The sequence below is a fragment of the Mirounga leonina genome, unplaced genomic scaffold (assembly GCF_011800145.1).
Source record: "Mirounga leonina isolate KUSES-001 unplaced genomic scaffold, KU_Mleo_1.0 Mir_176, whole genome shotgun sequence".
Taxonomy (NCBI): domain Eukaryota; kingdom Metazoa; phylum Chordata; class Mammalia; order Carnivora; family Phocidae; genus Mirounga; species Mirounga leonina.
Genome location: NW_023270454.1, coordinates 29737565 through 29798801, shown reverse-complemented (window position 1 = coordinate 29798801; position 61237 = coordinate 29737565). Strand labels below are relative to the sequence as shown.

Below are 61237 nucleotides of genomic sequence, written 5' to 3'. Positions count from 1 at the left end.
CCCCCCCCCCCCCCCGTCATCCTTATTTTTGTTCCCTTATATGCAATGTATCCTTTTTCCTTGGCTGCTTTTAAGATAATTATTTTTTATCAGCGGTGTTGAGCAATTAGATTATGATATGCATTGGTGTAGTTTTCTTCATGTTTCTTGTGCTTATAGTTTGTTAAGTTTTTTGGATTTGTAAGCTTTAGTTTAAAATTTGGGGCCATTATTTCTTCAAAAAAATTTTTTTTTTCTGGTCTCCAGCCTCCATTTCCTGCTTTCTTTCAGTTGTTTGTTTCCCTCATACATTTTTAAAAAATTTTAAAACAGTTTTAGATTTACAAAAAAGCATAATAATGTACAAATAGCTTCCATATACTCTCACACCCACTTTCCTGTTATTAATATATTATAATTTATGAACCAGTATTGATATATTATTATTAACTTAAGTATATATTTCATTCAGATGGCTTTAATTTTTACATGATGTCCTTTTCTGTTCCAGGGCATCATCCAGAATGTCATATATTTACTCAGCATATCTCCTTAAGCTTCTCTTGGCTATGACAGTTTTTCAGACTTCTCTTGTTTTGATGATGTTGAGGTTTTGGGTACTGATCAGATATTTTGTAGAATGTTCCTCAATTTAGGATTATCCAATGTGTTTCTAATTATTAAACTGGGGCTATGGATTTTTTTGGAGAGAGAAAAGAAAGATATAGTGCCATTCTCATCCCATCATATCAAGGGTACGTATATATCATCAGCATGACTTTTTATTATTAATGCTAACCTCTACCTGGCTAAGGTAGTGCTTTCCAGGTTTCTCTATAAAGTTAATCAGTCCCCACTTTCCATATTGCACTCTTTGGAAGGAAGTTACTATGTGCAGCTTATAGTTAAAGAGTTGGGGATAGAGAGAATCTATATAAATTTTTTGGAATTCTTCTGCATGAGAAATTTATCTTTTCTCCTCCATTTATTTATTCAATCATTTTTTATATCAGTATATGGACTCTTGGATATTTATTTTACACTTTGGTTATAATCCAGTACAAGTTTATTTCATTGCTCAAATCATGTCTGCTTTTCATATTAGGAGTTCTTTTTTTTTTTTTAATTAATTTATTTTTTATTTTTATTTTTTTTTCACATTAGGAGTTCTGCCTGTTAGCTTTTGTGCCCCTTTAACACTTTCTCCTTCTTCTTCTTCTTCTTCTTCTTCTTCTTCTTCTTCTTCTTCTTCTTCTTTCTTCTTTCTTCTTTCTTCTTTCTTCTTCTTTCTTCTTAATATTTTAAAGCACTTTCTTACTTTCTGACTCATTCTGTACATTTCCTGGCCCAGAAATCAGTCACTTCTCCAAGGAGCCATGATTCTTTTATTTTTATTTTTTTAAAGATTTTATTTATTTATTTGACAGAGAGAGACACAGCGAGAGAGGGAACACAAGCAGGCGGAGTGGGGGAGGGAGAAGCAGGCTTCCCGCTGAGCAGGGAGCCCGATGCGGGGCTCTGTCCCAGGACCCTGGGATCATGACCTGAGCCAAAGGCAGACGCTTAACAACTGAGCCACCCAGGCACCCCAAACAAACTGGTAGATCTTGGTTTCTAATACCATCTTCAATTAAAAGAATCATGGCTCCAGGGCACGCCTGGGTGGCTCAGTCGTTAAAAGTGGGCCTTTGGCTCAGGTCATGATCCCAGGGTCTTGGGATCGAGCCCCATGTCAGGTTCCCTGCTCTGCGGGAAGCCTGCTTCTCCTTCTCCCACTCTCCCTGTTTGTGTTCCCAATCTTTTTCTCTCGCTCTGTCAAATAAATAAATAAAATCTTAAAAAATAAAAAAATAAAAAATAAAAGAAATCAAGATCTGGGCACTAGGTGTGCTCACTGTTATTGCAGTGTCAATACTTCCAGGCCATCTCAGGTGACAGGGCAAGAAAGCAAATGTGTGTACACTAGCCTATGTATAGCTACATATTTAAAAGTATTTCAATAGGTAATGATCTTCACCTATATAAAGCTAAACCTGACATCATACTGATGTCATCTATTCAGTGTTTTTTCACTTTAGACATTGTAGTTTTCTCTAGGAGTATGATTTGAATCTTTTTTATAGATTTCATATTTCTATTTAATTTTTTATTACATGAAATGTAGTTATATTAATTATTTTGATATACATTTTCCCCTAATTTTAACATTTGTGTTAGTTCTGTATCTGTTCAATTGATTATTCTTTTCATTAGGGCTCATGTTTTTACTTACTTGCCTGCCTGATAATCTTTGCTTAGATGGCAGACATTGTGAATTTTATCTTTTTGGGAATTGAATATTTTTATATTCTTATAAATATTCTTGAGCTTTGCTCTGGGATGCAGTTGTGTTACTTAAAAATAATTTAATCCTTTTAGTTCTTTTATGATTTGTTGGGTGGGTTTAGATCAGTGATTGTTCTAGAGCTAATTACTCCTCATCACTAAGGAAAGAACTTCCTGAGAACTCTACCCAGTGCCCAGTAAATTATGAGTTTTTCTTCTGTTGCTGGATTGAACAGGCACTATACACAGTTCTGTGTGATCGTTGGGTAATTAAGCCTTTTAAGCCAAAACATGTGGGTGAACTCTAGAAGCTAGGATGACCTTCCATTGATAACCATCAATGAAAGTGTATCTCAGTCGTATAGCCATGGAGGAGTGAATTCTGCCAACAATTAAATAGGCAAGGATTTCTCCAAAAAGAACCCTATGACACCTTTAGTGCCCCGTGCCCCATCTGGGATTTCTGACCTAAAGCACTATAAAGAAGTAAATCTGATTCACCATGAGAGACCACAGACTCTGAGAAACAAACTGAGGGTTGTAAAGGGGAGGGGGGTGCGGGGATGGGTTAACCCGGTGATGGGTATTAAAGAGGGCACGTACTGAATGGAGCAATGGGTGTTATACGCAAACAATGAATCATGGAACACTACATCCAAAACTAATGATGTAATGTATGGTGATTAACATAACATAATAAAATAAAAAATAAAGAAGTAAATCTGATTCAAGTCACTAAGTTTGTGGTAATTTGATATGGATCAATCAATATGCCAATCTTTTGTAATGTTATTCTGATAACTCTACTACCTTGTTTGAAAAAAATCTTCGAAGAATCAAATCTTCTTTCATAGAGTAACATACAAGATCCTTTCCAAACCCATCCCTACCAACTACATCAGCTACATTTCCCACTATTTTTGAAGTGATATCCTGCAATTGCCTTATAGAAATAGTTTTGTCTTTAACAAAAGTTTTTTTTTTCCATGTTATTTCTTGTGCTTAGAAAATTTTTCTAGTTTTCCTGAAAACTTCTAATCTTCAAAGGAGATTGAGATCATATGTTGTCTTCTGTGTGTGTAACTACTGTTTCCCCCATGAGCATTCTCATTGCTGTTTCCTTTCAAAACCCTTTGCAATTAGGAGGAACCCACATGCCAGCATGTATCTCAGGATGTTATAACACCTACACATTTATTTCCTTCAATAGATTGTGTTCCATGGAGAGGGGGGTAGTTCTAGGGAAACTAAAATTAAGATAATATGAACTATAGACCCACTAACAAAAGACTCAGAATTAATTTGGTTGCTTGATAAATAGTACTAAGTTTCATGGTTCAAATCTTAGTCCTCTGACAGAGGGTTTTAATGAAAAAAGCTAGTTTCTGTCACAATGAAGACGTGCCAATGTCTTTTGAATCCTTGGATAAGGTTAATTATTAAGTATTGCATTCTCAACTTTCAAACATATGCATATATAGAAAATACTGGGTCTTACATCTAAAGTGATTTGGAAATGCATTGGCAGATCTTGTTTTACAGGTGACCTATTCTGCCAAATAAACTGATCCATAGTAAGACAAAATTAGAAACATTTGGATGAAACTGATTACTTAAAACCTCTACCTTTATTTTGCCATGGTCTTAAGCACTTGGGGAATTTAAATGATATTATTTTTATCACATGTTGTTGCAGCATAAACATGTGAAAGGAAATAGTTTTTTTTCCCCATAATAATTATTCTCAACAAAATATTTCTGGACATCTCTCCTAGGAAGTTTAATTTTGTTTTTCATGTAATAATAACTTTGAGGTGTTAATATTACCATGCAAAAAAGTGGAATTTAAAATTTCTTTTTTCTATAAAACGTATGATTCCACTTTTATGAAGTCCAAGAACTGGAAAACATAACCCGAGATACAGAAATGGGGATGTGGTTGCCTAAGTGGGAAACGTAGATTTATTAGAAAAAGGGGCAAGCAGAAACTTTCAGGAGGGATGGGATGATTTAGTAACCCCCAAGCAACCAAGGACATTCTTTGAATCATTTTATTATATTTATTTCTTCTTTTTGAATACTTTCTGTTCTAGGTTGATATTGGCCTTAGAGTGGAATACTGATTAGGGGAGTTTTACAGACAGACTGCTGTTGTTTAAACTTTTAAAAATCCTTTCTTTTTTTTTTTTTTTTTCGTTTTGAGAGCATGATTCACTAAACTGGTGAACATTTGTACATGGTAAGTGCAGCATAAATACTAATTTACTGCTGTGTGCTACAAATATAAGGGAAAAATACAAATAGATATTTCCATCCAGCATTTCTTGATCATTAACAATATTCAATAAAGAAACCTCTTTCAGTGACACTTCCTTTTACTAATTATCACTTGAAGCCGAACAATAACATATAACTTCACTCATTTCAGATAAAAACTATTTGAACCTATATTCCTTCTATATTCTAAGGGTTGTTTCTGAAAATCAAAATATGAAACTAGATGACTTGAAGTTGCATGTTTGCCATTTCAAATTCATGTAATTAAATCAATAAATTTAAAGTTATAGAAGGTGATAATGAGTTTGCTCATAGTAATAAAAACTAATCACGTTGGAGAAGGAATGTGCAGGAACTGAAATGATTCAATAGCTCTAATTAAGGCAGTAGTGAGAAATGCCACCATAGGCCAAATGCTGAATGACCTAATTCTTCCTCCCTTGTCCACTTTTGAAATAGCTTCACCAAATGAATTGCCCTCTTCAGTGTCCTGTTTATTTTATAAACTCTGATGACCAATACTTAAAATGCAAGTGAAGAAGCATCATAACAAACAAGTTATTTAAAACACCAATGTCTGATTACCCAAAACAGTGCTCCACGTTGAGTGAAATAATATATTGTTATCACTGAGGAGAATATTAATTATACATATGAAATTTCCAATAAGCAATATTCTGGCACTTGGGTTCTAAATTAAATTTGTGTGATTGTTTTAGAGAGCTCTTTGTTCTGGCCAGGAACTAATTCAACCTAATATGATTGCATGACACTCTCATACTTAAAACTAGAAAATACTTTATATCAAAGAAGAAATATCAATTAGTAGAGGAAATGCTAAGGGGTCATTTGTTTCTGCATATAGTTTGATTATCTCTTAAAGGTGTTGCTGTCAATGCTGACCACTTCAGACCCTGGTTCTGTAAGGACTTCCAAATGGATTACAAACCTAATCAAAGGGAATAGGGAGTGAGATAGAAGGCAGATCAAGAGTCATCAAATCATAGGCTCCTGGAAACAGAAAAATGAGAGTCTTTTCAAAGTCATCTAGTCCAATTTCCATGCAAAGAGGTAAATTTGCCTTTCTGTTATGAACTGGCCAGATTTAAGCTTCCTGAGGGCAGGACCAAGTCTTTCTAGGTTTATTTGTTTAGAAGCTTATTTTTCTGGAGTTAAGAGTTAAGTGGACCTTGCCTAAAATGGATATAGAAGGAGATGAATGAAAGATGTTCCTCACTCTATGAATAATTTGTTAAAATGGCATAAGATAAATAGATTATTGATTACAAAATGATTTAGCATATCAGAACAGAATAAAAATACATAGCCAGGAATAATTTCCCCTTGTTTATATTTCTTAGCTTAGAAAAACATCAAAGGCTACTTTGCTTTTTCTTGAGTGTTTTGCAAGAACGTTTTCTTAGGGGGAATGAGGCTGGATATCTTTTTTTTGGAGGCCAAAGATATGTGGATATTTGTTCTGCGGCCCATCTAGGAGCAAAAAACTCTGAGAGAATAATTTAAAAGGTGAGTGATTAACTTCTCTTTCTTTCTAAGAGAGCTCATTTATTCAACCTTGTATCACAGCAGCAAGCATAGTTGTTAGTTTTAGTGTGAGATAAATAATTATGTTCATAGAATACAATTTTTTCATTTCAATAAACTATTGTTGGAGTGTCCAAATGTTCTCAAAAACAATCCCTGCTTTTTAACTATAAATATAGCAAACATATATATTTCTTTTTCTTCTAAAAATATGATATTCAACTTGAAGCAAGGAAGAGAGTACAATAAAAAGTAGGCCTTTGTGTCTTTTTTTTGCTATAGTAGAATACACATAAAGTTTGGAGATTGATTTATTCCCTCCACCAATTGTTCAATCAGACCTAGGCAGTCAGCAGGAAATGAAAAGCATTCTAGTTCCTTTTATTATGATGATATTTCTTTTGTCATTATTAAATAGAAAAAAAATCTTACCATAGAAAAACTTTAAAATGCAAAGAAGTATAAAAGATATAATAGAAGTTGCCCATTATCAAACAACCCAGAAATAACTACTATTTCCATAGTCTACCTCTCATACAGATACACGATTACATTAATATGTGTATGGAAACAATGCCTGACATTTAAGAAACACACAGTGAATATTAGCTATCACTGGTAGATGGTAACTATCATTATGAATCTATAATATAATTCTAAATCATTAGATCATATGGTCTCCATGGATGTATCATATTTTATGAAAACATTCTTTTATTTTTGGACAATTAAAGTTTATATTATGTGTTGTTAACACTTTTTCTATATAAATCTCTCTACATCTCAGAATATTATATTAAATTTATAGAAATGAAAGTACTTGACCAAGAAGCAGGAGCATTTTATTTATTTATTTATTTTTAAAAGTTACCCATGGATTTTTTTTAAAGAGTTTATTTATTTATTAGTCAGGTTGAGAGAGAACACAAGTAGGGGGAGCGGCAGGCAGAGGGAGGAGCAGACTCCCCACTGAGCAGGGAGCCCGATGTAGGACTTGATTCCAGGACCCCAGGATCATGACCTGAGTCCAATGCTGACTGATCCACTCAGGCGTCCTGAAGCAGAAGCATTTTAAAAGGTCATAACACATAATGTAAAATTTTCCTCTAAATATAAAATACATATACTTTTATCCTAACAATAGAGTGGTCACACCCTATTTCCCTGGAAAATACTGGGCATTATCCATTGAAAAAAATTTCTTTAATTTTTCATAGGTAAAAATAGTGACATGTCCCTTAAATTTGTGTTTTGACCAACTGTTTTTCCTTTTTTTTTTCTATTTCAATTATTGATAACACTGTTATTGTTGTTATTTTCCTCTCAGTTTTCTCTTTGGGAAATTGTCATTTAAAAAGTGATAGAGGGGCACCTGGGTGGCTCAGTTAGTTAAGCGTCTGCCTTTGGTTCAGGTCGTGATCTTAGGGTCCTGGGATCAAGCCCCAAGTTAGGCTCCCTGCTTAGCGCGGAGTCTGCTTCTCCCTCTGCCCACACCCCCCCCCCCCCCACCGCTCGTGCTCTCTTTCTCTCTCAAATAAATAAATAAAATTAAAAGAAATGCTTAAAAAGTTGATAAATATTAAGGATTACCTTTGAGTACAAAGTCTTTTTCCCTCTAGTTTTTTATTTGCCTTTGAATGTAAAAAATTAGAGATTTCTAAGTTTTATGTATCTAAATACATATTTTTAGGAAAATACACACACACACACACACATACATGCACATACATTGAAAAGGTCAAATGAAAAGTTTGGTAAGTAGTTTTAAAATCTTTGTTCCAGAGAATGTCCCCCATTATCTTATCACTGGGCAATTTTATTTCACTATATCATTATGAATGTTTTATTTCACTTGAGATTGTTTCTAAGATAAAGTAGGATAGGTTATCACATCATTTTAAAACATCAGAGACCTTAGGGATTATCAAGCTTTACTAATTATTTCAGGAATACAAGTAATACAAAGGCATAGGAGAAGCTGGAAGAGTTCTAAGACCACCAGCGCTTATGCTCAGATCCATCTTTTTGCCATATCACTACACCCTCTGGCACAGATTAACATGTGAGGTCTTAAGCAATATGTGCTTACTTAAAAAAGAATTATCTCAATGTTAAAATTTTTCCATTCTATGCTCTGATAGTTACATAGCTGATGTGACATTTTCCTAGGAGCTATACCCCATACATCCATAGATTGAAGCTTTGTTTACTACATGTGAGCCTAATAAGATGGCCACATCCTACAAAAGCAGTCCACAGATTAGGACTCTCCCTTTAGAATATACCATTAGTGTGTTTGCCAGCAGGTCTGTCATTTGCAAGTTTTCAAGATATTTTCACCACATTATCTTCCTTCTTTCCAGTCATGTTAGTGAGCTTGAGAGTGTTCTTCCCCAGGTTGATCCTTGAGTTCACTGCAGCCCTGTCCAACACCTTGACTATAGCTTTTTGAGAGACTGTGGGCCAGAAGAACCCAGCTAATCTATGCCGATTCTGATCTACAAGAACTATGAGATAAATGTTTGTTCTATTAAGTGGTGATACGTTAAATAATAATAGATAATTGCTATTTTGGCACGTGGAAGTAGGGTATTGCCATTAAAAAAAAAAAACAAAAAAACTAAAACTAAAAAAACAAAACATTATTTTATTTTTTAAAACAAAAACTAAAAATGTGGGAGTGGCTTTGGATCCAGGCAGAGGGCAGAGGCTGAAATGATTTTTGCAGAGCTTGTTAGAGAAAGCCTTGAAGACAATGTTAGCAGAAATCTGGACTTCAAAGGTGTTGCCAATGAGAGCTCAAAAAGAAGTGACCAAGGTGGTATTGGAAATAGGAAGAAAGGGGAATTCTTGGTGTGTAGGGGCAGAAAGTTTAGTAACACTCTCATGTGCAGTAACCTGAAATGTAGAAAATGTGTCCAAAGTTGTAGCTAAGGACATTTCAAAGCAGAGTGTTGAAGGCACTGCCTGGTTTCTTCTTAATGTCTATTGTAAAATTTGAAAAGAAAGCTAGACACAGAGAGAAAGATTGTATAAAAAAAGGAGCCAGAGCTTGATGGTTTTTAAAATTCTCAGTCTCTCCAACTGGCAAATATTGCAAAAATCAAGAAATGCCTTCTTAAAAAAGATCAGTTCCATGGCATTGCCAAAAAACATGGTCTGCAGATGTCTCATCTTTGGCCAAGCCCTCAGAAAGATCAATGGCAAGTGTATCAAGGGAGTACACACTCATACAAGGGATTTGTTAAAAGGAAGCTTCAGGATTTATATCCAAGAGCTACAATTGTAGGTATGGTTTTGTCTCATGGAGTAAATTCCAAGGACATTCACAGGAGGTCCATAAAGTGACAATACAGAGTGAAAAGCAGTTGGACTGCCCTATGCCCACACAAACCTATCACAATAAGCAGCATGAGAAAATTACTCAGCAGAAAACACATGTTACCTTTCATGAAAAAAAAAAAAAAAAAAAGGCTCAGAGGAAAGAACCAAAAGCCCAAATGGAGATGTAAAGAGCCAATTAGAATTATTCCCTGGTTTGGGGACCTAATGAGGAAACCCAACATTTATTGGACAAGATTTTGGAAATGTTATGGACCAGTGATTCACGTTTGCTTTCCATTTTCCCCTATTCCTGTCCCACCATAGTGTATTGGGTATGCGAGGGGGAGTGCAGATACACTGTCTCTTTAGTTTCAAAGTCTACAGAACAAGAAGACCTGTACACAATAAGCTCTCTTAAGGGACTACACCTAAAAAGCTTCATTCACATCTGGACTTGATTTAGATAATGAGAACTGGATTTTAGACACTGCTTTAATTCATGTAGGGAGAATTGCATGTAAGGAGAATGAAAAACATAAAAGGCTAGAAAATAAACTATGGTAAGTTGCCTCTAAAATGGCTTCTAGCATTCCTTGCCTTTAAATTTCTATACAACAGATAATAAATGTTTATACCATGTAAAGTTATTACATTTGGGGATTATTTGTTACACAGAAATAGATAACACAATATGAAATTTAAAAAAAATTAATTTAACCTTCCCATCATTCTTTAAAGTAAAACATATATTATTGTATTACATTATGTTCCTTTTTAGACATTAAAAAAACTATATCAAGACATTTAGAGTTGACAGAATGTAACCTACTGCTATCCTGGGTGTTGAGAAAATAATCTGTAGCATACCATCCCTGTTGTCAAGAAACTCACTATCTAGTAGGTAAAAGAGAGATAATGTTACTGTTATCCAATAAATTCCCAAACAGAGTGTGTACAACATATGTGCATAATACTATAAGGTCAAAAAAGAGTATTTGGTTCTGTATCAGGTAGTAGGAACTATTTCATATGCTAGGTAATTATTGATGTAATAATATAACTTTTAGGTCATATAACTTATTAGGTTGCAATGCCTTAAGCAAAAAGAGAGTTTATTGCCTCATACAGTTGAGTAGGAATGATCTTTGCGTTAGATCGCAGAATCCAAAGGAATGCTGAAAGAATCAGTGTCACTCTCCTTTCCTCTCCCTTTATTCAGTCTCATCAGTTCTTGGTTTCCTTTGGCTTTATTTTGCCAGCTAGCTTCCTCTGTGGAGGAGACAGCTTCTCACAGCTCAGATTCTCATTCTTTCAACTTAACAAGAAATGGTATGTTTCTCTGTGTCTTAGTTTCTTCATCTATAAAGTGGGGGTAATAGTGACCAGCTCATCTGGTTGTTGTGAATACTGGATGGGTTAGGCAAGTATTCAGAAGGGTGCCTGGCATAAAGTAAAACTTGCTTGGGCTACCCAGTCTATACTTCTCCCTTCAACCTGGATTCCCATATCTGATTGCCTATTGGAGATCTCCATTTAATGTCTAATAAACATCTCAAATTTAACATTTCTAAAACTGAGCTCCTGGCATGTCCTCCAAACCTGCTTTTCTCATGATTTTTTTCCTAGGTCAGTATATTCAATTTTTCTAGTTGTAGGCCAAAAACCATCCTTGATTACTGTCTTTCTTTCATATCCCACTTCAAATTTGTCAGAAGATCCTGTTAGTTCTATCAGCACTGTCTAGTAGAATTTTCTGTATCAATGGAAAGGATCTACATGTGTGTTGTCCAATATGGTACCACAAGCTCATGAAGTTATTGAACCCTTGAAATGTGGTTCACATAACTGAGGAACTGAATTTTTAGTTTCATTTCACTTTCAGTAGTTAAATTTCAAATGTTAAATTTGAGGGGTGCCTGGGTGGCTCAGCCAGTTAAGTGTCAGACTCTTGGTTTCGGCTCAGGTCATGATCTCAGGGTCCTAAGATCGAGCCCTTTATTGGGCCCTGTGCTCAGCAGGGAGTTTGTTTGAGATTCTCTTCCTCTCCCTCTTGCTCTGCTCCTCCCTCTCCCTGCCTCCCTCCCTGTCTTTCTCTCAAATAAATAAATAAATCTAAAAAAAAAAAAAAGCGTTAAATTTGAATGACTGCATTTGGCCATATTGGGTGGCACACCTGTATGTACCTTTAAAATAAATATAGAATCTCACCACTTCTGATGAATTCTATTATTGCAATCCTAGTCTAAGGCACCTTCATTTTTTGTCTTATGTCAATACCCTCTCTGGTGGTCCCTTTTTTCTTTATTGTCGTCTTCAGGCTGTTCTCACTGTAGCAGCCGAAGCAATACTTTTGAAACCTGTATTTCACCACATCAATACTTAGCTCAAAGCCCTCCAGAGTTTTCTCACATGAGCAAAAGTCCAAATTACCACAGCCCTACTGTGGCCTTGCCTCCTTGTTGCCTCTGATCTTTCTTCTACTATTCTCCCTCTTGTTCACTCTGTTTCAAGTATGCTGACTTTTGCATCAAAGGCACATTCCCAATAAGGATCTTTGTGCTTGTTTTTTCTTCTTCCTGGAATGTTCTTCCTCTGGATTTCTGTAGGGTTTTGCTCTCTTACTTCTTGCGGTTCTTTCCTCACATTCTCACTAAGGCCCTTCCTAAATTTTCAATCCTCCCCAGAGGAGGAGGAATATTTTTAAATTTTCTTCATTTTCAGTTCTCCCCCAACACTTCCTATCACCTTCCACTAACTTACTTTTTCTTCTTAGCATGTATTAGTAACATTCTAGATATTTTACTTACTTGTTTTCTGTCTCCATTAAAATGAAAGCTTCATGAGGGTTGTGATCCCCATTTGTCCTGGGTACTGTTGTATCCTGAGCATCTGGAGCTAGGCCAGTACATAGTGGGCTTGCAATAAATATTTGTATTAATTGGGCAACTATCCTACATATGTGCAAGACTTGTTTATATGGACTCTCTTTAGTCTTGTAAGTATTTGCTTATTATGGACATATTCATATGACTTCTATTAATTAAAGTTTTTGGGCAAAAAATTTGAATTCTGACTAAAAAGTGTCTATATACCTTGTCTGAAAAAAATCATGATAACCTGACTTTAAAGATAAACTCTTGTTTGGTATTTAAATTTTCTCAAAGAGACTTCTTTGTAGATTCCTCCAATAGCAAAATCGGGTTTTTGTGGCTGATTTTTTTTTATTTATTTTATTTTTTATTTTTTTAAAGATTTTATTTATTTATTTGAGAGAGAGAGTGAGAGAGAGAAAGAGCACAAGAGGGGGGAGCGGGAGAGGAGAAGCAGACTCCCTGCTGAGCAGGTAGCCCGATGCGGGACTCGATCCCGGGACTCCAGGATCATGACCTGAGCCGAAGGCAGTCGCTTAACCAACTGAGCCACCCAGGCACCCTGATTTTTTTTTTTTTTTTTTTTTAGACATAATTCACGTATAGAACATCACGATGAACAAATGTTACTTCCTTTTTTTCCCTAACATACTATGTTCTATACTCTAATGTTAAACTGTTTAAAATTTAATAAAATAATGCTAAACCAACACTCCCTTTAAAAAATCTTACCTTGAAATTCCTTTCTAGGGCCCCTGGGTGGCTCAGATGGTTAAGCGTCTGCCTTCGGCTCAGGTCATGATCCTGGCGACCTGGGATCGAATCCCGCATCGGGCTCCCTGCTCAGGGGAGAGCCCGCTTCTCCCCCTCCCACTCTCCCTGCTTGTGTTCCCTCTCTCACAGTCTCTGTCAAATAAATAAATAAAATCTTTTAAAAAAAGGAAAGAAAAGAAATTCCTTTCTAACACAAATATTAATACCTATATTTTCAGTTTAAAAAAAAACTGAAAAAATTCTATTGAATTTTTAGTTAACATTCCTTCAAAGTAAACTCTATTATGTTATGAAAAACCTAAGTTCCAATGACTATATTATTTTCTGAATTTGTTAAAACTATTTTTTAAATATAAGAATATATTATAATACATTATAAAGTACTGTTATTAAGGTTTAATAAAGCTAATTAGTTTTTCTTAATATTAGATTTCACTGCTGACAATACTTGCTTGGTTATAAATAAGTTGCTATTCAAAATCCTGAAATGGTTGCAAGATAAGGGAATTCTTAAAACCCACAGCTCCCAAACTGTGTCCTGAGGCACCCTGGAAAGTCATAGTGAAGCCATGAAGATGGCATGGAATATTTTAAATTTTCCCCCCAAAATGAGAAACACTCAACATCTTTTGGCCACCATCTGAACTACTAGGTCAGGGTAGTTCACAGTTTCAATGTGAGATCATGTTACATTCCTCTCAATGATGTTGTATCTTTATGAACCTGGGTTTTCTATTTTTTTTCTGTAATAAAAGTCAAATACTATTAGAAAATCAGAACAAGAATTGAGGTGGCGATGTAAATGAGATTTCAAGGATTGAGAAGTTTGTGGGACCCAACTTGGTACATATAACCTGTTAATAAGTGAGTGTAGTACTTAAGAATGAAATAATATATTATTTTTTAATTCATATGTAGTGGTTTTGCACATGACTACTGAATTTTTGAAATTAATTAATTAATTAATTAATGACAGGAAGTAGGATTTATCAGTGGGCATGAGTAGGGAGGGGACAATGCCGAGGTTCTCATGAGTTCAGAGCCCACCATTTGTCCAGGGGGCCACAATTAGGGATACATTTAACCCCACGGCCATCTGGGATGAGCCGCTTTTCAGCCACCACGTCTTCAAATTCGTCAGCATTAAACTTAGCAAAGCCCCATTTCTTGGAAATGTGGATCTTCTGGTGGCCAGGAAACCTGAACTTGGCCCTGCCTAGGGCCTCAATCACATGCCCCTTGTTCTGCAGCTTGGTAGGAATGGACATGATGACTTGGCGAACATGGACCCTGGCTACTGTGCCCTGGGGCTTTCCAAAGGCACCTCGCATGCCTTACAGGACGACATCCTGTTGATATGGGTGCCGTGGAAGGGCTGGAGCTACCCTTGGATGTGAAAATCATCTTTGCCACAGCTTTTCACTATGTCCGTGTTGGCACAAATAAGGGCAGCCTCCAGGGCTTCAGGGGAGAGCTGCTTATATTCATCTGACGCCATGTGGCTGCTGTGAGGGAACTCATCCACTTTTGCCTTCTTCCACCCCAGGTCAAAGATGCAGATCTTGGCATCAGGGACACCTCTGCAGAGCAAGACTTTGGGATATGGCTTGTTTTGACCATATGGTTAACACTGGGCAGGGCGGCAGCCCATGGCAACACCAAGATTTTCAGTGGTGCACCGAAGGAAACAATTCTAAATTTTTGGAATATTACAACTTATTACATTGTGTAGACCTAGCTACTTAATAAATAAAACTGTTACGGATTTATTTTGGCCTCAGAGCACTGTGAAAATATTACTGGTAACAGAAAATTTGAGAACAAGTGGAGTCAGATTATTTGTTTTCTATTTTCGCTTTTGCTATTTACTGAAATTCAGGTTTTTTTTTTTCATATTTTTCCAGTTCTATTGAGAAATAATTGACAAACATTGCTGTAGAAATTTAAGGTGTACAGCATAATGGTTTGATTTACATATGTTGTGAAATGATAACCATAATAAGTTTAGTTAACATTCATCATCTCATATAGATACAATGAAAAGAAAAGAAAAAAAGAAACACATTTTCCTTGTGGTAAGAACTCTTAGGATCTCTCCTTTAACAATTTTCATATATCTCATACAGTAGTGTAAACTATAGTCATCATGTGATAATTACATCCGTAGTACTTATTTGTCTTTTAACTGGAAGTTTGTACCTTCTGATCACCTTCCTCTACTTTTAATTCTTAGAACTCTAAGAAACATTATTTATAGAAAAATGTGATGAAGTTGTTGCTACAAGAAATTATTTATGGAAGTGAATTTGTGGCCATGGTTCTAATCACTTTCGATTTGTTTACCGCTAATAGAACTTGGAAACAATATTCAATTTGGATTTGTAACAAAAAATTATCAAAAATAGTGAGTTTTCAGTTTCAGGAAAACTTCAAGACATAGTTTTGAAACTCTTTGGATTTGACAAGACCCAATTGAATTCTGCCAAGGCACTCTTTTTCCTAATTTTTTAGGCTCTTGTGTATTTGTGGAGAAATTTAATCCTTATGTTACTGATTCATTTACACTTAACTCATCAAAGTATTTGGTAAATACATCTGATATCCAAAGAGCTTTATGAGAAGTTACATCTGGAAATTCTAAAGGTTTATAAATCATTCTTGAACTTCATTTCTTTAAACCAGAAAGTCACATTTTTCTAAAGCATGTAGAACTAGAACCTCACTAGAACCTTTTAATTTGGTACACTTCTGAAACCAAGTAAGAGTAAACTGAGTGAAACATTTTTGAATATTCTTCTTGTAAGGTATTTCAGTGTCGTGGATTTGGGTTTTCCCTAATGGCATAATAGTTCAATAATTAAAAATCCGAGAAATAGTCAAATATTTCATGTGTGTTGTTTTTTAATGGAAATGTTCCCTCTCTGAGGATAAAAAAATTGCATTTTAATCATTTTTGAAAGCTCTCTTAGTGGGTAAATTTAACATAATAAGCCATATTGGCTAATTAGTTACCTGATTTTTCATTGGCAAAAACTTCAAAACCAAAAAATAGCCTGTATCATAGTATTTTAAGTGTGATAAATGTTGTGTATGACCTCAGGAATGTGTCCTAAAGCAAGCAATGGTTAGTATGTTAAAAAACAAAAACTTAAAAAAATGCATTAGATCATGTCTGCAAAAGACAAGTGTTTGTTAATAACATTGTGTTATTTGGCCTAACTTTTTAATGTCCTAAACATAAGGCATTAATGAAATAAGATTACACTCTGAGCAAATATTAGATGTGAGTAATCTTACTTCTATTCAGCAATCAACTTACTAAAACAAAATGTGTAGTTCCCTTAGATACACAAAACAATGTAGTATCATCAGGACATTTATTAGGTGAACTATATGAAGTTGCCATTTTTACATTAAAAACTGGTCAAATACAGGCAATTTCACATGGCTGAACCTGTATCAGGTCATAAACAAATCAGTATGGAAAGTATTGTTTCTAGAATTGCTCTACAAGGAAGATCCAATTTACATATTTTCAGAAAATCTATTCATATTATTATATTTTTTTAATCCAAATATATTCTTAATCTGGGAAATGGACTTCAAACTTTGATAGTTCTTCAAGTCTGTCAATCAATACAGCCAGGTTCCATAGTTTTAACCCATAGCTAAATCACAGTGGAATAAAAAATAATACATTTAATTTCCTTCATGTTCTCTGCCTGCTCTGCGTCTATTGCCTTTGCTGTAAGACGCATGCTGATGGGACACTGATAGTCATGGAAGCAGAGAGAAAAGGGAATATGGTGAAGGACAGACTGGCTCATAAAACTTCACAAAGTCAGACAGTTCCCTCTGCTCACATTTTACTGGCCAAAGCAAATTACATGACAACATCTATGGAAGTGAGGAAGCACAATGCTGCCAGGTGCCCGAGGAATGAGAGAACAGAATATTGGTAAACGGTTTTAATGACTGCAATCCTGACACTTTAAATTAGAGTTCTTATATATGAAAGATCTACTTCAGAATGCAAACTTGCAGTAAGGCCTCATGTTATTCTAAATATATATATATTTTTAATTTTATTTATTTTTGAGAGAGAATGACAGTGAGAGAGAATGAGAGGGGTGAGGTTCGGAGGGAGAAGCAGACTCCCTGCCGAGCAGGGAGCCCGATGCGGGACTCGATCCCGGGACTCCAGGATCATGACCTGAGCTGAAGGCAGTCGCTTAACCAACTGAGCCACCCAGGCGCCCCAGGCCTCATGTTATTCTAAGTACAACTAAATTACTAAAAATTGAATGCTGGAGATATAAAAATTTATTATGCATAAAATCTAGAAAAGACAGTAAAAAGTACTGTGAAGGATGGGGAAAGAATATTTGTACCATTATCTTATTTCGATGAACTATCTTGTCTAGGCTTAAATTAGATTAACACTTACTGAAGTAAGTGAAGTAGGACTGGAGTCGTATAAACCAGTTGATACGATCTGAGTCAGAGATGATGATTCTTCAGGGAGCCAAATAGACTGTTGACTATGGCTTGCCATTGTGTCTACCTCAGTCAACTGGCTAATGTTGATTCAATTGAGACAGAGGGGAAAATAATAATCAAGCTCGTTATTTGATTTTTGACTTTTGAGGGCTTATTGGATGTTTACAGAGATATATTCTCATGCACATTTGCCTTTCCCTTCTTTTTTTCTTTTCTTATCTGTCACTGTATGATCATAGCATTCTACATAGCCAAGGCCTGGAATAACAGACACCAACACAAAATTTATCATTTTGTTTTGTAAGGAAGCAAATTGTATATGCAAGATGGTCAAACAATTCACACACTAGTAGGAGTAAATTAATTAAATATTTTTTTACATGAGACAAAATAATTTCAAGAAAAAATATAGATAATAAAAATTAAAGTTAATTTGCACAAATTGGAGTAAAGATTCAAACAAAAGACATTAACGGGTAGAACGTTAAGTTTCTCTAGGTTAACCAGTTAACCAACTTAAGTAATTTTGAAGTAACTATTAATGACATATTTAAGAATCTTATAAGCAACAATATTGTAATATTCTAGCTTTTTAAATAAATTATTTGCAAATTAATTTTATTTCTCGATTCAAGAATCTTAGATCAAACACATCTAGGTATCACTAACTGCTCCCAGTGTAGTTATAAAAGGACAAAAGGGCTAAACCCATGATAAACTCAAGGCACTGCAGGTCATTTCCTCTAGCACAGAGCTTCTCTTTGCTTGATTTAAAAGACATCTGATATTGCTATGGGGTGGAAAGTTGATTCATTAGAAAGGAATGTGAATGTCTTACTTAGAGACCTCCTTGCTGCCATGACAGATTATATTAGTCCAGCAAGCAACAGGGAAAACACAGCATTAGTGAACCTGTATGTGAGGGGTCTGGTTGGTTTTATTCATTCCGATCTGACCACCTTCAGTTATCTTTTTAAATGTAGCTATAGTTTTCTTTTGAAATGTAGCTACTCCATATTCAAGGAAGAGGGAACATTATGGCAACATCACACAACATTAAGGATTCAAATACTAGGTATTAAATTTAAAATATTACAGTAAATACATTGTTAATGTAAATACAATGTCAGACATATAATATAAAAGAGCCAATGTTATTTTTCATAGAACCACTTTCTTTAATTAGCCATCATTTATTAATGGCTGGAGTTTGACATTTTGCAATAGGATTTTAATCATTTTTAAACAACATGCTATTTTCCATGAGTGAGTCTCTGCCTACTGGATAGGTCCAGAAATATTTTTATATTCTCTATTTCCTTTTGACTTTTTTCTTGGCATCTACTTTTGTATCATCTTGTTCTCCAGATGGTAGGTCCTTGCCTATGAGGCATGGCTCAAATATTCTGCTATTAACTTTTCTAGCTCCTTCACATAATATATATCCTTATCCACGGTGTTTTATTGAGTTCACTCTCGGCTTTGTGGCTTCCATGGTATGACTGTCTGGAGATATTGTTTCACTTCAAAGGCCTAAATCAATCCCATTCTCATCTGCTGCCTCCAAGATCCAATTTTCACACTCCCACCAAGCAAGAGGTCAAATCAATGATTTTACCATCTTTTTTTTCCTTTTTCTTTTCTTTTCTTTTTTTTTATACATTGACATTCTTTTAAATGTTTTTAATGAGCTTAAAGTGCCAACAGGATCTTGGCCAACTTTTCCACGTTTACCTGTCTATTGTAATTCCTTCTATTATTCAGCAAACCTCCAAAGAGTTATTTTTTTCATATTCTGTCCTTTATGCTTTCTATACATTGCTTAATTAAATTAAGTTAAAAGTTGAATTTAGTAAGCTATTTGAAAAGAAATGATCAATCTAATTTTTGAAAATTCTTTTCTATAAGGTCTTCATCAAGCAGATAAAGATTTCATATTTTTGTGAATTTATGGTTTATTTCTTACCGTAACTAGTTTTTTTTTTTTTTACCACATTTTAAGATTAAGAAAAAATGTTTATCATTAGGAAAGATAAAAAATTAGATTTCATGTGCTTGGTTTAGTTTCTATCTTTCAGTACACATTTATCCTCTTTAACATAGAGCTTTCTACTTTAAGAAAGAGTTTTGGTGTGATTTAATGTTGTCTATTAATTCCTTATGTTCAATGCTTGATAGGAGGAGACTTAAGGACCCCAATCCACAAAATATCATAAAGCTATTTCTCTTGCACTTATACCTGGAAATATCCTGGGTTTTTTTGTACTTTTCTCAATAACCTCCAACCCCCAAATCTCTGCCCACACCATAGGCAGTGACTCTTCACAACAGAGATAAGTTTATTATTTTCACAGACTTCAGCTAAAAGATATAAACAGCTTATAGTGGGAGAAACTCTTCTACTCTAGTTCTAGGGATAAATTTTATTGGAGCCAACATAAGCAATTTATTTCTAAAAGAAGTTTCATTTAAAAGATGAAATGGAGTCAAAGAAATAAATATTTATAAAATGTTATGGTTCAAACTTTCTAACAGATGAAAATATATTTTGTTTTTTGATTTTTTTTTTACCTTCCAATTTTATAGGATGGCTTTTTGTTGGTTTAATTCAATATCTTAAATAAATGTATGCTAACTTTAAAGGTTTTTTTTTTTTTTTAAATTTGAGAGAGAGAGAAAGAGAGAGAGCACATGAGAGGGGGGAGGGTCAGAGGGAGAAGCAGACCCCCTGCTGAGCAGGGAGCCTGATGTGGGACTCGATCCCAGGACTCCAGGATCATGACCCGAGCCAAAGGCAATCGCTTAACCAACTGAGCCACCCAGGCGCCCTGTATGCTAACTTTAAACAGTAAGTCCCAAAGCTATTTGCCAGTATTATTTTCAGATTGCATTTGAACTCCCTCCATCTTTATGTTAAACCTCATTCCAATGCACAGGCAAGACAGGATTGATATAATATTTAAACAGAAACAAAGAAGGTTCTGTCCATAGTTGCAAATGATGTTGATGCAAAACCACTACCCTGGCACGTGATAAGTGCTACCCAGATAAAGAATCATTAAGCACCAACAAGCATCATTTCGGTAGTAATCCCAGGGAACTAGAGCACTTCAGACATTCCTTAAGGGAAGATAATTGATACTAAGTCACACACAAGCAATTTACTACTAAAAGCAAATAAAATAGTTTGAGGATCTTTTATATTTCTTTCCCTTTGAAGCAGAAAATGTCCTATTCACTTAACAATAGGAGGAATTGTACTAAGAATCAAAAATGGAAGAGGAGGAGATATGGCAACATACAGGATGAGATTAGCAGTTTGGTGTCTATCTGAATGAATAACCAAGCTTAACATTGTTAAAATGTACTTGGTCGATTTTCCTACTAAAAACAACCACAAAGTCAGTTATTAACAAAAAACAGTAAGTAAAGATGGTGTTATTTAGACACAGATTACAAGACTTAGGCTTGAATAGTTAATGCCCTGACCTATTAATGGAAATTTAAAAAATTCATGATCATTTTAGACTACCACAGATTGAGTGATATGGATCAAATTGTGCACCCCAAAATTTGTATGTTGAAATCCCTAAGTCCCAATGTGATTATATTTGGAGATAAGACTCATAGGAGGTAATTAAGGTTAAATGAGGTCATCAGGGTGGGGCCCTATTTTGATAGGATTAATGTCCTTATCTGAAGAGACACAAAAGAGTTCCCTTTTCTATTCTCCACATGAAGATCTGGCAAAAAAGGAGACCATCTGCAAGCCAAGGACAAAGCTCTCACCAGCAGTCAAATTAGCTAGCACCTTGATCTTGGACCTCCCAGCCTCCAAAGATGTGCAAAATAAATTTCTGTTATTTAAGCCAGCCAGTCTATGCTATTTCATGACGTCAGCCTGAGCAGACTAAGGCATTGGAATTGGAACATTTGATGGAATGTTGAGGACAAAGGAATTTGTAAGAATTGGTAATCAAGATTTTTTTCCCCTTTCTTTACTGCACAGTAATAAATTCTGTTAACTCTTGTTCTTGCTGGAAGGGTATGGACTATCATCATTGTTTCTTCAATGGTTCTAAAGATAATTCAGTGGATATGTTTTGAAAATTTCACATTTCAAGATAAACACAAACCTTAACATGCAAAGTTTTTCTTAATTTGCAACCTTTAAACTTCATTCAACCTGTTTACATTCAGAAGAACAATTGCCACTGACTTATGAGTCCAAACCATCAGGGTAGAACTTGCCACCTTGCCATTTGTGTTGCCCAGTTTTATTAATATATTGGGATTGCAAGAGTAAATGAGTTTATTTTACATGAAGTTGGTCATGGTCCAAGTCCGCAAATGTTCCATTAGGAACTTTTATGAGGGCATAGGTCAGAAAAGAGTACCAGAAACCAATTAAATATGCCAGAATTTCTTTTTCAATTGTAGATATATTCTATTTATCATGCACTATTAGCAGTATGTTTGCCAAAGAAATAGAAAGAACAACATTGCTGACAAACGTTGTTGGGTTAAAACTCCATTAATGAGCTTCTCTTACAAAATAGCTTCTTTCAACTTGATTGGCCATGTCTCTTCTAATGATTTAAACATGGTTCTTTAAATCTTAAAATCAAAACCAGGAGGTATAGTATAAATCACTGAAATTCAAGTTCTCTTAAGTGGCATATGAATGGTTACAAAAAATACATGATTATTCCCTCTGCATTAGAGAACCTGAGAGCTCCTTTCACTTTCCTTTTAGATTCCATTTCTTCCTTTGGCAGGTGTCCAGATAGGCAATGACATATATAAATTATCCAGTGTGGACAAATAATTCTTCTAGGCAAGAAAGAGAGATAAAAACGAAGATGATGTCATAGACTAGAACTACGTTTTAGAAAAGGAGAAAGGGAGTGTTTTCATTTTGCTGTATCATGACCCATGCATTCTATCTTTGATATGTGAGGAACTGCACCATCTATGATCCCACATATCAGTGAGGTCTATGTACCTGGCACAGAGATGAGCACTTTACATGAATTCTTTTCTTATTTTTCACAAATTTTATTAGGTTGATAGTAATATTGCCACAATATTAAAGATAAGGAACTGAGACTCAGAACTAGTTATGTAACTTTTTCTCAGTAACACTGCTAATTAATGGTGGTGCCACAGTTAAATATCAAGTCTGTCTAGTTGAAATGCCAATGTTAACTTGCTTACTTTATATGGACTCTGTATAGAAACTGGCCTCCTCACCAATATCAGCCTACCGTTAGCAAACTTTGTTACCAGATGGGCAGGTCTTTGTGGATGGGCAAAATACACACATAAAAAATTACACTTTAAATCAAATTAACAGAAAGTGAAAACAAATTTACCTTCTCATTTATGCTGCCATTTCCATTTCAATGATTTCTAGCATTCTTTTCCCAAGGTATTTGCAGCATCATTAGACAACTTAGATAGGGGAGCAGACCTACCAGCTTGGGTAGGTCAAGTCCTGGGGGGAACCGGTCCAGCTCTAGGTGATAAGATGCATTAAGTCTGGTGAGCACAATAGTTTCAAGCAAGTTGTCAGCAAGGGCCTGAGATAAAGTAGTTGGTTTCCCAGTAGATGGCAGCAAAAGCAAAATACGTGTAGACTGTATGGTCGAATCTGGGTGATTGGGCAGAATCAAAATCAGAGAAACTCATGGGTAAGTAGCAGATCCAAAGGCAAAAGAGTATGAGATTCAGGATGTCAGTCTCCAGGTAACTTGACTGTTATTAGTAGAGGAGGGAACGAGATCTAAGGAAAATGGGGTACTAAATATTCATCATCACAGAGACTATGTTGACCCAACATAGGCAGCAAAAAGGAATTGGGTTAGGGGATCTCCACAGTTACAAAAGTTTAATGCATAGAGGCTGATAAGCAGTGCACATGACTAGGAACAAGGGCTGAGAATAAAAGGTTAGAGCTGAATCAAGAAGCAGAATCTGGTGGTATTGGATACCAAAATGAGCCTTACATCATCACACAAAATCCGTAAGTTTCTTTCTTTAATTTTCCTCTTGATTCATCACCATTTCCTCTGACCACTCTAATCAATAGCATTTTTACATGTAGACCATAACTAAAAATTGTAGCCTTTCTTCAGTTCCTCTGTACTTGTATAACTCAATACCGTTCCTTCCACTTCTGGTCTTTCCTTTCCTTCCTTTCCTTCCTTTGAGTCCCTCTTTTACTACCCTTCTCCCTTCATAGCAGGCTCTCAGGAAATTAGTCATCTTGCATCACAACATCACTTCTCATAGCAGCAGGCATTTGGGGCTGTGGCTGGATGGCCCAGGAGGTCTCATCACCATAACTGCCAGTTGGTGAGAAAAGATAGATGCAGTCCACTCTTCTCTCCTCTTAAATACCATGTCCTAATCCCAAGGCAACGGAGCGGGGTTGTATCCATTACTCAGTGATGACCCTTTTTATTAAATTGCAGGATTCTTAGAGCATCAGAAGATGAACCATTAACCTACATTATATCTCAAAGAACAAAAATTATCTATGTGTTGAGGAAGTTCCTGGCAAGATTAAACTCTGTGTCAAATAGTAATTTGCTATTTTGGGTGTTGGGTAGAAGAGCTCAACAACAAGGAAGAAACAAAAAGATAAACATTCCTTTCTCCATTGATTCAATATTTTTCTGTTTCCATTTTAAAGATTCTGCTAACTACTTCAGAATGAGTAATCTAGGATTGAGAAATCAAACAATACTGTTCTAATCATAGTAAGGCATATGCAAAGTGTATCGTAGTGTGTAAAGCCTTACATTGCTGATGTGTACATTCACAACCATGACAGTGAATTTTATTAATGTCCATGATATTGAGGAAGACCAGGTCCTTAAATTCCACATTTTCCTTAGGATTAGTGTGTTTTTTTCAAGGGGTTCCAAATTTTCATATCACATCCCCTGCATTGATATTACATTTCAAATGTACTAGCTTCGATGTTTCCAAACAATTTTTTAAATATTTAGCTATAAATATATGAGAAAACCTAAATATAATAGTTAACTCATTTTGAGAAATTAACGACAAACACGTATCAGTCAAATTCAGTCAAATTCAGTCTTTAATTTCTTTTTAACTGTTTCCTCTCTTGAAACAAAAGAGTACCTAGAACCTGGAATCCTACAGTTTAATACAAAATTTTCTTTCATTGACATGTACACAGTCTGGTTGAGGTGACTAATTTCAATTCTAATAAATATAGTAAAGTTTCTCATACAACAGGGATCAACAAACTTTTTCTGTAAAGAACCAAATAGTGAATATTTCAGCTTTGGAGGACATATGGCTTCTGTTTTAACTACTTAACTCTGCCATTGTAGCAGGAAAGCTGCCATGGACAAAATGCAGAAGTTTGAATGTGCCATGTTCCAATAGATCTTTATTTACAAAATTAGGTGACAGGATGAATTTGGTCCACAGGCTGTAGTTTCTGACCTCTGCATGAGAATTTCTCTCTTACTGCTTTGACCTTAAATCATTTCCCAAAACTTTGTAGGAAGTTGTATATATAACTAGTATTATTATATGGAATGGTTGTGCATGTTTGTATTCACAACATCTTATCAAGGTCATGTAGATATTCATAGACATCTGACCTATTTTTCTCTTCCAGTTTTATAAATAGAAATGTATGGTCTGATGGCATAGTTGAATAAGAAGGACACAAAACAAAAGTATCTATAATAACCATTTTCTCCTTCTTACTTTTCTGTATAAAATAGTCTCATAGAAGACCAATGCCATTTATGGAATTATGGAATGTTAGATGAGAAGTGATCATTTAGTGTAAGTTCCTATTTTGCAGATGAGGATACTGGCATAAATAAATTGATTGTTCAAATCAATATCGATAGGGAAAACAAGAAAAGCAAACCCAACTCCAGAGTTCAAGTCTAGCCTTCTAACCCTTTGGTATAGTGATCTTCTCACAAAATCCAATAACATTTTTAACATCTCTCATAATCACTTGGTAAGTAGGAGTAGAGGAGAAGGAGCAGCCTAACATTCTGACTATTACCAAGATTCAGACAATGGTGGTTTAATTTCTCTGCCATGCTCTGAAATTGACTCAAAATAAACTTGTATTTTCCTCACTTTGTCAATATTACCAGTTATAAGACATTATATATTTAGTGAAGTATAAACAGCATGTTTATTCCGTTTCAGCAATGGAAGCCGCACACTTCCCTTGTAAAAAGTATCCCTTTAACAATAAAATCTACAGAGGCAAGAACTAATTCATTCTATAAATCTCTATGTGATCTCTTCAGTGTTAATAACAACCCAGCTTTGATCTGCATCTTATCTTTTAGAAAAGTGAAGGTCAATCTAGTTTCGGTTGTAGGGTGTGTGCGTGTGTGTGTGTGTGCACGCGCGTGTGTGTTCCCCTGTGAGCTTACGGAAATGAGGAGAATGTGTGTGGAATGTGATCTCCACGAGGGTACCAGAAGCTGGATGTGAGGTTGCTAGGCAATTTTCCCTATTGTTTTAAACAAAGTGCACAGGGCTGGCAGCAGCTGTCAGAGTTCCTGGCTCTTAAGAATAACAGAGCTGAAAAACACAAAGAACAAAGGTCTTCCACAATAAATGGCAATAAATAACAGGAACTTTCTGTGCCAGTAAATGCAGGCACTTGGATGCTAAAGCAATTAATAGGGTTAACAAATACAAGAGGTCATTTGAATTCTATTTGTTGTCAAATACTTTTTTCCCCTGGACACTTTAATTTAAATGGTAAGACAGTCTGAAAAGAGAATGGTAGACTGCAATTTTAATAAATTATTCCTTTAAAATCACCATTTTCTTGCTTATTTTTATTTTATTCATGCAGAATTTCACCTCAGGAGCAACAGTATAAACCTTACTCTAAATATGTTTTAAAGATTTTAAGTAGAAACAAATTCTACATTTTATGTTAAAAAAAACAGTTCATTCAATGAACTATCTCCATAAGACTCTTTTTTTACCCTTTTATATAAACCACATCCATTCTTCAACCCTTTTCTTTTTATCATGGCGGTGGTTACCCAATGCTATACACAAAGTGAAATTGAATAGAGCTACACACACACATACACACACATGAGATCATTTATAACGGTTGAAATCTGAATAACTTCGATAGGTTCTATTATTGTCAATTTCTTGGTTGTGACAGTATATTGTAGTTGTGTAAGAGACTGCCATTGGCAGAGGTTGTGGTGCTGAGACTTGTCTATATATAGCTTTGCAAATTCCTGTGAATCTAGAATTATTTCAAAATAAAAAGTTTTCAAAACAAAACAGGTCCTTGGTTTCTAATATTTCAAAATTAGAGATTTTTTTTCCTTAAACAATAAATCCTAGTCTTGTTGGTTTACTTCCTATCAGTGTGTGGATGGTTCTTTCCTTCAGTTGATTTGTATTTGAGCACCCATTTCAAAATCAATTTGAAAAGATGGAACTCAAATGTTTCTGGTCAATCAAATTTTTGACATATTACTGGGCTTAAAGGTTAGTTGTACAATGATTTTTTAAAAATCTATTAAAAAATAAATAAAATCTATTTATGGAATCTGAACTTTTGGGAAATCTAAAATCAAGTGTCATTCTGAATGGAATAATGGCTTAAGAGTTTATATACTAAGAAACAAGTCTTTTCAAGCCAACATTCTTTGTTTTTCCAAGCAAGTGTGTGTGTATGTGAGTGTATATTATAACTTTTCATTTTGAAATAAATACAGATTTTTTGGAAGTTGCAAAGATAGTAGTACATAGAGGTTCCATGTCTACCCTTCACTCAGCTCCTCCTCCCCTCCCCACAATGATTACATCTTGTATAACTATAGTCAAAATCAAAACCAGGAATTCATATTGATACAGTGTTTGTGTAGAATTCTATGTTACTTTAACACACATATATGTAGATTCTTCTAACCACTACCTCAATCAAGATTAAGACCTATTCCATCATCACAAAGAAGTACTGGTGTTGACATTTTATCAATTTACATGGAGTGTAGAAATTTCATCTCCTCTCAAGGCCCTTAGTTTTCCATTACTCATAATGTAATTATCTTAAATATTCCTTTACAGATATTGATATCCATATCAGATAATGTTACATTTTATGCTCTGTCAAATATAGTTCAAAATACTCAAGACGAGAAGGAAAACGTATTTATATTCACTTTTTTTCAATATTCTCTCTTCCTTCTTGATGTTTTAAAATGCTTTCCTTATTGTTTTTCTGTTTAAAGAATTACTTTTTTCCCTTTCTTTTAAGGGAGGTCTACCAGTGATAAACTCTCTTAGTTTTCCTTCTTCTGAGAATGTCTAATTTCCCCCTCACTCCTGAAGGATATTTTTGCTGGATATAAGATTCAGGGCTGATAATTCTTTTCCATTAGCATTTGAAAAATGTTGTGTGACTTTTTTCTTGCCTCCATGGTTTTCTGATGAAAAATATATTGTCATTTGAATTATTTTTCTTTTTTTCTTACAGTCAAGGTATAATTTCTCTTTTGCTGTTTTCAAATTTATTTCTTTTTCTTTACTTTTCAAAGTTTCCTTTACTTTCCAAAAGTTTTTTTTTTTTTATTTGATGTGACTGCCTATTATTTCAAAGAGTATCTGTATTCACTTTTGAAATATTTCCCATGGTATACAAGCATAAAGCAAGAAAAGTCATTAAAACTTCCAAATTCAAAAAGCATATAGTATGTTACAAGACTCAGATTTTACCCATTTTTTCCCCTATTTCTTATATTCCTAACTCTAGGCTTCCCAGATTTGCACACAGCTCTTAACCAATTAGGTTTTGTTGGTATTATTGTTGTTGTTGTTTTTACTGATTCATCACCTACATATATCACCCAGTGCTCATCATAATTGTTCCAGTTAGTTTTTAGGCATTTAGAGATTGAAGATGAAAGGTTAAATACTAAACTGTCACTTCTTTGTTACTAGTCACACTAATACATAATAAGCCTTCTCATATTCCCATTAAACACTTATTTTATTTCATGACTTCAAAGCAATCAGCCTGTCTCAGAAATTTTATTTCTTTTTTTTTGTGCTCAGTGTCTTTCTACCACAATTAAGACAGACAGTTAAGCCCACATCATATTTATAGGCAGGAATGGTTTTTTTTTTTTTTTAAGTCTTACTTCCTTCTCCCAGAAATTAAATAGAACATACAGGGTCCTGAATCTGAGATTGTTTTCCTACAATGTGAAGAACTGCAGTGTAAATCAGAATAGGCAAACTTGGTTTTCAAGTCTTTTTGAATTACTCATACTTGAATGTTTGAAGGATAATCTGAAAAGGTGTGAGTAAACTATATTGTTTGAAAAGAAAGTACAAGTTTTATGTAGTAAACAAAACATTTTTCTTCGTGCAGAAAAGCCTTACTATAAACTTAGTCTAAGTCTTAAACTAGCCGATGTTAAAAAGTCCATGCTTAAAACAATAAATGGCCAGCCCATACCTAATTAGTCTGTAGGTAATATTGTAAGTACAACAGTGTTATAAGAGTACTTCCACTGGGGCGCCTGGGTGGCTCAGTCGGTTAAGCGACTGCCTTCGGCTCAGGTCATGATCCTGGAGTCCCGAGATCGAGTCCCACGTCGGGCTCCCTGCTCAGCTCCGAGTCTGCTTCTCCCTCTGGCCCTCCTCCCTTTCATGCTCTCTCTCTCTCATTCTCTCTCTCACAAATAAATAAAATCTTAAAAAAAAAAAAAAGAGTACTTCCACTGATGATAAAGAACATTCTGGAGTCTGTCGACAAAAGACAATTTCAAGACAGGTAAACATAATTTCCATATATGCCATTAGAATTTTACATAATGTCTGTGCACTACATGCTCTTCCAGGAATAATACAGTGTGTCTACTCCTCATATTAAAATATTTATCTAAGTGTTAAAATAAAATTTTGAAGACCTTTCTGGGAATTTTATGGTTTAGGCAATTGAGTTCTGAGGAAGCACTCCGTACTAGTTTTAAGGAACTTATTTTCTTTTAAGACTAATGACTGAAAGGGGGCGCCTGGGTGGCTCAGTCGTTAAGCGTCTGCCTTCGGCTCAGGTCATGATCCCAGGGTCCTGGGATCGAGCCCCGCGTCGGGCTCCCTGCTCAGCGGGAAGCCTGCTTCTCCCCTCCTTCTCCCCCTGCTTGTGTTCCCTCTCTCGCTGTGTCTCTCTCTGTCAAATAAATAAATAAAATCTTTAAAAAAAAAAAAAGACTAATGACTGAAATTAAACACTTCCCTTCATAATTTGTAAGATGTTTATTATGTACCTAGAGTTTGTCACACTTTGGGGATACATAAATAAACAAAATGAGTCTTGTCAAGCTATGGTAGCATGAGGTAGGGCTCCTAACCCGTGGGAGTTGTGGATATTAAGATAGTCAGGAAAAAACTTCCCAGAAAAATGATGGTATTTCTACTAGGTCTTAAAATATGGTGAGATTGAGAGACTTGGGGGTGAGAGTAATTTTTTTTTAATATTTTATTTCAGAGTAATAAATTACAATCTTATTTTTCTATATTTTCCACCACATTTGGCTCAAGGTGAGAAGGGAGAAAAACACAATGAGAGGTAAAGGCTATGTACCAGGCATTGTTTTAGATATGTTATAAACAACAAATCATTTATTCTTCAAAATTAACTTGTAAGTTATATTACATTATTATCATACTCATTTATAAGATGAGGAAATAGAAAGACCAAGATGTTCTAAAAACCAATGGGCAATATTTAAATTCATATAGCTGAATTTAGAGCCTTCATATTTTTTTTTTTTTACTATGTCTCTTTGGCATAAGGATTATTTTTTAAGATATTATTCATTTATTTGAGAGAGAGCAAGAGAGGTCACACAGGGAGAGGAAGACTCACCACTGAGGGGGGGCCCAATGTGGGGTTTGACCCCAGGACACTGTGATCATGACCTGAGCCAAAGGCAGACACTTAATCAACTGAGCCACCTAGGCGTCCCAGTTAGCTACCACAATATATAGTTGGAAATGAATACAAGTATTGGAACTAGACAGAACAGCTATCAAACCTTATCCTTACCATTTACCTGTTGTAGAATCTTGGCAACTGACTCAACCTTTTAATGCCCTTATCTTTAAAATGGGAGTAATACTCTCATCTTGAAAATTTTGTGAAGATTAAAGATAGGTTAATCAAAACTTTCAACACTCCCTAAAAAGTCAATAAATAGTAGTTGTTTTATAATGTTATAAAGTTTTCTTTCTAAATATATAAAATTAAATTTTATTTGAGCATTTTTCTCCTTCTAAATATGACCAATACTTTTTTTTAAAGATATCGATACATACTTTATCTCTCCAATGGAACTTAATGCATTTTTTTTCCCTCTCTCTCTCCCTCTCCCCTCTCTATCTCCAACTTCATCTCTATCCCCAGGAGCCTTATGTTTGACATTTGCATGTCTTAACTTTATCAACATCTCTCCAATAGAGACCCTCTACTCTTGCCATCTTAAATGACCTGAAACATGTTGTGCTCATTCATCACTTTATAGCTTTGTTCCTTTTGTTTTCTCTGTCTGGAATGTACCTATCCAGTGTCTTCTCTACTTATTCAAATATTCAAACCAGAAGATTTAGTTGAAATCCTGGCCATTCAACAAAGATGCCCTATTTATTCTGTCTGACAATATAACTCAGTATCCTCTTATAGAGTGCAACAGAAGTTCTCTTAAGCCCCATAACAAGGGATAATTGCATTTCCTCAGAGTACCTGGTTTACTTTTGGCTTATTTATACTGCCAATCATATAATAAATTTTTTGTGTCTATGTTTACCTGGTTCTTAGGAACTCTGAGCCCAAATCTGTGGTCCATTTTAGCAGCTTTAAAATACTTGAAAGCATGCTAATTACTACTGTAAGTTGATACATGGATTAATTAACTAATTAATTTTGCCACCCTATTTCTCCTTCTTCCTATCGTATATATTTATATCTTAATTATTGTATGTATTATATTCTAAGGGTGCAATAAAATTTTATCTCACAGAAAGTAATCCTACAAAAGGAAACCCCTATAGAAATCACTGAAAAAAAGAAAAAATAATATAAAACAAATTTAAATTATCTGTAAATAACCAATAACAATCCAAAATAACCACTTCAAATATTTGGATCTAGTCACATTACATTTTCTGTGAATTTTATGGTTTTGATTATTTTAACAGGCTTGAAATGTGCCAAAATATAATTTTATATTACATTTTAAAAATTAATATTATGTGATTATTTTCATGTCATTAAACATTATTTGAAAACATGATACTTAGTGGTTTTATAATGAATGTATCATCATTTAATTAAAGTATTTTCATATGGCTGAATAGTTATGCTGTGTTTAGCAGTAGACACATTACTACCATGACAAATAGCATTGTGTTAAATATCTTCATTGTTAAATCTTTAGGTTCACATTCTTCATGTAAATTAATGGAAGTGAAAGTCTTAATTCATTAGTTGTACATATTTCAAAAAGGATTAATACTTGTCAAATTTCTCTTCACACAGTTTCTTTATTAATTTGATATTTGTGGGCATTGTAATTCGTTGTATATTTATACTATATGTGTTTCTATAAATCAACATCTTTGGAAGAAGATGTATGAGTAAATACATGAATTAATATATGAACGGGTATATTTCCAATCCAAATTTATCTCTCCTCTGAAACATGTATGAATGATTTATGTTACATTATTTCACAGCTTTTTGTTTTGTGTTCTTTTTTTATCTTCTTTTAGCACTGATAATCATTTTTGTCTCTTGAAATCATTAGAAAGACTTTCTTGAAGAAGTAACTATGTATGTAATTTCTTCCAAATCTCTGTTTTTATCATATTTGTAGGAATATAGTTACAAGCCATTGTACACTTGTTGGCTGACAATTAGACTTCACGCAGTTCACACACACACACACACACACACACACACACAAACACAACAAAACAAAAACAAAAAAGAACACAAACCTTTATCAGGAAGTAGTATTTATTGTAGTGAGAATGCAAATAACCACAGACTCTCTTGTCCTGTCATCAACAGTAACATCATGACAGCTAAAAATAATCTCCCCTTACACTGCCCTCATCCAAGAATGTTAGACTGTGACAACATCACATTAAATTCCTTCCTAAATTCTGTTCATAACCTCTCATGTGTCACACTTCAGGACATTGAATCCTTAGAGTTTCTAAACAACGTGACAATGAGATCATTCAGTTGTCAGATCTCTAAACTCTAGGGGGCACGGATGTGTATTCTTGAAAGCATTTACTCAACCAAGAGAAATGCATAGAACACACAAGAATGATTGAAGAGTCAAATAGCAAGACTACTTTGAGGAGAATGAACCTGAAATGGGTCATACCAAGCCAACAGTACTCATAGGGTTACTTTGGGGTAAAGTGAAGAGCTCATTAGACATGATCACACTGAGTGCCCAGATTATGATCTCTAAATAGTTCTTTTCCACTCATAGGAACTAAGACTTCTTGGAAAACAATTTTTTTTTTTTTCCAGATTGGGAGCAGAAAATATGTAAGATAGATCTGAACCAGCTTCACATACCAGAGAACAAAGAAGCTTTCAGAGCTAGTATGGTCATATCTAAAGTAAGCAGGAGCCAACTGGAAGAGGATCCCACTAGACAAAGAAAGAGGATATTTGGTGCATCAGGAATGAAAATTGTGATAGATGGAAACAGATCAAAACAAGTTAAGATGCAGCTTCCTCCAGTTTCCTAAATATGTTACCATACGTCTATCCAAACTCCTTTTTCTAAAAGTAACTTTTCTTATGTCATTTCCTCAACTATCCTATCTGTTTTTGATGTTTTGTGCGTGTTCATTCACAATTTGGAGGACCTGAATAATCAGTAAAGAGAACCACATGTGAAAAAAAAGAGGGAAACACATGTGTTTAACCTCCCATATTTGATCATATGAAGTTTGGGTCTCAGACCTACTCTTTACATATTTTTAAGAAAACACACACACACACATACATGCACACACGCACGTGCATGCACACACACACACACAGGATCTGCTCTGGCAGACCAAAATAATGTTGAAAGTTGGTTTGCTTTCTTTGCATGAAGATGAGCCCCCTTTCCTCCTGCCATCTTGTTCCAATTTCATTTTTCTGGTGCAGTTATTTTAATTTCTAATTTGAATAGAAAGAATAAAAAGAATTTGACTACTTTCCAAGAAATAGTTTCCCGAGTGATTTATTAGAAGTAAATTATAGCCAATCAATCTGGCAATTTGGATAAAATAAGTATATTTGTTAAAAAATATAATGCAGCAAAACCAACAAAAAAAGAAATTGAAAATTTAATTAGTTCAGTATCTTTGACATCTATCAAAACTGTAAAGGTGTAAAGGTGTTGGGGCTCGTGGGTGACTCAGTCTGTTAAGCATCTGCCTTTGGCTCAGGTCACGATCCCAGGGTCCTGGCTCTCTGCTCAGCTGGAAGCCTGTTTCTGCCTGCTGCTCTGCCTGCTTGTGCAAGCACTCTCTCTATCTCTGTCAAATAAAGAAACAAAATCTTTAAAAAAAAACACAAAAACTGTAAAAGTGTTAATGGAAAACCTTCCTATTAAGAAACTACCAGATTCCGCTGGCTTAAATGATGAATTTCACTTAATATGTAAGAAAGAAATAGCCCCATTTTGCACTACATCTTTAGAGAATAGAACAAAAGGGAATGTGCACTGAAACTTTTTAGGAGGCCAGTTATATAACTTTGACGTACAAAGTTGACAAAATTTTTACAAGAAAGGAAAGTTACAGTTAAATTTTTTCCATAAACAAAGATGAAAAATTTTAAATTTAGTATGAGCAAAGAAAATTTGGCCATGTATAAAAAGGATAATATATCATCATTAATGAAGTTTATCCAGATATACAAGTTAGCTCTAATATTTAAAAATTTATAAGTATAATTCACCACATTAACAGAAAAAAAGAGAAAGTTACAGTATCATCTCAACAGATGGTAAAATGCATTTAGTTTAGTACACATTTATGATAAACTCTCAACTAATTAGGAATAGAAGTGGAATTTCTTAATCTGATAAGGAATATCTACAAGCAAAAAATAAAAGACTATCTACAAGCAAACTCATAGTAAAGATCATACTTGATGATAAAATATCAAGAGCTTTGTCCTGAAATTGGGAAAAAAGTAAGGCTGTCTTCTATAATCATCATTATTTAATGTGTCAGTGCAAAAAGGTGACATAATGGAATAAAAGGCATAAATGAAAAGGAAGAAATAAAAGTTCTTATTTGAAAACAATATGATTTATTATACAGAAAATCTACAAACTATTAGAATTAATTAGTTTAGCAAGATCGCTCAATACAAAGGTCAATATATAAAAATCATCCAAATATTTCCAAATGTCAAAAAAAGAACTAAAAAAAATACCAGTTACCAAGCCATCCATAAAATTAAAGTAGCTAAAATCTACATTGAAAACTGCAAAATATTATTGATGAAAATTAAAGCTCTAAATAGATGGAGGGATATAGTGTGTTGATGGATCAAAAGTTTTGTTATACAGATAGCATTTTCTTTCCCAATTGAAAAATAGATTCAATTCAATACATCGCCGGGTTTCATATTTTGTTTTGTTTCTAAATTGATAAAATGATTTAAAAACCCATGAGAAATGCAAAGGCCTAAGAAGAACCATGGCAATTTGATGAAACAAACAAAGGAGGATTTATATTGATAGAATTAAGACATACTATAAAGATGTAATAATTATGACAGTGGTTTTAGTACAATGATAGAGATAAAAAGATTCTTTCATGCATTCCATCTACAAAAATCAATTTCATATGGAACGCAGACTGAGATGTGAATTACAAACAAGCTATAAGGGAAAAAATAAAGGATAACAACATTGTCATATCTGTGAAGACAAGTATTTCTTCAATAAGACACAAATAGCACTAATCATAGAGCAAATAATTGATAAATTTGACTATATTAGAACTAATACCTTATGGTTATCCAAGACATTAGTAGGAGAGAAAAAAGGCAGCTTGATAGATTTTGAGAGCATATTTGCTCAACATGCATTTGACTTAAATTTCACATCCCAAATTTATAAATGATATTTACAGACCAATGGTAATTAAGTAATACAATGGAAAAAATGGGCTAGGGGCACTTAGTGGCACAGTCAATTAAGCAACCAAGTCTTGGTTTTGGCTCTGGTCCTGATTTCAGGGTCATGGGATTGAGCCCCAAGTCTGGCCCTGCGCTCAGCGTGGAGTCTGCTTGAGATTTTTTTTTTTTCTCTCTCTCCCTCTGCCCCTCCCACTGTTTGTGCTCTTGAAGAGACTTCATAAAGAGGATAACAAATAACCAAAAAATATTAGAAGCATCTTTTTAATCAACAAGAAAATATAAATCAACATCATACTGATCTACCCCAAGCCCCAAAATGACTAAAGAGGAAAAAAAAAAGTTTTAAATACCAAATGTTTTCAAGGATTTCAAGTGAAGCAGTGATAGTTTTCTCCTACTTACTGCTGAGAAGAGTTAATTTCGTACATTCATATTAGAAATTGTTGGAAGTACCTAGGAAAAGTAGTAACTAGCCTACGTCCCAGCATCCACTCTGAGGTATAGCCAACAAAAATACACCGGAAGGTGATTGCAAATCTGAGCAATAATGGTGGAGAGCATACATCACCACCCTTCCAGTAAGAGGCAAGATTGGTGTAGATCTAGTCACATTGGTCATAAGCTATTTTTCTTCTACTTAGGATCTAGATATAAGTGCTATTATCCTGGGGCACCTGGGTGGCTCAGTCTGTTAAGCATCTGTCTTCAGCTCAGGTCATGATCCCAGGGTCCTGGGATCGAGCTCCATGTCAGGCTTCTTCTGCCCTTCATCCCCAGTTGTTCTCTCTCTCTCTCTCTGTCTCAACTAAATAAATACAAATCTTAAAAACAAAAACAAAAACAAAAACAAAAACAAAACTGCTATTGTTCCAGTGTAATTAGAAAAACAGCTAAAATCAAAACTAACCAAGTTTATGAAGACAATCTAGGCTATTTCAAAAGTATTTTCTCGTAAACTGACGAAGCACATCAGGTTTGTTATTCCTTTGCTAGTATTCAAGGATGTTCTTGTTCTATCTTACAGGAGTTTCCCGGGCTCAGTGTTCTGGGGGTTTTTGTGGTCCCATAATTGCATGTTGCACTAATTCATAAGTGGCAGTGGTATTGACGGGAAAGTATTAGCAGAGTTTTGAAACACTGAAATGTCGACATGTTCACCTGTGTAAACCACTTTTATTGCCAACTACCGCTTTTAATGCTTACTATCATAAGAATGGGCATGATTAATCTGGCGCTGCATTTACGTCCTCGAAAATGCTGCTTTAATTGAATTTGGCTAAATACTTTCATTTTATGGATGAGGACATTGAATCTCAGTGTTCAGTTTATCCAAAGTGATATAGAAAATTTGTGACATAGTCATATTCAGGATTCTGACATTTACATTTCTGAACAGCCCATACATATAATAGGCCCATTCCAATTTATCAGTCATCTAGCAAGTGGTCCTAAACAAGGTTTTTTGTTTCAGTCATAACTGGGTTCAGATGTGAGCCCAGGAATTTACTAACTTTGTGCAATCTGTTTAACTTCTTCAGGCCTCAGTTTCTTCTTTTGTCAAATGGGGCCCCTAACTGGTAAGTTTGTATGAATGTATAAATGAGTTTGGAGACCTAGTGTGTTTAGTTTATTTGCAATTATTACTTTTAAGATAAATTCATTTATAGGGACGCCTGGGTGGCTCAGTCGTTAAGCAGCTGCCTTCAGCTCAGGTCATGATCCGAGGGTCCTGGGATTGAGCCCCGCATTGGGCTCCCTGCTCAGTGGGGAGCCTGCTCTCCTTCTCCCACTCCCCCTCTCTCGCTGTGTCTCTGTCAAATAAATAAATAAAATCTTTAAAAAAAAAAAGATAAATTCATTTATATTTCACTACAATTTTTAAATTTTTACCATGCATTAGTTTGGAGACACCTAAAATTAAGGTTTGGATTAAATAAGAAATTAACCTAAATTGCAAAGTAACATTTCCATAAAATATGTGCATACACAATCGACCCTATGTCTTTGCAAGATACAATCCATTCTTAATTTTTCAGTGAAATTACCCCAAAACTCACTGAACAGACATAGTTATTTATAAGTGTCTTGTTAAATAAATAGGACATAGAAATTATAGTAAATGATGAGTAAAACAAACAAAATAACTGAAAAAATAATCATATAATATGCAGAGAAACTTAAACTAGATTCCTAAAGCAATGCAGTGTCATAGGTGATATTTTGGCTTAAGGATAACAAGTTTTTATTTCCTTTTCAAATTATATGTGCATTGGAGTCAGTAAATCTTTTAATTTAGGAATTATTGTTTGGGCCAAGTCTACATTTGCTGCTAAACTCACTTGACACAATTCATGTCTGCCTTTTTCCTATGTTAATATCACATATTAATGAAACATTTTCATATTTAGAGTTAATTAAGAATGGAAATCTATCCAATGTTAAAATGAAGAAATTACTGAATAGGGAACCACTCAGATAATAGCCAACTTCTTTTTTCTAAACCAGTAGCCAAACTTCGGGAAGCTACGCTATTACTCCAGTGTTTGAAAAAACACTCCAGGATGCCAAGATTAACTGCCAAAAAAGAAAGCAAATAATAATACCAAACATCAAAAGCTACTTTTCGCAGTTCTGCCCTGAAACAGAGGATTATAAAAACATTACTTGTTACAATCATAACAAAAACACAAAGTTTTGCATAAAGCAGGAATAGTTCTGAACCTTTTTAAATTCCAACTCAAATGAGACCCCTGATTAAAATATTAGAAAGAAAAAAGGAACAATGTTTGAGGTGCTAGGATTAAGGATAATTGCTGGTGAAAACCCCACATTGGAGCCATAGTTCAACAAACACATTTCTTACACTACCTTTAAGGTGTTATTCTTGTGTGGTTTTTAGGTAGTATAACATTTAGCTTAGTCTTTCCTCAGGATGCATCTCTGAGTTTGGAATATAAATAAAAGAAGTGTTTTCTATCATTTGCTAACTTCCGTTTTCTACTCAGAGTTGTGCAGAGAAAAGCTGTGTTTCATGAACAGTTCCATCTATTTTTATGTCAGCTTTTCAAATGGAAATAATTTTCCCATCTTGAGAAACAGGCTTTTGGGTTAACAATACTAGCCCTCCCTATTAGGTATCTTGTGAGACTCAGGTTAGAAATAAGTTTATGCATAAGTATCATTTTCCCAGTAAGTTTCCATAAAATGTAAGGTTTTGTTTTTATTAATATTAACTAAAATAATAATTAATTAATTAATTAGTTAATTAATATTAAAGTATTTTTTGTGAGTAGGATTTGACCACAGATATAGGGTCCATGGGTTACAAATAGTTTGTCTCTTGCTATTTTTGCAATTAATGAGTGAAGAAATGCTATTAGAAGAAACCTCCACAGGTTTTTGGAGGAAGAACCCACTAAAGCATTAGCTAATTAACACTTTGGATTGTGATGAGATTATTCATGAACTTTCAATTTTCTATAAGGTATATAGAATGACAGTAATTTTAGCTCAGGAAGCTCTGTTTTGAATTTTTAGTTTTAAATAACAATTCATCCATCTGTTCTTTTTTTTTTAATTTTTATAAAGATTTTATTTATTTACTTGACAGAGAGAGACACAGCAAGAGAGGGAACACAAGCAAGGGGAGTGGGAGAGGGAGAAACAAGCTTCCTGCAGAGCAGGGAGCCCGATGCGGGGCTCGATCCCAGGACCCTGGGATCATGACCTGAGCCGAAGGCAGACGCTTAACGACTGAGCCACCCAGGCACCCCTGTTCTTCTTTAATATAACCTGAAACTAATTAAAGAGAATTCATTCAAATAAAGTCTTAAGTACTCTGAATCACAAGAATTTGAATTGTTTGTTTTTCTTACTTGACACAATCCTAATTCATATTTTTATAAAGGGGACATCAGTTTTACACATTTTCACCCATGTTGGTATATTTCAGACTAAATCATAGCTATGTCATAAATCTGAATATTAACTTTTTTGCCTATCGGTTTTACCAAAGGCGAGGAAGTAAGTATTTCTGAAGTCACTGTCAAAGAAATTATTTCTAATCCAGTTGTTTAATCCTGGTGAATTAAGAGCTATTTCTATTGTAGATCTATTATTTAATAATTTTATGGTGCATTTTCCTTGAGTCCCACTATTTGGCTGGCACTGTGCTAGGTATGAGATATGCAGTTTAATAAAGTTTGCTCTGTGACTGAAAGGAGGGCCCAGTGTCCTAGTGGAGAGGATGAAAGTAATTATGTTTTGTGTTGTGTTATAAGAGCATGCATTGTACTATGTGATGAGAACCCAAAGGAGAAGCAGTTAACTCAGATTTGAAAGGCAAGGAAGGCTTCAGGAAGGAACTATTGTGATGTTCTGAGTAGGACAGCAGATATTTGGCCAGGAGGAAGTACAAGACATGTTAAAACATAGTTGTGAGGAAGTGGTTCTGATAAGCTGTTTTAACATAGTGACTTTTATGTCCTCTGAAGTTCAGACTCTAAGTTTGCACCTATTTTTATTATCAAGAAATCTGCAAAAGATAAATGCTCACCAATCTTGAGCCACAGTTCATACTTTAACCTTAGCCCATCTAGAACTGAAGTCTGGGTTTAAGGGTAATGGATGAAGGAAGGCATGTGCCAGAGTGGAGGTAAGAATCAGAGGGAGTTTTGGGAATAGCCTGAGGGGAGGGTTGTGTGTTACCACCATCTGAATTACAACAAATAACCCAGGGTTGCATATTTACCACACTTAACTCATCTCAGGAAAGGCCATCATCTATTTAAGTAAAGTTTCTACTCATCTGTGGGGCACCTTGGTGGCTCAGTCAGTTAAGTGGCTGCCTTTGGCTCAGGTCATGATCTCAGGGTCTTGGGATCAAGCCCCGCATCAGACTCCCTGCTCAGTGGAGAGTCTGCCTCTCCCTCTCCCTCTGCCCTTCCCCCACTCGTGCACACACACTCTCTCTCTCAAATAAATAAGATCTTAAAAAAGTTTCTACTCATCTTTGGCTTCACTTGTGTCTTAATCTGATTCTCAAATTCTGGATTTCTTTCTTTATTTACAATGATAACAACATTTACTTTCAACTAGTGAATGGATTTGGCTACATAGTTAAGTATCCTTGAATTTTCATGTTTTTCTAGAAGTGATTACCTGTATTTTCAATGGGCTTCTATCACATTGTGAAGGGACATGTTATCATTGAATAATATGGACCACTGAAAATTTTAATATAATGGAGTGAAATGATCAGATTATGGAAGACAATTCTCACTGGGTGGGCCTAGGAAATATGTGTGAAGCAGATAAGCTTTTACAAAATGTAAAGGAACGAATCCCTTCTCTTCTTGTCTTTATGATCTTTCTCCTTCACACATGGGCAACAAGTGTTCCTAGATGCCGCCTTGGCAGTACAAAGTTCTTTCATGGAGCAAGTTTTTCTGCTCTAAGCATATCTATTTTTTCTTCCCAATTAGTTTTAGATAATCCTTACCGTTGTGTCTCTCTGGATCGGATGGGGGCCCTCAGATGTGAGGACATGATTGGGTGGAAGCTGGTGGTGGGGGCAGTGAAAGGATTCACCCAACGCAGAACAAAAGACATAGAAGTTTATGGAATACCCCAAAAGGGAGGGGCAAGGGGGACAGCAAAGGAGAGACTGAGGCAGTGGGTGGGGGTTGTTTTTAAAGAGGAAAGGTGGGGAAGTATGGGGATGTATGGAATTTCCCCTTTTTTGATAACTGTGCCTGGTTGTAAATAGCCCTTTGGTCAGTTAGGAACTATGGTGATTTTGAGGTGGAGTGTCTGAGGGGCCCGTCTATATTCAGCTAGGTGCTCACTGGGGCCCTTTCTACATTCCATTGCTCAAGCCTGTTGCCCAAAAGCAACTCTACACTTACTAAAGATTTTATTATAGTCATCACACCTATCACCCTGCATATTTTAATCTAGTCCTCCTGCTTTATCTGTAAAGCCTTAGCATGATAAAAGTGTATATATCTTTAAGGCACTGCATGTAATGTACATTCACACAGTAGCACAGATTCCAAAGGTGTTCCACAACACTCTTGTTAAAAAAAAAAAAAAAAAGAATCCTGAAACCTGTGGTTTAATAGGTGTCGGATGCAGTTAGGGAGGCTGGAAATCCCAAGATCCGCAGTGGCCAAGCTGGAGTCTCAGGAGCTGATGGTACAGTTAGTTCCATTCCAAATCCAGAGGAAAAAACAGATGTCTCAGCTTAATAACAGATAGAGAAAGCAAATTCCCCTAAGGAAACTGAGGTTTGCCTTTTAGTTCTATTCAGACCCTCAGTGGATTGGATGAGGCTCATCCACATTAAAGAACACAATTTGTTTTGCTCCATGGATTGATTCAAACGTTAATCTCCTCCAGAAAGACCCTCAGAACACACCTAGAATAATGTTTAACCCAATACCTGGGTATCTTGTGGCCCAGTCAAATTGACTCATAAAATTAACCATCACAATATGTTTGGAAGTGTGTTCAATAAAGTTGAGCAATTATAAGATTCAGAGCCTTAAAGGCAAATCAAGGTATGGATTTGCATATGGCTTGGGTGACTTTAAGAGCTGATATGATCCTGCAGAATTTCTGAAAACATTTGACTGTGTTAAACGAGAAATACTTCTGACCTAACAGGACAAGGGCTTCTAACCGGTATATTTTTATAGCAAATAATTGGAATTCTACATAGGTCTTAAGCATTTTAAAAAGTAGGTTGTTATGTTCTTCGTTGAAAGTTTGGGGTTCCGCAGCACACCCATAGATCCTGGGAAGTAAGAAAAGAAAATTAAAAACAGGAAAAGTTAAATGATTTTGACAAACATTACTGTGTTTTTTTTAAGAAATGTTTGTTTTTTCTGATGACTAGAGTTATCACTATGTAAAGATAGTGTGGATCTATGTAATGTATTATTTAAAGGGTACAGATAAAGACAAGATTGTTTAACTTATATAGTATGAAAAAGTTCAATATATAGGAAGATGGGGGAAATTAAAGTTTTAAAAGGGATGTTTATTAAAATCATTGGGGAAAAAAGGAACAAATGAATTTCCTTTCCTGGTAGTTTGGCATAGATGGTAATCCAAAACAAAAGTCATATGGAGACAAATAGTCAGTGAGAGAATATTGTTGGGGATAGAGACTGACTTGTGACTGTTAATGAATCACGAGATGTGAAGGAGAGGAGAACCTTGGAACCAGAACCAGAATCCCATCATACATAGAACTGTTATATAAATATAAATGACTGTAATTTAAATATAATACAATGTAGTGAGCATAAAAATAGTTTCATGTTCACTTTATGACTCATTTGATATATGTTAAATATTCCATTAAAATTTTAGCACCCTGAGAAATAGTAACAGATGCTTAGTAAATGTAAGTTTCCTTCCCTTTTCTTATTCTTGCAAAGAGTTAAATTGTTTTTGAATTAATATACTATGTATTTTGATTTCTGATAATTTCTGTCACTTAATACTTTCTACTAGAAAGGCTCAACAGAGGAGTCAATGTTCCATTCATGACTTAACCATAAAAGAGACTTGTCCATTCAAATTTTTCTTACAAAATTTCAAAAATCTAAATCTGATTCAGAGCCTTGAGAAGGTTTATTATTAATTTTAATTATTAACCATAGGACATAGAAGATGAATACAAGATGCCATCTAAGGAAGTTATCTCCACATAAGAGAGAGAAGAACACTCTCTGGGAGATCTGAATGGAATGAAGCCCAGTTTAAAGTGCTGCCAGGCTTCCTGAGATAAGATTCCACAGCACTAGTAGAGACAGTGAGTTAGGTTCTAAGGGGATACCTGGAATCCAGCAATAAGGAAGCCATGGTCAGCTATTGGGAAAGTCAGAGGCCTGTCCTGGAAGCACTCCACAAGGAGCCCTATCACACCAGGCCGGCGGGTAACATGACAGGAAGCCCCTGACCAAACAAGGTGGAAAAGGTGTGAAATCTTGCTTCTAAGAAATCTCCTTCCCAAGTAAATAATATTCCACCCCCTAGTTAACAACTGTCAATAAAATACAGAAACCCAACCCCCAGGGCATGCAGCTCTCTCTCAAGCTCACCCACTCTCACATCTGGAGAGTGTACTTTCCCTTTAAGAAACTCTCCTTGTGTTGCTCACCTGCTGTGTCAGGTCTATCCTTGAATTCTTTCCTGTGAGGGGACCAAGAGCCTCTGGCAACATCTTTCAGATTGAATGGGTCGAGGCCTCAGAGCTCAGTGACCCCCCCAGTTCACCCAGCAAAAGCATCACTACATGGGCTTTGGCCAAGAGTGGCAGAGTGAGGCGGTAGAAACCATGCGGGGAGGGGAAACATGAAGATAGATGAAGCTTGTGCACTGCTTATCATTTGGAGTTTTTTTTTTGTTTTGTTTTGTTTTTTTTTTTTTTTTTTTAAAGATTTTTATTTATTTATTGAGAGAGAGAGAATGACAGAGAGAGAGCATGAGAGGGAGGAGGGTCAGAGGGCGAAGCAGGCTCCCCGCCGAGCAGGGAGCCCGATGCGGGACTCGATCCCAGGACCCTGAGATCATGACCTGAGCCGAAGGCAGTTGCTTAACCAACTGAGCCACCCAGGCGCCCTCATTTGGAGTTTTTGATAGGAGGTGACCACATAGTGTGCTCCATGACCACATGGGATCGCCACATTAGAGTGGAAATAATGACATGGTGTGATCAAGCAGAGAAATTGCCCAGATTAATGTTTCACATTCCCCATTTCCTGCTCCTGGCATGCAGTACACTAAATTATTTCTGGAGCTTCCATGATGAACATAAGTATGCTGAGAGAGTTGGTAACTAGAGAGAATCTGAGGTCTTCAGGAAGGGGATGAAATGTGGGAAAAGGTAACTACTGTTAGACACTTGCATGGAGGTTAATGCATGCCCAGAGGCTAAGAGGGATTAAGTACAAAGGACGGCTAAGACCAGGAGGACAGTATACAGGTAACAGACTATTCCTTCCTCTATCATGATGTTACATGTTTCCATCTAGTCTTAGATGCTACAGAGGGAAAAGTGAAGAAAAAGGACAGATTAAAATCTTGAATTCACTGGAATTCAAATCTGCCCACTTCTAAGTAGATACAAAGTCAAATCATTCATGAGCAATTGATTTCCATAATCGGAAAGTAAAGAGAGATATATTTCTGCCCATCAGAATCATAAAATGGTTATAGAAAACATTTATGCTTGCTAGACTCTGTTTCTAATCATTTTAAATATATAAGCTCATTTTATTCTCTGAACAACTCTTTGAGGTAGATACTATTTTTATCACTTCTCAGCCTTTTGGCGAAGATCAAGTGTCATATCTGTTTTTATCAGCAATTTAAAAATGAGCAAACTTAAGAGAGCTCATGAACTTAACTAGTAGGAATGCTATACTTCACAATGGGAATATTTTCTATCTACTTAATTTTATGCACATTTTATTTTTTATCTCCATCTCTCCTCTTCATAGCATATATTCTTTGTCGATAATAACTATTACATTTCTTGTTTGTCTCATTTTTAACTTAACCACTTGAAATCTTTAGACTTTTATGTTCCTTCCTTTGGCAATATTGCTCCCTCGTCTCCCATAACTTTTTTACTTGTGATTTTGTGTTATCAAGCAAGCTGAGTTAATAAAAGTTTTTACTCTACATGTTTCATGTCCAAATAGTTCATTTCTGCTGATAGACTTTCACAGGATATTCATAACTATTAATTCACAGAGTTTTTATAAAGTGAGTAGAAGCAGGATGAATGATTCATGAATTCAAGGGCCAGAATAAGTGTCTAAAAATCAAATGGATTGGTGAAAGACCATATGATATGCTGTATTATAGTATATGCAATATATTGTTCATATAAAATAAATTTATTTCCATTATTTGTCAGCAGTCAAAGCAAGTATGAAATTTACTTTCCCAAATTATTATTTGAGAAATTATAACATGATATAAGATAAGGGCCTAGTCCTTGAAGTCTGACAGATCTAGATGCCACTCCTAGTTCCTCTAGTTTATTAGGTGTTTAATTTGAGACAAATTCCTTAACTTCTCCAGACAGGTTTTTTTTTTTCATTGATAACATAAGAATTATAATATCTATGTGCCATAGTATTTAGGGGGAGGTTTGGGTCAATTATGAAAGTAAATGACTTAGCCCAGGGTAGAAAGAAAACAGAATAATCACTTTATCATCATTATCATCACCACCACCACCATCATCATCATCTTTATCATCATTACCTAATCATGTTATTTCTCTTCAAAAAGTCAACTATTTATTGGGTGCTGAGTGTGAGCAAATCACTGTTTTAGCGATTGGGACACATTAATGAACAAAGCGGATAAACAACTGTCAGTCTCTTTGGACTGCTATAATGAAACAACACATGGCTATAACAAAATAACGAAGGCAAGCTACAAACAGAATGCTTTAAATGACAGAAATGTATTTCTCACAGTTCTGGAGGCTGGAAGTCTGAGATCAGGGTCCCAGATGGCGGGGGAGGGCCTTATTTCAGGTTGCGCCTGCATAGCTCTCCCGGTACCCTCACATGGTGCCAGGGGCAAGAGTGCTCTCTGGAGTCTTTTTTTATAAGGGCATTAGTCCCATTCATGAGGGCTGCACCCTCATAACCTAATCATTCCCCAAAGGCTCCACTTCCAAATACCATCATATGGGGCATTAAAATCTCAAAATATGAATTTGGGTGGGACACTAACATTCAGACCATAACAGTAACTCTTGCTTTTTACTATTTACATTCTATCAGGATATAGACAGACATCACACAATAAATTAAATATGTAAGTAAATCATATGGCCTTTTTATAAGCCATTAAATGTCCTGGAAAGCGGCAAGGAGTAGAACAGGGTAGGCTCTATCTTGACTATTGATTTGAAGGAACCAGGCTATGGAATAGATTACCATTAAAAATATAGTCCTCATGGGAAAGGCAATATTTGGACAAATGCTTAAAGGACATGAGAGAGTTAGCCAGAGAAAGTAGTCTCAGGCAGAGGAAATGACCAGTACAAACGTCCTAAGACAAGAGCACCTGTGAAGTTGGAGAGATTACAGGGAGACCAGCGTGGTTGGAATGGAGTGTCTGGGAAAAAAGGGCTTGAGGTCAGAAAGTTAACCGTGGAGATAGATCGTGTTGGTGCACGGAAGCTGCTGTAAGTGCTTTGGTTTTATTCTGAGTAAAGATGAGGCACCACCGCAGGTTTTGAGCCAGGAACAGATGACGTGTCAACATCTTCTTAACATGCGGTGAATCAGCACTTAAAACACTCTCAGCATATAAGAAATGCTATATTTCCTAATAGTTATAAGATATCTGAACTTTTGAATTGCCAAGTTTTATTTTAACTGGATTTCTTCTTGCATTTTTTAGTAAAAGAAACACTTCAGAAACACAATTGAGGGCGCCTGGGTGGCTCAGTTGGTTAAGCGACTGCCTTCGGCTCAGGTCATGATCCTGGGGTCCCGGGATCGAGTCCCGCATCGGGCTCCCTGCTCAGCAGGGAGTTTGCTTCTCCCTCTGACCCTCCCCCCTCTCATGTGCTCTCTGACTCATTCTCTCTCTCCCCCCCCCCAAAAAAAGAACACAATTGATATATATAGAACATAAAAAGTATGTATTTCATGAGGGAATAGCAAGGATGGATTTCATGTAATAATAGAGTTAAAATTTTGTATGTTACTTAATGTATGGTCACAAATCTATTTATGAATATACCTCTATAGCCCTAAATATTTTTTTATTATTTATTATACCTACACTTCTCTGAGATTTTTTACACATGTGCTCAAATATATACAAAACTAGGTGTAAAATGTTTAACTACTTGAAAGCAAATAAGTTACAAATATTCATAAATATGAATAGCTTTATCATTTTAAACACAGCTGGTTAAGGATGGTGATTTGAAATTGAATATGCAACTAATTTGCATTTGATTTTCCTCTTCTTTTTTTCTGTCCTATTCAGAATTTGATTTGATTTATAAACATATTATCAGTGTCAGCTTGGTCCTCATGTAAGAGGGCCTCATCTTGGAGCTACTTAGGCATTTGTCTAGGTTGCATGCACACTGGGGCTTGGACAATAGCTAAATGAGGCCGTGTAAAGTATAATTTGAAGAAAGAATTAGAATCCAGAGAATCTTCTAGAAGTATAGTTCAGAAGCTATGTCAGCACATTTTCTGCATTCGTTCTCTTATATACCTTAACCTATTCATTGTAACTCAATGACTACTCAGTAACTACATGTATGTGGGTTCCCACTATACCCTAGAAATTAAAAGATAGGTGTCACTTGTTTCCTACTTCACAGACAGAAAATGCTCAACTTCCTTTAGCATTTAGTCTAGACTCATAGCACTGCTGGATGTTTTAGAGACTGCCTGGCCCTGTCCTTCATATAAACTAGAGACCAGAGAAACAAAAGGGCATACCCACAATCTCATAGCTGAAGTAAATGCTTTGTGCTCAAGCTTTCAGACACATAACTGCTTTCTGAGAAGGCTTCTTTTTGTCTATGTGTAAGGAAGCAACTCTTATTTTAGGTAGAAGTGGTCTGCTACAGTCATTGAAATCATGATGCCGATTTTTGTTATAAAACCAAGGTGACGTGATTGAGAAGGCACATCTCATGGAGTAGAGAAAGGAAAGTCAAAATCTAAATGATTCATAAAAGACTGCCTAGGAAGTGGTTAACTCTGGTAACCAAACTGGAAATTCCTTGATGACTCAGGGCCTACTACTCATCTGTGCTTGGCAAATTAATGGAGAACGGAAGGCTTGCCTCAGACAGGAAGTTGGAATTTAGTGGGTAGTTAAGTAGTAAAGAACAGCTCTGCAAGAGGAAGAATAAAAAAATTCCCTTGTCAGGAAACTGACATGAAGCTTTTAGTCTCCAAGAAAAACTCATCCACTCTGGAAATCATGTTACCATGAATATGACAAAGTTGAGATGCTAGCCCAGAAAAGAGGTGAAGGAATTAGGTGTTAACAAAGAAAAGAAAACCTTTAGACAGAAAAAAAAAAAAAGATACAATAGATTTTGGAATGATGTCCTCTTGACTCTTAAATTATATAACTGAAATTATATTTAAATTACCGTAGATTAAAGTTCAAGTATATTGGTTTTCAAGTGCAGCACATGTCTTATGTCAGCAATGTGTGTAGTATATTTGGTAGCCAAAATAATAGAGGAAAATAGGTAGGTTTTTAATACACAATGGCCAGGGACACTAAATATTCTGCGATGTGGCAAACACAAATAACCCTTCCACCCAAAATGTTATCAGTTGCCCCACTGAGAAAAAAATGACTCAAAGGATGTCGTTTTGAGGAACCAAGTGTGTACCCTCAAGTGTTGAGTCCAGAGGCAAATAGAAAATGCTCAAAACATGTTGAATGAAACCAAAAAGAACTCCTCTATAACCTAAACTATTTCTAGACGTTTATATCTTTTCTTTTCATTAATATTTGGTTCAGTGTTGGAAAAGACCTGGAATATTTCCTTAAAAAAGGTCTAAAATTTTCTAATCTGAAATTTCAGATAGGAGTGATGGCAAGTCAAAACAATGAGTCCGTGAACTAAGAGGGGTAGAATGCGCCAATACCAGGACGTGATAAGGGAAGGGAATTGTGACTGCTGTTATCCTAGCCTTTTTCCCAGATTAACTACAAAAGTACAGAGGAGCACGCATTCCAGTATCCTATTCCGATATCCTATGATGGCGTTTAATGTTCATAATGTGCAAGGAGAGACTGGAAGAGTTAGGTAGAGAATTATTATAAGAACAAATCTGAATCCAGTGCAATGCCTAGGTATCTACTTCTTTGCTCTAGACACTAACCTGATCTGAAGCAGATGCCTCCAATCAAGGATCTTGAACCACCCAGTTTAAAACATTCCCAATTCTTGGAGAGTGACTTTGACTTGTTCTATTTGCTCAAAGTGTTGCTTTAAAAGTCAAGATGCAATAATGAGGTCACTAACTGCCCTACTACCTTTGGAACTTAAGCACTATTTTATGATCCAAAACAAACTTAGTCATTTTTCAGTCTGTAAATTATCACATCATAGTTGTTAGCCCAAGATGATCATGTAGGAAGGAGAAAAGGTGAGAGTCACATACATGTTTCTATATTCAAAAGGGAAAGGAAGATTACATTGTGTTTTTATAATTGAAACCTTTATGTCCCATTTGCATGTCATATGTTTTTAATTTTATGGTCTTTATTCTTGCTGTGCCAATTTATTGATAAAAAGTATTAACTCCATAGAAAATATTTAGAGACATTTTAGTATCTAAAAATTTCATTGTACATATCATTTTCTTGTGGGTCTCCTAGAAAATTTTCAAAAATGTCTCTGCTACTTAAAATAAAATAAAATGTTATTTTAAAGAAGGGAATAAAACCCTTTATTGTGTCAGTGTACATTTTCACAATTTAACTTCTATCGACCTTATCAAAGACCTTGGAATAAACCCAAAGTAGATATTACGTACAGATTCTATGAATAACTAATGATATGGTTATAAAGCAATTTGCCAAGGTATTAAGCGTCCAAGGATATGCTGACTACTGGGAAGTGGACGGCTCATATAAAAGAAGTAAATTCACTCCACAAAGGCAAGAGCATATGATTTACTATAAATACCTTCTCAGGTATTCAAGAAAGAATAAACTTATCTCACACCATTGAGAAATGTTCTCCAAATTTATTTTAAAATTTTATCTTCATCAGGGGTGTATGTTAAACCCAATTCCCTCCCCTAGAGCCTATGATTCAGTACCTCTAGTGTATATGTGAATCTATCATCTATCTATCTATCTATCTATCTATCTATCTATCTATCTATCTATCATCTATCTATCTATCTATCTATCTATCATCTATCTATCTATCTATCATCTATCTATGTCCAGGTAATTTTTCTTTTTTCTTTTTTTTTTAAAGATTTTATTTATTTATTTGAGACAGAGAGAATGAGAGACAGAGAGCATGAGAGGGAGGAGGGTCAGAGGGAGAAGCAGACTCCCTGCCGAGCAGGGAGCCCGATGCAGGACTCGATCCCGGGACTCCAGGATCATGACCTGAGCCGAAGGCAGTCGCTTAACCAACTGAGCCACCCAGGCGCCCAGGTAATTTTTCTGATGTAGGTAAAAGGTACACTATGAAAAACCATGCTGTAGAGCAGTTTTAGGTTAAATCTTAATCTATACCAGTTATCCCAACAGAGAAAATTTAATACAGAGAATTATTACGTAGGTATAGAAAACTATAAAAAAAAAGAGGGGGGTGAAAGAGAAATTAAGGTGTGTTAGGGGTCCCCAAGAGCGGCCCTAGGTTTTTGAAAGGACCCACAGGATTCAACATACAGTCATATTCATGGCTGTGATTTATTAAAGCAAAATGATAGAGAACAAAATCAGCAAAAGGAGAAGATTCATGGGTCGCCATTGGAGGAAAGCAGACTCGAGCTTCTGGTGGCATCTCACAGAATGCCCTTAATTCCTTCAGCAGTGAATGTGGGCAACATACATGGAATTTTGTTTACCAGAGAATCTCATGAGACACTTGGTAACCAAGGGTTTTACTGGGGGTGGTCACAAGGGCACTCTCTGCCTATCACATACCAGAATTCCAGACCCCCAGAAGGTAAGCAGGTACTCAGTATAAACCACAGTGTTTGCAGTTTAGGCACAACAAACCATCCTTATGAGGGAAGGGTGGGGAACCAATCAAAAATCTAAATTCTCAGATACCAGCCAGGGGCCAACCTTGCAAGCAGGACTTTCCAAGGGGAACAGTCCCCCACCCCCCCACCCCCCTGCCTGCTATATGAACTTTTTTTCACACATAAGGTGTCACAGAGGTAGTAGCCACTGTGGGAAGCAGTCGCCACAGCTAGAATTGAGAAAGCAATGAAAAGAAGTTGGCATTATTAAAATTTAAAAGTTTGGGGGAAGGGCCTCCTGGAGTGAAACTCATTCCTCTGGGAAGGGGGTGGTGCTCCCCTGAGTCAGAGCAGGGCTCTGTGGAGCTGGAATGCAAACATCCGGCAGGGGACAGTGGTATCAGATGCGTGACACTGGTGTCTCAAAGGTGGCTCCATTAACTAGTTCTGCGAGTAATGGAAACAATTCTACCTGGAACACCTTCCGTTTCTACGAACTGTCACGGCGAAGAGGAAGAAGGAGCGGGGCAATGCTGCCTGGAGCAGAAACCAACAGTTAACACCAGAAGTTCCAAGGAAGTCCTTTCTAGAGCTTCTCAGCCCAGCCCGTGTCCAGCGCCCTCTTCGTGCAGAGCCTGATGGGAGGGCTGGCCAAGCTAGATGGGGTTTGTAGCTGCAGAAGCAGCCTCACTGGAGTCTGGAAAGGTGGATTTGGAGCTCAGAATCAGGAGCTTAGTAGCCAGCACAGGATTCTGTGACTTTCTCAGACATTCCTATGGAAACCTAAAAAGTTTATGGAAGATAATTCATACATATAAAACTGCGGCCAGAAACATTTGGAGCGATGCTGTAGGAATATATGCCATGCAACACACACTACTACAGTGATGTCTAGAATGTAAAGCGACCCGTGAAAAGTAATCTATCTGTGGACCACAAGGCCGGCTTGTTTCCATCGGGGGGCTCCTAGTCCATTCCCACAGAAAGCTAGTTGGGACGGGCAAGAATCAGAATTAGGCCACATTATCCTGGATGGCATCCTGCTCTGTGTACTCTTCTACCGTTGGGAGATAGGTATGGTAGTCATGCAGTGGCCGTGGCCAAGTTCAGTAAAATTTTCTGTCTCTAATATTTCATCTGATAATATGTTTTTGAACATCAGCCTGACGTTCTTTTAGTAGAAAAATGCAGTCGCTTCTGTCCCCTGTCTGGCTGTCACCCAATTGATCTGACTCCTCTTAACTTTACCCTGATCACTTCTACTTCTTGGGTGCACAGAAACCATCTGGGTTGCATTCAGTCCAAAGAGCAGTGTTCAAAAAGACGGGAAAATGACAAGTGTCTTATATTGATCTCTTAGCATGAGCCAGACATTTTCCCAAGTACTTAGGCATTGTCACTTACGTCTATAAAAGTCCTACAGGCAAGGTATTACTTTCCATTTTATAGATATGAAAACTAAACTCATGTTCATAGAACTCTAACATCTGTGTTCTCCATAGCAGGCCCCACTGCACCCAAATATTTCATATTAAACTTCCAATTTTCTTTCTTAACTTCATACTCAATCCATTACCATAAACAGAGCCTTGGTTTAACAGAAAGAATCCAGAAATAAAAGTAATGATAGCTAATCTCTGCCTTTCTTTTATCTATAACTAATCAGGCTACCATTTGCTTCCCTTACAAATTAGCATAGCTGACTTCTAAAGAAAGTAATGAGATCCAGTGGAAATATTATAAGCCTTGCAATCAGACATAGAAGGTTTTAAATCCAAGCTCCAACCTTATTATCCAAGTGAGCTTAGAAGTTCTCTTAGCCATTTTTCTCAATTGCAAAAATGAAATAATACCTAATTTACAAAAGTATTCCAAGAGTTAAAATTCTGCATGTAAACTGTTGGTTATACTTCATCTAATTTGTGAAACTGATTCAATAAATTCCCTGTAAAGTTTTAATCACAGGCTCGAAAGTTTCCATCACTTATAAAATTGCTTTGGGGTATTTGGTGAAGAAATGGTTAGCCTTCTTTATTCCAATTCTAAATTTGAATTCTAAATTTAAGCCCATTTCTCGATCTTTATTTTTCATTTCCTTTCTGGCTCATGCTTCCAAAGTTACGGCCACCAAAAAGAAAACAAAAAACAAAAGCAAACCACATCCACCATGTGTACTGTATTCTTGCCTGGTTTCACCGGCCACTTTACCCCTCACATTTTTCGCAGAGTCAAGTCTTATTATTTTATTTTTAAAGCCAACACTCTAGGTTAAATCTAAAAATAATTCCGTATAATGGCACTCTCACTCACCTAAAGTGCTTCTCCCCTTTTTCTTTATAGCAGTATTTTTGTTTTTGTTTTTGTTTTTATTGTTACCTGCATTGACAATAGACTTTACTATTATACTTCAGAAGGCAATGAAAATGTATGCTGTGATGTAGGAGAGCAATGTGAAACCCTGGAAAAGCATGAATTATTTCTTAATTGCAAATCTGAGAGTTTTAATTATTGAAGTAAAAAACTCTGAATGATGTATATTTAATTAAGTCATTTTCCTGGATCAAGTAATCATTACTTACTATTTGCATGTTATTTATTTTCATCTGTGGCATTTGTTAGATTTGTCATGGATTTCTTCTCCTATTGGCACTTTACTTTCCAAGATTAAGTCCCACAGCCTGTTAAAAAAGAGCTATTTACCCCAGAGTCAATAGTAATTTTACAAGCAGAAAAAAGAAAAAGATCTGAGCATATAGTTAAGACTTTACAGGGAATTTATTGAATCAGTTTACAGATTAAGTCAAGGATGGACTTCTGAAAGATGATGCATACATAATAACAACAAACAACGAAGAGTTAAAAGTCTACTAATGTAGATCCAACACTTTCTATTAGAGATACAATTAAGACATAAATTCAATGTTATGCATCAGCACAACAGGAGTATAACAAAATAAAGTCCAAATATGAGTGACTAAACAAACGAAAGCTTGCATAAAATCACATGTGGCTAGACCAGCCCTCCAGTGGAAGTCCCCTATGTGCAGCGATTCAGATTCAGAAGCCCCTTGGGGCACCTGGGTGGCTCAGTCAGTTAAGTATCAGACTCTTCATTTAGGTTCTTGTCATGATCTCAGGGTTGTGAGATCGGGCTCCGCACTGGGCATGGAGCCTGCTTGAGATTCTCTCTCTCCCTCTTCCTCTGCCCCTCCTCTCTCTCTCTCCCTCTAAAAAAACAATTAAAATAAATAAATAACATAGCTATTTATTCAGAGATACAGAAGCCCTCACCCTATAACAGTGTTGTCTGACCCTGCAGTTCTGTGATGCTGACAACAGGGGAAGAGACCATGTTGAGTGTAGCGTGCAAGTTCTTAAATGCCTTGGTACAGAAGTGATGCACATCACTTTGGTTCATGTTTCTTTGCTTAGATCAAGTCAATAGTCTCACATAATTAAAAAAGGACTTGGAAAGTTGAGTCTTACTATGAGACCAGAAAGAAGGAAGAACCAGAATTGGATGTACATTAGAAACCACAACCATAGTCAAAAAGTATTTTTTTATTATATTCATTTAGTAAAAACACTGACTCCCTATATGTGCCAGTGTCTGTGCTAGATACTGAGGCTGTAAAGGTAATCAAAAATGGGGATTTTTAGAACTTTCCTATAGCTTACTGTTCAGACAGAGATCTCCACTCACCCTCTTTAAGTAAACAATGCAGCTCTCACACAATCTGTTGGCCTCGTTCTTAATCCAAACAGAACGGCTAGTGGGCTTCATACTTGGTGTGAGGGTACAAAACTGCTCCAGACTGACCTTGAACTACAAAGTTTCTGGCCTTGGTACATTTGCATGGCTGTTTCTGGCCTAACTGAAGTCACAACCTTACAAGGATTTCATAAATGGGTGCCCAAGAATGCAGCTGTGGCACCTTGACTTTCCACGATGCATGTGCAGGCACAGTATTTGCTACTTGATTAAAGCAAGGGGCCTGGATTCAGCAGCTCTTATATTAAACATTGGTTTCCAATCTAGGTAAGCAGCACCTATATACTGCCCTAAATTCCATACCGCATTCAGTGTCAAAAGAGGAAAAAACATACAGATGAAATTTAGAGGTACAGGGCTTGCGACAGGCTCAAGGGTCATTCCTCTCTGTTCTCAGTGTGACTATGGGTTGGTATGGGGAATAATTTCCATGAAAGGCAGGTTTCATACCCGAGGTTGCTACCTGTTTTAAGTAAGAGGCAATGACACCAGGTTCTGTACCATTAGCCCAAGAGAGTTTGGAACAAGTTATTTTTTGAGAGAATTTTTTCTATACAAAAACGTGGGCTAAATGGGGAAATGAAAATTAAAGAGATTTCATAAATTTAAATGGATTTAAATATACTATAAAGGAAATTGAGATACCTCAAATAGAACTCAGGGAAAACTCAAATAATGATAGCTGTAAAGAAAAGCATCATAATAAAACAGAATCCCAATAGAGACGAAGGCAAAGCTGAATAATATCTGAGATACCAGTGATATCTATGCAAAAATAGTCTAAAGTCTCTCTAGAGGTGGTCATAAATATACTTGACCCAGTCTAGACAGAGGCTACAGTAAAAGGTCTTGGTTCTAAATTGAATAATTTGCCAGTATGTCGAATCCCTCAGGTGCAAGTGACATTTAGTATTCAAGCCATTTTCCAGAGTCAGTGCTAAAATCCACAAAATGAAGTCTTTGATCTTGGCCGTGACATTTCTCTTCAAAATTACCAAACAAGTTGAATGATGAGATGTCCTAAATAAATGTGCACTAAGATATAACAAATCTAGGCTATGAGGCCTTGCCATCTAAATCCTGTTATACTAATTGATTCCGTGTCAAAAACTATTTATTGCTTTGATTAAATTACTCATAAGAAATACCGTGAAAACAGTTCTCCAATAAGTGAAATCTCAAGCCATTTTGGTCGTTGCAAATCACTATTGCTTTTGACTTCTGGTAGTGAATATTCCAAGATAAGATTCAGTTATATAAGGATAAGCACATTACTATTCCAGGATGTTAAAGAAGTGTTAGAGATGATCCTTCCTTTTACAGGATCTATAATCCAGAATAAATGCATAAAAAAAAGGCTTGTCTTAATCATAACGAAATACTAAGGGCTAGGTGATTCAACAATAGGGAACTTATTTCTCACAGCTCTGAAGGCTGAGCATTGCAAGATCAAGATGCCAGTAAGATAGGTTCCATTCTGAGGCCTCTTTTCTTGCCTTGTAGGTGGTTTCTACCTGGCTGTGTGCTCATATTAATTCTTTTCTGTGTGCAGGTGAGGCAAATGAACAAGTTCTGTAGTGTCTTAGAAAAACAGTAGTTCATCATGAGGGCCCCACTCTCATGACCTAATCTAAACTGAATTATCTCTGAAAAACCCCATCTCCAAATACCATCACATTGGGGATCAAGGCTTCAACCTATGAATTTTGGGGAGACATGAACACTTTGTCCACAACAAGAGCTGCATAAGGACAGGAACACCAGTATTCCAGGAAAGTAAAAAAGTGTTAGTAATAACCCTTTTCCTTATGGAGCATTTAAATGAGAGAAACTTATGAACAAACAATAATCAAAATCTGATCATACATTATGCCAACATAGTAAATTATAAAAATAGTCATTCAGAAAATGAATAAAAATATAAATGGTTATGGTATACATTAATAATAAATATATGGATATCTTTTTGATAGTTAAATATATAGAATATAATATAGATTATAACAAATATATATATTTACTATAGGGAAATATGTGGTTCAAGTACAGTTAATATAGTCATAAAAGAAAATATAAATGCTACATGACTTTATGGAAGATATAAGATTTATGTTGGGTCTTATGCTGCAAAGAATAATATCAACTCTAGTTTTAAATCCCAATCAGTTTTATTGCCAAAATGCATCACAAAAAAAGACTTAAAAATGTCAGGTCTAGACATAGAGATTAGAGATATTTGCATAAATAGATATGGGTTATAATTATACAGCATTTTAACTGCCAAACCAGTTTTAAGTATGATTATTTCTTACTTGAGGTGTTTTTGATGGTCAATGTTCTAAGATGTGTTTGCACTTTGTATACCGGAGAAATTCAACAAACATTTTGTATTGGGAAACTCTTGCAATCCAAGGATACTGCTTGAATACAAATGACTAACCTTGCTAATAGGTACAAGAATAAACTTCACTCATACATTTTCTAATATTTTATTCTCTTTTATGAATATTGCATGTTATATTGTCTTTGACCAACATACAAAGATTCATCTTAAGTAATCTTTTTTTTTAAAAGACTTTATTTATTTAGTTGAGAGAGAGAGCACAAGAGGGAGAGGGAGAAGCAGACTCCCCGCTGAGCAGGGACCCCGGGATGTGGGGCTCGATTCCAGGACCCTGGGATCGTGACCTGAGCTGAAGGCAGATGCTTAACTGACTGAGCCACCCAGGTGCCCCATTAGGTAATTATTTTTAAATTAGTGCTTTCCACAAGGATTGTAACAATAATAATGGCTGTGATTATATTATAATTATGTTTGAATTTTTTATTAGATGTTTTACATAAACTATGATAATCTGCCTGTAATGGGCTGACTTGTGCCCCCCCCCAATTTATATGTTGAATTCCTAACCCCAAGTACCTCAGATTGTAACTGTATTTGGAGATAGGGACTTCAAAGGGGTAATTAAGTTAAAATGAGGTCGTTAATGTGAGCTCTAATGAAATATGACTTATGTCCTATTAATAAGAGGCAATTAGGACACAGACAAGTACAGAGGGAAGACTTGTGAAGACATGAGAGAAGATGACCATCTATAAGCCAAGGAGAGAGACCTCAGGAGAAACTAATCCTCTCAACACCTTGATCTTGGACTTCTAACCTCCAGGACTGCAAGAAAATAAATTTTTGTTATTTAAGCGCCCTGGTCTGTCATACTTTGTAATAGCAGGCTTATAGAAGACTAATATACTGCCCAACACCATACAAGGAAAAAAACAAGGTTCACAAGGGTTGATTTACTCACTGAAGGGTAAGGGTATCTACCTATAGGTTGGGTTATCATAAATCATTATTTGCATTTTATGAAGAATTATATTGAAAAGGAAATAATTTATTTTTTTTCTTTAATATTTTTTGAATGTTAGATGGATTGTCTACAATTTAACTTCTGAGTTGGGATGGCTTTCTGTATGTATCTTCTTAAATTAAACTGATATAACATGTGCATAATAAGATGCAACAAGATATGAAAAGATTTAAGAGAATTGCTTATACTTATCCTGACAGGATATGTCTTCTTTCAATACCTGAGGGAAATTTCAAAGCAATAATAAAATATCTGCTTTTTATAAAACTATGCTTACAAGAAAAGCTGGTACTAATTCAAATCAGCGTTTACTTTTGCTGTTAGCTATGAATCAATTTATTTCCTTTTTCCTATAAGATTCAAATTAGCAAGATGATGAAATAAAAATCAATTCTTTTAGCCAATTAAAGAGGTTAAATATGTATTTTTTTTAAATCAAGTGGATATATAATATTGTGGCTTTTTTCTTTCTTCAACTTTCAGCATCTCTAATTTCTCAGATGAACTATGGTATAATTCGGGGGATTTTACCCTACTTTATTTATTTATTTTTTAAAAGATTTTATTTATTTATCTGACAGAGAGAGACACAGCGAGAGAAAGAACACAAGCCAGGGGAGTGGGAGAGGGAGAAGCAGGCTTCCCGCAGAGCAGGGAGCCCGATACGGGGCTCGATCCCAGGACCCTGGGATCATGACCTGAGCCGAAGGCAGACGCTTAACGAGTGCCCCGTGTCCCAGGTGCCCCGATTTTACCCTACTTTAAAGAGTCTGACAGTGTGGAGGAGATCTAGAACTCCAATCAAAATAACTCTATAAACTAACATGGAAGCCCATCCCAGTTCCATGGATGCTGACAGAAGACAGAAGACTCTTGAGTCAGAGATAAAGACTGAATGACAACAAAAGCAGGGGCAAGATTGTTAGCATTGTCCTACACCCGATGTCTCAAAACAAAGCCCATGCATGAGGCCAGGCAGAGCTTACATGTGCCACGGGATGTGTCACGTGAGAATTTAGGGAGTCCACTACTTTCAGGCTAAGTTGTAAGCAAGTCTATTACTTTCTGGGAAATGACTAAGTGCACACAGAACTATTTGAGGCATTCCTGCAATGCATTTTTTCACTTCCCAAGACTGTCAGCTTCTCAAGACTGTCAGAGTGTTATGATTTTTGTAAACTCGAGATATATAAGAATGAAAGAAGCTTATACAGATACATAAGAATGAAAGAAGCTTATAGCAAACTGCCTCCCACCAGTAGACTCTTTAATGCCATCATATGTGTGTACCATATATATACATGAGATATATATGATTACATATATATTATATATTATATATATTACATGTTATAAATGATTATATGGGATAGATGATATAGTATATATGTAATATATACTATGTATATCATATATCATATATATGTGTGTATATATATATACACACATATATATAATTTTGGTCTGTAGAGAGTTTAGCTAAGCTACTCCATGCTACTTCCTCCGCATCAATTTTGTTTGGCCAAGCAGCCTGTAAGAACCTTGACGTGGCACTGGCTCTTCATGCAAGCCCATACCCTACTGAGTCACAGGCAAATATAAGTTCTGACTTCCCGAACAGCCTTGTGATCAACAGGCCTGTGGTCAACAGTCTCCTCTGCCTCCTAACACCTTCCATATGCACCCCTTAGATTAAACTTTCATATAGCTTTCCAAAACCCTGCTATTTGAGTTTGAATTGACCAATTGGGCTTTAGCCAGGGGACCCCAGCACTCCACTCATGGACCCTAATAAAGGTTGTACCCCATTGCAATCTCTCTCTCTGTCTGCACCCTGCTCTGACCTCCCTGTATGGCTCCTCTAGGCATTCTGGGTACTTCCTCCAGGAACTGTGAGTAATAAGCTTCTCTATTTCTTTTTATGTTATGTTTGTTACCATACATTACATCGTTAGTTTTTATGTAGTGTTCCACGATTCATTGTTTGTGTACAACACCCAGTGCTTCATGCAATACGTGCCCTCCTTAATACTCATCACTGAGCTCACCCATCCCTATTTCAAGTTCAGCTGCTGAACTTTGGCTCACCATGAGGTGCCCTGTGCTTCACTTAATAAATGTTTATTTGACAAATTCATAACATGGTCCATACATCATTTACTTGTATTGTTCACAGTAAAATTATGAGTACTAATCATTAACCATTTTGAGAAGTAAAATTAAGTCTTATTTTTTTTTAAGATTTTATTTATTTATCTGACAGGGAGAGGGAGAGAAAGAGAGCACAAGCAGGGAGAATGGGAGAGAGAGAAGCAGGACTTCTGGCTGAGCTGGGAGCCCGATGTAGGGCTCGATCCCAGGACCCTGGGATCGTGACCTGAGCCGAAGGCAGACACTTAACCACTGAGCCACCCAGGTGCCCATAAAATTTTCTTAAAAACATTACATAATTAAGTGAATCTCTCAAAGAGAGTGGTAAGTCCATGATTCTGAATTTTAAGATTAAATTTTCAAACTCTCTG

General features: G+C 35.8%; 2 pseudogenes; one reads left to right on the top strand and one right to left on the bottom strand.

Moving 5' to 3' along the window:
- Positions 1 to 13945: 13945 nt before the first annotated feature.
- LOC118022428 lies at positions 13946 to 14745 on the bottom strand (annotated as a pseudogene).
- A 30408-nt stretch (positions 14746 to 45153) lies between these two features.
- LOC118022591 lies at positions 45154 to 45311 on the top strand (annotated as a pseudogene).
- The last annotated feature ends 15926 nt before the right edge of the window (positions 45312 to 61237 follow it).